This window comes from Cheilinus undulatus, linkage group 21 (genome assembly GCF_018320785.1).
Source record: "Cheilinus undulatus linkage group 21, ASM1832078v1, whole genome shotgun sequence".
NCBI classification, from domain to species: Eukaryota; Metazoa; Chordata; class Actinopteri; order Labriformes; family Labridae; genus Cheilinus; species Cheilinus undulatus.
Genome location: NC_054885.1, coordinates 18,846,906 through 18,907,853, shown reverse-complemented (window position 1 = coordinate 18,907,853; position 60,948 = coordinate 18,846,906). Strand labels below are relative to the sequence as shown.

Sequence of the window (60,948 nt, the reverse complement as noted above, 5' to 3'; positions counted from 1 at the left end):
CTGTTTTTATTTACATTTTACACAGTGCCCCAACTTTTTTGGAATTTTAAATAAATAGATAATATTATACACCGCTCCACTGGGTGTCTTAAATTTGATAAAATTGTTTACTTGGTACATCGATGATCAATTTCTAGACGGACTTCAGGCGGACATAAGACTTCAGATTTCTAGTCCGCATTCCAGGTCACAAGGTGGCGGTAATGTGCTAATAAGCTTAATGCCAGTGCCATAAGAGAGAAGAAGAAGATTTCCTTTTGAAGCGGGTGTGTATCTGTGCCAAGGATTGCCTTGTCATTGTATTGAGAGAGAAACGCGTGGTCAGCGGCGCTACCGACAGCTCCCCTGCAGCCTCACTGGTAAGCTGGCATTTTGGTTAACAAAGCGCTCCGTGTAGCACGCTTTATCTCCCACTCATTTTCTATATCACAAACTGCTGGAAAATTTTTTTTTCCAAAATCGTTTATAGTTTTAAATAATTAAGACAAAGAAACTTTAAAGTCATTGAGTTACATAGTAAATAAAAGCAGGGCTAGCTTTTTTCATTGTTTTGCTTGGCGTGCTAAAGTGAGGTGCACGCCACTCCCCGCCGTGCCACATTGTGTTTTTTAAAAACTCAAATGTTCAAGCTGTATGGATTACTTCTGTTTAAAACTGTGTACAAGTTCACATGTATGTCGCCGTAGACTCCTAAGGACGAAATAATAATCTTAATAAAGTCAGTTTTTCATATTCGAAGTAAAAATTAGCATTAAAACAAGACAAAACCCTCTCAATCAATCCGTCAGTTACAGCATCAGTCTATTGTTCGCAAAAAAACATGTTTCAGTTTAATACACGTGATAACTTGTTACATTTTCCAGTATTTTGACGCTTGTGTTACTGTATTTTCAATGCTGTGAAATAGAGGGCTTTAACGTACGCCTCTTTCTTTGTTGCTCCAGTGGGTCGATTTGTTTTTAAGGGCTTCCCCTTTTTGCCACCGCGTCTGTTTATATGACATTTACTTTAAATCTCACTGTGGCGTTAAAAAAACAACCTGCCACGCGCTATAGGCAATGATTCTTTAAAGTAAACCTTTCTTGTTTTCGCGAAGCTTCATTTTTATGTACCAGCCCTTTGTCTGAGTTTCCTGGAGAGGTTTGACGCAGTTACTTTAACGCTGTGGAGACAGCACTCGTGTATTGTGCCCATGTATTTTCGACGAATTGAAACAGTAACTTTGATCAATCAGGAACAAAATTTCACCATCAGTACTGCTTTATGGCCTGACTGAACGCTATAGCTTCATAATGTTGCAGGGTCATTATAAATAAGCCCTGCATCTGTTATTTTTGTGCCCACATCTTGGGTATCAGTTATGAGCTGATAACTAAAGAGCACAGAAAAAAAGATCTACCCCTTTACAGTTATCTCTTTCATGGATATTGAGTAACTTCCTGTTAGAGACATCACCGCAGTCCTCATAAAACTGTTTGATTTTCCCTGCAGCAGATTGTGAGGTCTGAAAAATACAAGGTTTCATAAGAGCATATTAAATGTGCTTTTCACATGAAAAGCAATCATTTAGATAATCCTTGAACTCACCAGGCTGATGAATATAGTCCAAAGTGAATGTAATACAACACTTTAGAATTGCTTAGTTTAGTTATGAAAATGTTCATTTTGACCTCTTAATGACCTACCAAAGTAAACAAGAACATCAATGACGAGGCAAATATTTTATTTGTATAATGCTGCCACAGGATAGGAGTCAGATAAGAATATGAACACCATGCTCGATAAACAGCCTCTTATAACTTTTCAAAGAGAAAATTCAAATTATTGATGAATTGTAAAGTTAAAAGAAAGCAGGAGGCGTTCTTGCCCAAAATTTGGGATAAATACAGGATACTTGTGACCAACTGAAAGGATAAGCACTCAGTGAAGGAATCCCTAAACCTCATTATGCCCTTAATATTGCCTCCACATATTCACTGTGCACTGCAGACAGTGTTTCATTCAGCCAGTCCCATGACCCCTCAAGAGGACCAGGCAGTGAGCTCTGGTGTCCCAGAACCACCCGCTCAATGCTAGCTCTCTCTGCCCACAGTGCCGACACTCTGGACACCACAGCATAGTTCATTTCGGCGAATAAAGGTAGGGTTTAACGATTTTGGGGAAAATAATGTTATTGTGATTTTCTGATGATATTGCGATTTAATATGTGATTATTTTTAAAGTTCCTAATCTCAGGTATTCCTCAACAATCAATCAAACAGGGGCGCGGGTGGCCGAGTGGTTAAGGCGTGCCCACGCTCGAATCCAGCTTGATGCCCTTCACCGCATGTCTCTCCCCCGCTCTCATCCCTGTTTCCGACTCTATCCACTATCCTCCTCTATCAAATAAAGGCACAAAAATGCCCAAAATAAACCTTTTAAAAATAATTAATCAAACAATAATTCTATATGGTAATGAAGGAGATATTTGCTACATTAAACGAAGGCTGACGCTTTTGAAATATCTAGTTGCGATTATTTTGTATTTAATATGAATTGTATTAAATTCCCTGTAAAGTAAAAGCCAATCTTTGTGTCTTAGGTATGTTTGGAAAAGGTTGCTATAATCATATGAAAACACTGAGATCTATGTGTGACTGAATTTTTTATATCGAGCATTGTTCACCTATTTTCTGGCTTAGTTTAATTTAAGCAGGGCAAATATCTGAACCCATGACATCACCGGTCTTGATGGGGAATTGCCCCACCCCCCTAATGCTACAATGACATGAAATCACCAGGCAGTTCATCTGAATACGGTCTGTTGTTAGCTGATGTGCCTGTCTTTACTGAAGCTAACAGCCAGCTACATGCTATTTTTTTGTTCATTATTACGTAAATTTCTCAACTGGTATCATAATGGAGATTTGTGCCAGAAAAAATGTAAATTTAATCCCCACCTTCTGTCTCTGCTCTGGCACAGAGCCAGACTGCTGCACTCTGATCAGAGGCATTTTTTTTAATTTGAGATGATTTCTCGTGAGTGCGTGTGGCTTGAGTTCATGCAGTGGACACGCCCCATTCTAGAGCAGATTATACATCCTCATTTTTCATGATTTTGATGCTTTATTTTATAAATGTTGAGATATTTTTCATGATTGAAATTTGGCCTGGTGGTTCATAATGCAGTGGGCTGTCATACAACAAACCTAAAGTAAAGATTATTTTAGTCACTATACAGGGACTTTAAGAGACTAGTTACTTACATTTGGCAGGATATAGTTTTTACAACAGAAGTCACCAAAATCGAGACAGAATGAAAGTTGGGCACAGGAGCTTTACTTTCAAAAGGTGTTCTTAGTTCATGTTATGAAATATGAAAAAAAAATTTTTACAAGGACAAGAGGGTAGAGAGTCTGAAACTCTGGGCTGATAAAAATGTTTTCTTTTGGATATAAATGAGCCCCTTTGTCAGTCTGGTTCAACATCAAACTTTTTCTGACTTGCATTTAGTATTTTTAGTACAGCATTTGAGTCTTTAATGCGCAGTGGTTACGCAGCTGTTCAGGTTTTTCACTGATAAGTCCTTCCTGGTCTAAATAAAAATGTCTCTCTTTTATTAAGGTACATGTTGGTGTGTCAAGTCAGGATCTGAACCAGTCATGGATTTAGAAAATAGTGGTGAGGTTTTGGATGTGTCAGAGCCTCCACAGCAAGAGGAGAGTGTCATGGAAAAAGAGGTTTTGTCCAAATTGGAGACACCAGAGGAACCCACAGAGCCTGAGAAGCCACCAGCTGCTGATGGAGAGACCGAGCAGCTGCCTGTGAACGGCCATGATGCTGAGGTCATAAACTTGACCGAAACAGAGGAGCTGAACGTGACAGAAACTGTTACACTGTCCGAGGAGAGAACTGAAATGGAAATGGAGGATAGCCCGCCCATAGAACCATCTGACATGGAGTCGGAGCCTGTTGCGGTGGCTCCACCAGAACCAGATGAGTCATCTGAAAAGATCTCTGACCCAGAAGCAGAAAACACCCAACCTCAAGAGCAGCCGGAGCCAGAGAATGACCCATTGCCTGTGCAAGCACCTCTGGCAGACAAGCTCCCTGAACCAGAGCCAGAGAAACCATCAGAATCAGTCCCTGAAGCTGAACAGCAAGAGCAAATGCCACCTGAACCAGAAGCAGTACAGCTGATGAATACAGAACCACTTATCCAAGAAGAGAAAGTGTCAGAGCTAGTGGACACTGAAACACAACAGCAGACTCCAATGGATATTGAGGCAGAAGCAGCAGAGCCTTTAAAAGTGGTGAAAGAAGAAAAACCTGCAGAAATTGAGAATTTAGTGGAGAATTTGAAGACGTTGGTAGTTCGGGAAGAAGTGGAGCAAATATCAGATTTGGTGGCCGGTGCTTCCCCAGAAAAGCCAGCAGAAACTGAGAAAATGGTGGAAACTGTGTTGGTTGCTGACGTTTCCCCAGAAAAGCCAGCAGAAACTGAGAAAATGGTGGAAACTGTGGTGGTTGCTGACGTTTCCCCAGAAAAGTCTGCAGAAACAGAGAAATTGGTGGAGACTGTGTTGGCGACAGAAGTCCAGACTGAATTGGTGCCTAACAAGTCCCCAGAAAAGCCAGCAGAAACAGAGAAAGTAGCCGAGACTGTGCCATTGGCCAGTGTTTCCCCAGAGAATCCAGCAGAACCTGTGACACTAAAAGAGGAGTCAGTGGCTGAAAATGAAATTGTGAAACCTGCGGAGGAGGAGAAGAAGGAAATGGAACAAGAAAAATCAATTGTGTCTGACACTCTTAAGGGAGTTGAGGCTGCAGCAGGGGGTGAAGGTGATAAGTCTGAGACGAAAGCTGTCGAAGCTGAAAAAGAGGAGGAAACGGTTCCTGCATCAGGTTCACTGTCCTTTGCGCTTCTGGAACAAGAGCAGACCAAAGATGCCCTGCGAATCTCTCGTACCCTTGTTGTCCTCAGAGGCCTTCCAGGAAGTGGTAAAAGCTTCCTGGCGCGCGCCATAGCTGATGCCTACAAAGACCACTGCTCTGTCCTCTGTGCTGACGAACACGGCGTGAAGCCAGAGAGCCCAGAAGCATCTGCTGATGGATACAAGGCTCTGGATGATGCTGTGGTAGCCTGCTGTGGTGCAGCAGCATCCTCTGTGCTGGTGGTGGTGGATGACACCAACCACACCCAGGACCGGCTGGCCCACCTTGGGGAGATCGCAGAGCAGCACCATCTTGTGGCGGTTTTCTTGGAGCCGCGTACTGAATGGAGCAGAGATCCAGCACAGCTGACCAAGAAGACCAGGCGTGGACTGGAGGCGGCTCAGCTGGAAGCCATGAAAGGTCCACTTTCTGAAATGTCCATCCCTCTTTACTTTGGCTGGTTCCTTCTTTCCTCCGTCCAGGAGAAGGTTCGGTGCACATCCATGGACTTCCTGAAAACCCTGGACACCTTGGAGACCTTTAAGAAGCACTTACCTGACTGTAAGTATGATTAAGTAGTCGGCCAACATAGGGCTGCAAGATTAATTTAGGTTAGATTATTATGATTAAGTCAACGAAATATGATTGACTGCAATCATTTATGTTAAAAATGCAATCCAAAAACTCTCATATTAAACTTAAATATAGGTTACTCTTCAACAAAACCATTTTTTTACACAAGGTTGAATACTGAACACTGACCTTTTTGATATTCACTTGTGTAATTTTGCTGGAGTATGCATATTATTGATGATTCCTGGGTCATGATTGGCCATTTGTTCAGGAAAGATACGGTCCAAAAACGCCCGGCTAGTTTTGTCCCAGTCCAGCCTGGCAACAGATGAGTGTCAGGACATATATATATAACCTCAGACAATTCAAAAAAGTCTTGAAATTTGTAAATATCCATTTTTAATAACTGCCATCTCAGTGTTAACCAGGATATACGGATTTTCCCGTCAAAATCAAAAATTATTAATGCCTGTTTGAGTACCCTAGAAACATAAACAAAGGTCCTAGATCAGGATACACTGGTTTACTAAGAGCTTTTGGGTACTTGTATAAACTAAGTACAAACATGAATACTTGATAATGCCGTTACTGTTCTTAACATTATTTTGAAAATTCACTACACCTACATAATACGTTCCTCACCCCTTACCCTGACAATGTAGCAATGTATAGTTTTTAGTCTGCTTTATTTTGCCATTAGACCTTAGAAGTCTGCATGGGGTTTTTTGCCTCCTTGTCAGTACTTTTCTTTTGACAGTATCACTCAGAAGATGTTTACCATGCTCATTTTTGTAATAATTATTCCAGTACAACCTCAACTACATGAAATGAGAACTTTATTAAACTTTTAAATACTGTATAAAATATAGGACCTCCAAATAACAAAAGAAAATCATGAAACGGTTTAAAAGTTACACTATTAAAAAAAAAAAAGTTTCAAAATATTAAGTTGTAATCCTAACAGTTAAAATTCTTGAGAATGTTGTAAACCTAGTCATAAGTGGTAAAATTACATATATCAAGCAAAAAATGAATATTCTGACACAATACATGCAACTATAGGCTTTTTTGTGTCCACTAAACGAGGGGTTCTCAAACTGTTCAGCAAGCGACCTTCAAAATAAAGTTGACAGAGACCCGAGACCCCCACCATACCTGAAGGTGGTTGAAGTCAAAAGCAGTCATGCACATTCAAGAATACTTGTGTGCAGACTTTTTTTTCTTTTTATTTCAGCATAAATTTCACCAGATGATCATTCACGTATTTAACATTAACTTATTGTATGCATACATTTTTTTCTTAACAAAAAAGGGTAACATACAATTTGAAATCATTTGAAAATATCCATTTTTTGTCTTTTTTCTTTTTTTTTGAAGGCATCTGGCAACCCCCTTCCAATGTATCCCGACCACCACGTTGAGAACCACTGCACTAATAAGTGCACAAGTTTAAAATGTGTTTTCTTTAACTGGAATACAGTAAACAATATGGAATTACGAGACTTTGGGGGATTCCCAAGCAGGGAAAATTGAACATGAAAAGATGTATACGTGAGTCAAAATCCAGCTAAATGCAGAAGAATACAAGAGGCATTTTCCATTATTAATTGTCCCACTATACAATATTTTACCAACATAATTACAAGGAGGATTAAATAACTTGGTCAGCATTTTTACAGAATGCTTGATTTGAGGATAGTAAAAAGATAAGATTTTTTTTTTTTCATTTTGAAGAAATCCCATAAAACACAATGTTCTGAAGAAATTGCCAGTGCCACTCCTGTACAGTACAATACATAAACACTGTTATCTATGTGTAAAGTACATTTTTATATCCATATATATGATCTGTTTGTCCTACTGACATTAAACAAATCTGAAAGAGAGGTTAAAAGTCGCACGTTCCACACAACGTGTTTACAACGCCAAATGTGGCTTTATTTTCACGCTTTCACGTGACAAAAATAGCCAGTAATGTCACACCAGTGTGATCATGGCTCCTAAGATTTTATGTTCAAATATGGTTCTTACTTTGCCCACCTGCTAAGTAAAAGGCTAGCATAAAGCTGTAAAATGATAATTGAATACAGAATCTGCAGTGAATTATAAGAAGACTATTTGCCACCCAATGAAAGATAAAATGATTTGTTTTGACAGCCTTACCAAGCAGATTTTATCTAATATCTCTGGCATAAATGCAGTGTGATACTCCTCTTTCTCTGTATGTACAGTCACTGGAAAAGCTGAGAAGGAGGTGGATTTGGAGCAGTACTTTCAAGCCAAAGGAGCCCTCCATTGCACTACAAAATTCTGTAACTATGGCAAAGCAGAGGGAGCCAAAGAGTATGCAGATAATCAAGTAAGAAACCTTTGATTTAATGAGTAAACATTTAAAGCTGAGCATATTAGCACTGATCTTAACATGATTCCTTTTGTCCCACTCCACAGGCAGTTAAAGATCTCTATGGGACAGTGTCCGAGCTCTCCCTGAGTGCTCTTTTTGTCACCCCGCGCACTGTTGGTGCCAGAGTGTCCCTCACCGAGGAGCAGCTCATGCTTTGGCCAGCTGATGCTGAGAAGGAGGCAGATGTACCCGCAGCTGCCTCCCTCCCCCGAGGCAGCCGCGCCCATGTCACCCTGGGCTGTGCGGAGGGCGTGGAGCCGGTTCAGACGGGTCTGGATCTGCTGGAAATCCTGGCCCTGCAGCAGGAAGGCCAGCAGGGGGAGCTGGTGGAGGAGATGGAGCTTGGCTCGCTGACCTACTACGGCAGTGGAAGGTGGCTGCTCAGTCTGAGGGAGCCAATCTGTGCCCCGGCATGCTTCTCCAGCTACTACGGGCGCAAGGAGTCAGAGCCAGCCAAAAAGGAGCCCGAGAGGAGGAGGAACAAGAAGTGCACCATACTGTAGATGGCAGACATGGGGGTGTGTGGTTGGGATGACTGGTGGGTTAAAAGTTCAGTTTACTCTGTGAACGGTTGTGTGATTCTGCAGCCCAAAGGGTTTCAGCTGTAGCCGCCCTAAATCCACGAGCTGTGTGCCTTTATTATTGATTTGCACCACAACCCAAGATGCCTTCAATCAGTTAGGCTTGCTGTTAGTGTTCAGTATCTTGTTTCACATATCGGTGCCGCTATTGCACTACCTGGTTATTTACTTAAGCGTTGTTAGCTGCAGTTTAGTCAAAGGTACATCCTCCTCCTACAGCTCCACACTTATCTAATCTTACATTTACTCTTCTATATGTGTCAGTGTTTCTCAGTATACAGGTTAAATACTAGGTACTTCCGTTGCATGCATTACAGGTAAATGGTATCAACATTCACTCATTTTTGACCTGCTTAAAGCTTATCTGCCGCTTCAACACTGTGTCTGGTGTCCTTGTTGTCATTTCCATTTCAGTATGTTTACGCAGCCTAGACATAAAAAGCATATGGGCCAAAGTAATCTATTTGTTTAAGTGTATTAGAATGAATGTCATTAATAGAGGTCCTCAATTTAAAATCTTTGCACTCTGTATTGTTTGAATGAAGAGTTCTGTTGAATTTGGGATTTGTTTCAACGCTTGCACTTCGTACTTATCAAATGCTGTGAATCCAAGTTGATGTTTTGCAATCTTTTCTACTGCGCAAGACTGCATCACTTATCCCTTTTATCCTCTTTGAGCAGCACTTCATGTTTTGCATTTCTCTTTATATCCTCTGTAATTTTTGAAGGACAAGTCCTCCTTTGTGTAGCTCTTATGAATCACTATTTTTGCACTTGTTTTGTACACTTAATAAAAAAGAACATGCTTTGCTCCAGGAATGCGACTTGCTGCTTGTTTTACCTGCACATGGTAGTTCTTAACGCAGTTGTAGTGTGTGATGTTGACCAGGAGATGGCACCATCCCATCTGCTCTACTAAAAATAGCACTTTCCACATCTATTTCTCATCTGATTCAGCATGGAAATTATTCAAATACTGCCAGAGGTGGTAAAATAGTAGCCTGTTGTACTCAAGTAAAAGTAAAGTTACTTTGGTTAAAATGTACTGAAGTAGAAGTAAAAGTACAGGTCTATAAATCTACTCAAGTAAAAGTAAAAAGTAAGTCATTTAAAATGTACTGACTAGCTTGATTCCTGAGGGGGGTTATACACTAAAATAATTAGGAAATATGAAATAAACAGGTTTTTTGTTGTAAGGTGTGACATAACCTAAAGTTACTTTCCACCCCCAATGCTACACACAGAAGGTTGAGCTGCATCATTTGTTGGACCAACTATTTAGGGCAAATTTTTATGAAATGTCTCATATTCTCTAGTATGGCTATTGTGGTATCTTGTAAAACCTACTTATGGTGTTCTGCTGTTAGTCCTCTTATACCACACATTAAACTAAGTCCATCACACCTACTTAGAAATATCCATCCTGTGATGCATTGAGAACTGTTAACATAGGTTTTTGCTTTGAAAAAAATTCAAATTTGAAATTCTACTTTTGCTTTTCAGAATCAGCTTTATTGGCCAAGTGTGCTTATGCAATTTGATTCTGGTTAATAAAAAATTCAAGTGACGAGAGTATTAAAAAAGTAACGTTTAAACATTTACAAGCTCCTGTTAGATATTTTCTAGTACATACAGGTCTTTGTGCATTGATAGCACGGTTGCACAATGTGCAAAGGATGCAAAAATGCTAACTTGACATGATCAGAAGTATAAAGTATGCAAGGTTGTGGGCAGATTAACCTAAGGTAAATAAAATAATTTAAGATAGTGTACAATAATTAGTGCAAACATGCATATAAAAGGGGATTTGACCACAGTGAGTTTTCTTACAGAATTTGAGTACAGTATAGACTAACTAGTGCAAATGTGCATACGAGGTGAGACATTTTACCACAGTGAGCTTTCCTACAGTATTTGAGCACAGTAAATAGATTTATTAGTGTAAATGTACATATGAGGTGAGGCATTTTACCACAGTGAGCTTACTTACTGTACTGGAGCTGCAGTAAAGCCATAAGAAGAATGTGCTGGAAAATGTTCATTTAGCAGGACTAAGCTGCTTGTTAAATTAAAGTTCTATTTTCTGAAACTCTGTGACTGTAGAGTGGTTGTCAGAGTAACTGTGGGACTCATTTTGATTAAAATCAAATATTTTTATACTAGATTTTCCCCAGGACCGCCTGGTATTAAACAGATACTTCTTTGCATTTAATGATCGTCCCTGGGAGAAATAGCTATGAGTAAATAAGTTCTATTGTAGATTTGAAAAAAGGCATGGAAGGCTTTTGGTCCATAGAAAGTATTTCAGACAAAAATAGGATCCTCTTATGTAGGCCAAGGACAGGCTAAAGACCATGAACCCTAAACTGGACCTTATTACACTGTTAACCTTTAGTTGCAGGATTCCCAGCTTGTTAGTTATACGCAGGTCATCTCTCACTGGCTGCTGTATAAATGGAGAGCAATGCCAACCAATCAACATCAACAGTGGATAACTGACCTGTACTCCCCATGAGTGGTGTGTGTGAGGACACTGGGGGAAAAAAAAGCTAACGGCCTCGGGACAACAGTATTGTATCATAAATTCCGGATTTGTTGTAATAATATATTTTTGATTTTTAGTGCTTATGAAACCCTCCATGGGAAGATAATCTCTTTGAGTAAGCAGCACTACCACACTAAAAATACACATAAGAAGTTTGATTCTGCAACAAAAGTTAATGTATGAAATGCATGTAATGCATTTTAAGCATATGGTACATTTTTAGATAACTTCTTTCGATGTTTTTGCGTAAGGTGCATTATATAAGGATAGTTGTTCAAGGATGGGCCTTTTATAACTTTTACTCAAGGTTTCATAAAATGTCTCAATCTGCAGTCATGCATTTTATGTAGTCGCTAACTCCCTGTTCCGTATACTTAGACTCTAAGCTAACGTTACTATTTAACTGTTTATATTGGATGAAATGTTAAACATTTGCGTCAGTGAAAGACAGTATAGGAAAAACTACCTTATACATAACGAATTGAGAAGACCTAATTAGAAAAAAAGGGGTATTTGCCTCTTTTTTTCTGCGTTCCACATCTCGGTGCCAATAACTCCCAGATGTCCTTGAAAGCAACGATAAAGCATGGTATGGAATGGACCAATCAGACGCCGGAAAACATCAGCCAAGCCTATCGGCAGATGGACGATGAAGACAAAACTCACAGGAAGCGCCGCTCTTCACTCCGGCACCTCTGGTCACCGCGGACGGCGTGGGTGAAGCACTACAGCCGAAGAACCTCCACATTCAACCGTTACTTTTCCAAGAGCCAACCGAGGAAGAAAAACAACTTTAAACAAGGTAAATATGTTATTTTATTTCTAGTACCTGCCTTTATTTTAGTATTTCTCTGAGTCATTCTCTTTTTGTCTTTCTTTGTGACAAAATATTTTTAAAAAGTTGTGGCGCTCAGTCCACAACCACAAATATTTAAGCCCGTAGTGTAGCATTAAGATGACCGTCAAGTTTAACTAATTACTACAGTCCCTCTTTGAATGGTTTGTAGATATTTGCCAAGAATGGCAGAGCTGTCTGACCGGTTTACAAATGAATGAGAGTCGGCTGGATCCTGATCTGTGACTCACCTGCAGACAGGCAGCTTCTGTTTTACATGTTAGTAATGAATATTGATTTTTCAACTCTGAGGCTTACTTTCACGACTTTACTTGGAGTCTGTTGATTGTGCTCTTTATATTTTGCCCTCGGTCATCCATCACCCTGTGTTTTGAAATGCTTTTCTGAACTGGTGTTATTGCTACTGTGAATCAATAATATTTAATACCTCTGACAGGAAAGTGGATGATATATGGTAGTGGATGGGCTCTAGATGTTCCCCTGGCCTGGAATCAGCACTGTGGTGACTCAGGGACTCGGTTGATCAATAGTTAGAAAGATCCATGACAGTCCCATTAATCCAGATAAGAAATGGCTGCATGGTCTGCAGCTTAGAGTGGGGGTCCTGCACAAGTCTACATCAGGGCTTTTAGCTTAATGAAGCACACAGAAGAAACATACAGAGCGGGTACGCTTTCGCTGCAAGGTTACACGGCATGAAGCTGAAGCAGTGAGGCTTTGCCTCAGGAGAGGTGAAGGATTTAAAGTCATATTTACAGTCTCTGTAAGTCTAATTTTATTATAGCAGGAATACCATTTGCCAGGAACACAAAATAAGACATTTCAAATAATTTCGTTGGGTCAAATCTTCTAATATTTTGTGTTTCTGAAAGATATAGTTTCAGTAAAGAGGAAGTCTTACTTGATGTTCAACTTTTCAAGATTACGGGGACTTTATTTTTGTTCTCTTCCTGGTCTTAGTTTTGTCACTAAAGGAAATCATGATTTCATATCTTCTGTGTTGTAAGAAGATAAGATAAGAAACGACAGTGCGGTTAGAGGCAAATATGCTAAAAAAATGTATAAGCATTTAATTTTCAGTTGGTTTAAATGGCCATGTCTTTTTATGAGAGTTATTGTATTGATAAGCTGGAATGATTATTATTGAGTTTTGAGCTTTATGTTGACCCAGTTCTAGCTGACCCAATTCAGTACAGCCAAAGTATAAAGGTCACACCTATTCCCTTTAGCAGTAAAATTTATTGTTGCAATTATTTTACTTCCGTCACATTCTGCTACTTACAGAAAAGGAATTTATGCCACTTAGATTTATCAGTTTCTTCCTTGTCAGTGTTTCTTTGGAAGTATAAAAATATTTAATAACTGTGTCACTCAAGAACATTGCTTTCCTGCAGGTGATTGCTGGTGGCTGCAGTCTTATTACTATTCCACTGCTCTACACTCTCTTCTCAGAAAACCTGATTATTTAAGTGGTAAATAAGTGCCAATTACCTCGTTAGTGTGCAGGTCAGACAAACAAAGGTTAATCATGTTGGATTAAGCCTTACTGTCTATGTAGGCGCGACATGACCAAGAAATCTGACTGTAGAAAAGGAGAAAATGTTATAGAAAATCTAATGCTGCATAGAGAGAATGCATAGTGTTTTAATGTGGTCATTTTAAATGATTGTGATATTTTTGCATGCATTTTATCTTTACAAAAAGAGAAAATGATCATGATGTGACATTTGTTAAAGTCTAAAACAATGTTACATATAGTTCCTATAAAAAGTATTCACCCTGTTGAATTTTTTACCCTTGTATTGATTTAATAAATCAATTACAGTCAATATAATTTTTCTTTTCTCGACAAAAAAGTGACTGACTGAATTCAACAGAGGTCCAGCCAATCAGTGCTAGTAGTCTCACAATTAGTGAAATGGGGATCACCTGAATGCAGTGAATGTGTCTCAAGTGGTTGCAGTATAAAGACATCTGTGTCTGTGTCTGGTTAATCAGTAATCCTGGCTACCATTACACCATGAAGACTAAAGAACACTCCAATAATCTCAGAGAAAAACATATTGAAATGATAAATTTTAAGGCACTCGCCCACTGAGTTCAGTTAAGTCATCATCAAGAAATGGAAGGAATCGCCCATCCTCATAAACGGAATGACTGTGCAAGAAGGAGGCTAGTGAGAGAGGCCACCAAGACACCTATGACACCTCTGAAGGAGCCTGCAAGAGAACTACGGCTTGGGAGAAGATTTATTTTCTAGTAAGACAATGATGCAATGCATACAGACAAAGCTGCACAGAAATGGTTTAAAGACAAAAAGTTGAATGTTCTGGAGTGGCTGAGTCAAAACCCAGACCTCAATCAAATAGAGAATTTGTGGCTGGACTTGAGAAGGGCTGTTCATGCCTGATCCCCGTGGAAGCTGACAGAGCTTGAGCAGTTTAGCAAAGAAGAATGGAGTCAAATTGCAGTGTCCAGATGTGCAAGCTTGATTGAGACCTATCCACACAGACTCAGTGCCGCGATTGTAGCCAAATGTGCATCTACTAAACACTGAATTGAAGGTAGAGAAAATTTATGTAGTCACTTATTTTACATAATATATTTTTATTATATTAACATTACTTTTGTAGAAATCTGTATTCGCTTTGACATGAGGGTTTTTTGTTATCAGCAAAGCCTAATTATATTGACCATGATTGATTTATAAAATCAATAAAAGGGTGAACCTCCAGGGAGGTGAACACTTTCTGTAGGCACTGTAATTGATAAGATATGCAGCCCTGTTTCACATGATCAGCGGTTCCTCTCTACATTTAAATTCCAGCATATTGGGCTGCTTTTCTCTAATTTATGGAGAATTCAGACCACAAAGCTGTTGTTCCATCGCTTGATTACCAGACCGTTTCTTGACTGTTTTGACAGTAAAACAGAACAGGATTTTTTTTCTTTCTTAAACTGAGGAAGCTGTAAACAATTTTCCCTTTAAGCCCAATTTGCATGTCTGCTCTCTTGTATCAATTTATCTTTCCATATCTGCTCTGTATTCATCCGTCTCTCTTGTATACCTCTCCCTCTATCTCTCTCTCCTAGGTCAGTCTATCCGAAGCAGTGATGTCGGCCAAAGCCATCTCCGAGCAGACGGGAAAGGAGTTCCTTTACAAGCACATCTGCACGTCTGCGGCTGTACAGAACAGATTTTGCTACGCCAACGTGACTCCTGAGACTGACTTCGATCGACTTGCACAAGACCACCCATGGCTGCTCACAGAGGTGAGGCAGAAGAGCTGAAATTAGAAACAGAAGACAACAGTTAGTTATTACCGCACAAATTTATAGCCCATAAATGTCTGAAGTACATCGTCCCTAAGCTTCTGGAAAATGAAAAATGTTTTTAACGAGACAATTACTTTGGCTGGCTACAGAGTGGTCTCCTGGCGCCTGTTAGCCAGTAACATAGACAGCAAATTGATGCTGCAGCTTGGATATGTGCTTGGCGATATTTGGGTAAAAATTTTAAAGTAAAAGGGAGGTCAGTGCTCATCTAATTTAGGATGCAATGGACTGATTGTTCTCAGACAACAGCAGCCTTCCAGTTGGTCCCCACCACAACACAAAGCTTTCAGATCAGCTCTTCAAAGTGCGTCGGTAGCAGATAGACGGGCTGAAATAGCAGTTAATTGAATTACTCTGTGACTCATCTGGCTGGATAAAATGTCATTCCTCCTGTGTCTCCATCTCATCTGAGGCTTTTAATCTGGAAGGTATGAGGAGGATGTGGAGGACAGATACATGAAGATCTGTGTGTCACTAGAATTGATTAGGAAATTGCATTAACTTTCACCCTCCATCCTCTCTTTCTTTGCTCACTGGCAAGCACCCAGATTCTAATGGGTCCGCTGTCATAAGTCATTCTCTTTATCTGACGTCCAGGACAGAGGGAGCAGGTTCTCTGAGGAAAGCTGGAGGCAGTTATGCATTTGTATGAGAATGTGTTTCGGAGATTGGGCTCTAAACTGGTGAATCAGGGCCTAAAAGTCATTTTAAGGGATAAAAGGAGACATAAGAAGTAGTTTAAGAAAGCTGCATGTATATAAACTCTACAGTATAACAAAAAATACATGAACTATGGGTTCCCTTTTAGGTCAAATTAGACTAAGCCATCAAGAATACACATAGTGATGTTTTGTACTATTTCAGGTTCAAACTGCATCAATCTTAATTGTAAAAATTTAAATGGTTAAAATTTTGACATATGGGTCGTGATTTGTCATCATAAAGAGGGAGTTGGACCAGCAGCAGCTTTAGACCTGAAAAACTGTAACCTTGACAAACCCTTGTTGTAATATATTTATATTAATAAAGTGAAGGACAGTGCATCAGCAGGTATATTTAAAGTAATTCTATAATCAATTCACCACTTTTTTCTTCATTCTTGATAATACCATTACAGTTTGTACATTTATTTTGAAAGTTTACTTTATTTTCATCAGGTGTACTTCCCCATCTACCTGACTATTCTTCAATGCATAGTTTGCTGTCTGCTCTACGTTGACCAACCTCATTTATGTAGAAATACTGTGAAATTGCAGTCATTGCTTCAACTTGTCTATCTACTTAAATGATAAGAGGCTAACATGATGCTGTAAAATGATATCAAGAACACTATCTGTAATGATTTACTGTATGAGGCTTGGTACTAGCACCACTACCCAATACTAGTGACACACAATATCGTATTTTTGCTGATATGCAATCTGCAGATATTTATAAAGTAATTTTAGCTGATATTGATACCAGGGCTGGGCAAATAATCGTAAATTAGATTAAATCGCAATATGGCCTGCTGCAATTTTCAAATCACAGAAGGTGCAATATTCCTTTAACCTGAAATTTTTGTCAAATGGTAGTTTAAAACTCTTTTTTTTTGCAGCAGAGATGTTGTGCATTGTAGATCATGCAATCATCCACAGGCAATTTTTTAGAATAGTCTAAAAAATTCCTACTTTTTTGTACATTTTTCTTATTAAATATTAGGATGACATAAAAATTATAACTCCCTTCAGTACATCAATACCTATCCAATCTGCAATACAAGTCAAAATCATCACAGTTAGATAATTTTCAAAATTACTCAGCTCTAGTTTTATCTAATATTGTTTTGACTATAATATAGAATGATTTGCTTGCTTTTGTTGGGGAAAAGAAACATAATATAAGGAACTTAACAAATAATCATATATCAAATCGTTATTGCAATACTTGGGAAAAAAAAATCGCAATTAGATTATTTTCCCAAATTGTTCAGCCCTAATCGATACTAATGTTTAAATTTATTTCAGACCTAAAACTTTAGTCCTATAAAAAATACGATGATAGTGTGAGGATGAACAAAATATACACATCTTTTGTCCTTTAAACGGACTTTAAAGTGTAAGGATAATCATGAATAAGGAAAAAGACTTCAGCTGATGTTTGTCAGTCCAGCCTAAAACTCCTTAACTTGTTTGTTGTAGGCAGATTTTCTTTTTTTTTCCAATTTCTGTTTTATTTTCATTTTAACATTTGCGCATTACCGTTAACAATCTGTCAATTGAATATCATGACATTTCCCAACCATGTGCTATTAGGAATAGTGGAAATAAAAAAGCGAACAAATAGCCAAACATTGAAGACAAATGAAAAACCACAAACACCCCAAGCCTGTAAGGAAAATGACGTTTTCATTGTTCTATGGAACATCCTTTACTGTTTGTTGTCTATATAGGCAGATTTTCAGAGCCAAAACATCAGTAGTAAATATCATTAGAACAACATCATGCACCCCGACCCATTACTGGCATCAGTGCATCCCTATTTCCACACAAAGGAGCTTGTTGGTGAATGAGCATGATTTTTGTCCTGTCATACCAGCTAAACGATCTCTGAAAATGTTCTGAAAAAGTAAGTGGGAATGGGAAACCTGAGCTACACCTACTAATGTTTTTCTTTAAATCAGCAGGTTATTGTTAATCAATTTCATAGGTAATTGCTCCATAGATTTTTAAAATGATAACATTTTCCTTCCTATATTGACTGTCATGTAGCCTGTATGGTGGACACAAGATTCCCAAAACCCTTAAAAATTTCAGTGGTAAAGCAGTAGGTGCATGTCTTTCCCCACTCTCTCTTCCTGCATTTACTGTCTCTTTCCAGCCATCCTATCTAATAAAAGCTAAAGTCCAAACAATAAACTTATAAAAAACAGGTTACCAATGAAATTGTAGCATAGACAATACAGTAGAAATACTAATTAACCAGATCTTTGACCAGTCATTTTATTTCATGCAAAATCTAATAAACAGCTCTAACAAATGTATTCAAGAAAAGTCCATTTTTGAGTAAAAGGACTGAACATTTTGTCAGTATGTTGTTGAAAATATTGCTATTATCATTTAAGCTTTGGAAAACCAAATCTAGACACATTATTAGACATTTTAAATATTGGAGGTGATCATAATTGCTCCTATCAATTTGTAACAGAAAATTCACTCTTGACTCTGCTCTAATGAATATGGTCAATTTGATGCCTTGTACTCATGGCTCAGTTTAGATGTATCTCTCCTGCTTTAACAGACCATATTTCATCTTCCCCCTCTAGAGGCTGGTGGTGAAACCAGATCAGCTCATCAAGAGACGAGGAAAGCTGGGCCTTGTGGGCGTCAACCTGGACTTGAAAGGCGTCAGAGAATGGCTGAAGCCCCGCCTCATGAAAGAGACCATGGTACGTCATCCACCCTCTCCCTCTGTGCTGGATCTCATCCTGTTACCTCCACCCACCCCTCTGTTTGAGACAGTGCACTTTACTGAACACTCCTTCAATCAATATTATCCCAGAGCTCATTTCAAACACTCCTCTTGTTGCCCTTTCCTTCACCCTCCTGCCATGTTTTGCACTGTTGAATTTGGTTTGTGTGTTTCTTGCTTGATGTATGTTTGTCTAAACAGTCTGCTGAGGCGTTCAGTTTAAGTCTGCTGGTTGTCCATTCAGCTGTAGCGCTCACTTCTCATGAATAAATAGCCAGTCTATCAATCGAGTCAGCATCACCACAGCACATAAGATCCATCACTGTGCCACTGAGATGCTGCTCTGCCTCATAAAGCAAAAAGCAAGTTATGGAGTGAGTAGGATGGTTCATAAAGCATCCAAGAGGTGTGTCAGTGTGTGTGTTGCAGAACTTGGATTGCACAGATGTGTCTCTTTACAGATGAGATAAAACTGTCTGCATCAGCCAGTGGCAGTAAATAAGAATAAATGAAGTCACAGTGGTGTTAACAGGCTAGGCAGGGTTCAGCTTATTTAGCTTTGACCATTAAAAGTAGAGTTTTGTAAGCATACCATATTTTTTTGATTATTTAATAATTTCAGGATAGATTTATTCCCCATACGGTTTATGTTTAATCAAAAAAATCAATATTAAAGCTAAGTTCAGACCAAAGAGTCATGAGGAAGTGAGACTGTTATAAAATGTTGCAGGGAAACTTTTCAGCGCCGTGAACTGAGCAGTCGCAGCTTGAATCAAGCAGGCTGACGGTGTTGCCTGAGATTTTGTTTTCCCCAAGTCGCTAAAGGCTACTTTTTGGACCGAGGTATTCGTATTTTTAATATCATTAAGACAGTCGGTGACAACCGTGCTTTTATATCATGGTAAATAATGTCCAGTCAGTGTCGTACGTAGGTTCATTAACTGAGGTGAAAGGGAAAAAAACATCCACAGGTCGACCAAAGATGTAAAACATGTCAGGAGGAGTCTTTGCTGTTTCTCCCCTGCTCCTGCCAGCACCACTCACTCGGACTGTCTGTTGCTGTCTGTAGCTATTCAACTTGCTGTTAGCATGTATTGTTTCGCTATTCTAGAGGCTAGCTGCAACAGTACTTTGATTTACAAAGTCAAACAAGATACCCATCAGCTTTAGCCACACCCTTTGCCTAGAACTAATTCATAAACATGCCAACAACAGAGTAAAGAGCAATTGTGCCGTGTGAGTTTGTTAGTATGCTAACACTAGCAATACAGTCTCACCAAGCTGCTTGCTAGCTAGCTTGACTATAGCGATGTTGTTTTAACTGTGGCTTTTTAAAATGTGCAATGAGGATTATCTTTGTCTTATGGCAGGACTGGGTTCATCATAGTGATAGATTTGTGTCTTTTCTGGTCTTTACTGCTCATACTGTTCTGCTTGTTTTGGCTAGCTTCCTTGTTTGCTTATCAAGAGAAACAGCACTGTGCAGAGGAACAAGTGGTAGAAATGTTTTTCTTTAAATAACTGTTACACTTAACCTATTTTGTAACTTCCTTCCCTCTCACAAGTTGTTCTGTGCTTTTCTATGCTGCAGTTACCCTCTGCATTTTAGCTAATTAAATTAATACTTCATATTTTGAGTTATCTTGTTAGTTCAAATGGTTAAATTCAATCATTCACTTGCTAATTGCATTCACAACATTAGAGGCTTTTCTATTTTTTCTTTCTCTGAGGCAGTAATCGTTTAATTTATCACATTGTGTTGGTGCCCTTTGCGGCTTTGTGATAGGCTTTTTGTGTATTTCCACCCGTCATCAACCTCCTCTTTTTTAGCACCCTTCAAAATGGCACCTCCTTTTTCTCTCTTTCCTCCTTTTTGTTCTGTTTTCTCTCCGGCTGGCTGCTCTCAGCCAGTCCCAGGTTACTTCATGCCTGCTGGCCTTTAACAGAGGAACGATGACAGCCTCGCTAAATGAGCTGTGGCTGTGCGGGGCTTTGCCTGGAGTAATACTTGATGACATTTTTCTTTTGCACCCTTCTCGACCCTTTTCTCTCTTTTTTTTTTTACGTGTAATAAAATGTCAGCTCACTGGTGCTCAGTCATACCTTGTTACCTAAAGTCATCCCCAGCCACCAATTAATAAGAACAAAATAGTGTGGTAAAAATTAGCCATACCTGTAATATAAAGACCTTTTTAATGTTGTAGCAATAATTTTTAACCCATGCTAATATACTGTTTTGCACTGAAATGTGTATTTTATATGTGTATATTTCATCATCTCACTTATTTCTTGATGTTCCACAGGTTGGAAAAGCAAAGGGTATCCTCAAGAACTTCCTCATTGAGCCATTTGTGCCCCATAAGCAGGTAAATCACTGCCATAACATAAACTATTATACAGACAATTCATACTTGATCCATTCTGCTACAAAATGTGGTAGTTATCATACTTAATAGTCTGGTTAATTAACATGTTTTATTAATCTCTGTCATTTAAATCATCAATTATTCAGGAGGAGGAGTTCTATGTTTGCATCTATGCCACTCGGGAGGGCGATTATGTGCTGTTCCACCATGAAGGCGGGGTGGATGTGGGAGATGTGGATGCTAAGGCAAAGAAGCTGCTGATTGGAGTGGACCAGAAGATCAGTGAAGACTCTGTTAACAAAGTACTCCTGACAAATGCCCCCAACGACAAGAAATCGTAAGTTATTTGAAAATAAACGTTAAATGGGCAAAAATTTAACTTCAGCAATGAAGAAACCCCAAAAAACTCTGAGGTAGCACACCTACCTGAGCTTAGTGTAGATGGTTTGTATTGAAGTACTTATATTATTTTGGAATAGTGTTTTAAGGCGTATGGAAATAAGCAAAAATTAACAAAACTTTTGATTGAATTTCCTCCTTTATCTTTCATGATTGGGGAAAATTATCCTTCCATTTCAACCATCCTGATATTGTGGTACCTTAATGCTAAAATCCTACAAAAATGCATTAAAGGTGAGAAAAAGCTTTTTCATCCTGAAGTCTTGGCTAACAGAAGCAAGAAAAAATGAAGGCAGAGAGGCAATTTGATATTGGCAGTAAATGTCGGGAGAGCAGGGGGATGACGGGGGAGGGTTTCCATTACACAAATGACAAACTCCCTCCCCTGCTTTGCCTTTCTTCGATCAGCCTCCTCCCTTTGCCTCCTTTACAGTCGAGCCACATCCACACCACGTCCATTTATTTTGATAGCTATGATACAGCGCCTCTCCCCTCCGACCCCTCCCGTCCATCTCTTGCAGCTCCGGCCAGACTCACTGTCTTAGCTGACATTGAGGATGCTCCGCTCGTCACCCCTTTCACTTTCCCCCTCCCACTTTAAATTCAAAACAAGAACCACACTTGGCTGGTTTTCCTGCCCTCCCATCAGAAGCAGACACAGGAAGCTGAGTCACTCGAGGGTTTTGGTCACAGTTTTTCCCCACAGGGCCACGTCGGAGTCCTGATGTGGAAACAAAGGCTCTGAGCTGCCGGCACAACTGACAGGCAGGAGAAGACGGCAAAATACAGCCTCCCCCACCCTTCTCTTATAACTCTCGCTGCTCTGTTTTGACAAGTGAAGAAGGATGTTAATTAGATTTTTCCTTCTCTACTGCTGATTTACAGGTGGACTGTTTCCTGTCCGGCTAATCCTTCACAGTCCTTGTGAGAAGCCTGTGGTTTGTCATGGATTGAGTTATGAGGGAGTCATTAGGGTTTTATTTTTATTATTTTCAGCAGACACAAAAGAACAACAGAAACATAGATGGAGTTTTTAGGCAGAACCAACAGATCTAAATCAGCTGAAGTCCTCAATCCTTAAGTTTTAAAGTTTTCTCTATGGACTGACGTTGTTCATCCTTAAACTAAGACTTTAAAGTGTGTCTTGAGGACTAGAGTTTTAGGTCCATCTATCAGTCCATTTTTTTCCACCTATTTGGGCCAGGTCATGGTGGCAGCAGGCTGACCAAGTTATCCCAGACATCCCTCTCCAGTGCATTCTGGGTCTTCCCCAAGGTCTCCTTCCAGTTGGAAGTGCCCAGAAGACCTCCAAAGAGAGTGGCCCTGGAGTCAACCTGATAAGATGCCTAAACCACACCAACCGGCTCCTTGTTTTTTTTTTTTTTTAAGAATTATTTTTGGACTTTTTAGTGCCTTTATTTGACAGAAGAGGACAGTGGATAGAGTCGGAAATGGAACGAGAGCAGAGAGAGACATGCGACAAAGGGCCACAGGCTGGATTCGAACCCGGACCGCCCACGTATATGGGTTGCGCCTTAGACTGCTAGGCCATCTATGTGCCCCAACTGACTCCTTTTGATGCAAAGGTGCAGCAGATGTACTCTTAGTTCTTTCTGGATGTCTGAACTCCTTACCCAATCTCTAAGGTTGAGCCCTGCCACCTTCTAGAGAAAACTAATTTCAATTTGTGTCAGCGATTTTATTCTTTTGGTCATTACCTAGAGATTATGACCATCGGTAAGGGTTGGAAGGTAGATTGATTGGTATCAATAGCTTTCCTTGCATCTCATCTCCTTCACCACAATTGATCGGAATGACACCCCCCACTGACGCTGCACCAATCTGCCTGTCAATCTCAACTTCCCTTTTATCCTCACTCGTGAACAAGACCCCAAGATACTTGAACTCCATCACCTGAGGCAGAGACTCACTCCCCACCTTGAGATCAATCCACAGTTTTCCAGCAGAGAACCATGGCCTCAGACTTAGGGGTGCTGACCCTCATCCAAACTGTTTTGCACTCGGCTGCAAACTGTCCCAATGCCTTCTGCACAAAAAGCAGAGATGGAATTCTGAGGTCCCTTAAACGGAAACCTGTGTACCTCAAGATCTTATCCGTAACAACTATAAACAGAATCGGAGTTAGGGGCAGCCATGGTGGAGGCACACATTGGGAACATGTACGACTTTGTGCCAAGAATGCGGACACAACTCTCTCTTTGGTTATACTGGGACCTGATGGCTCACCACAACCTTCTGAGAGACATGATCACAAGCCTTCATCAGGTCTACAAAACACATGTAGACTGGATGAGCAAACTTTGATGCTCTCTCAAGAAACTCTGCAAGGTAGAAGAGCTGGTCCACTGTCCCACAGCAAGGACGAAATCCACACTGTTCCTCATGTATCTGAGATTCAACACAGTTTTAGGACTGAACTACATTAACATATATGGGTATTGATATTGGTATCAACTGAAATGACTTTGTGAATATTGTCATATCTGATATTGCTCAAAAATCCAACATCATGCATTTTTACTTAAAAAGTCTTTTGCAGTGTGTTTGTCAAGCCCCCTGTATAATTCGTTATAGTGCTTATACAAAGAAAAGTGTTTAACTGCTATAATGGAAGAAAAGTATGAAAATTAAGTTGGTTGGCTTGTCTCTTGGTAGGGTGCTGGCCAGCTTCATTGTTGGACTCTTCAATCTGTATGAGGACCTGTTCTTCACATATCTCGAGATCAATCCTTTGGGTAGGTTTATTATTGGACTTTTGTTCTGATTTTTGCATTCATCAAATCCCTGAATCCCTGGTGTGCTGTAAAAAACATGACTGCATATAAACTTAATTCTAACACATATTCATAAATATGTTATTAGTTTATGTAATTAAGAAAAGTCATCAAAAGGAAACTGGCAGTGAAAACATCATCATGCATCCTAGAAGTTGATTTTTCTCTACATTTTTAACACTGCCAAGAGGCAAAATTCAATAATTCATGCTCTGGCTGTTTGATGAAGGCTGCATGTGTTTATTATGGAGTAATTGGGCACCAGTACATGCCCTCTGGCAGCTGTTCCTGTGGATGTAACACAGCTGCTGAGAGAAGCTCCCCATGCTCTGATGTCCCTCCTCTTCCTCAAGCTTTACTTTCCTTCCACTTCCTGCAGAGACAGCAGGAAGGCCGTGGTCACCTGTGCACAATGTTGTTCTCTAGGACCCATTTAAAACTAGGAGCCTTTGCTAAAAGGGTGTTTCTCAGCAGGAGGGGGTTTGTTAACATCTCAATCCTTGTTTATTTTCTCTCAGTGGTTACAAAAGATGGAGTTTATGTGCTGGACATGGCAGCCAAGATTGATGCCACAGCGGACTACATCTGCAAGGCCAAGTGGGGCGATGTGGAGTTCCCTCCACCCTTTGGCAGAGAGGCCTATCCTGAGGTGAGACAGGAGCAGAGGGAAAGATTTAGTAGTTTCCCTACTACTTCTGCTGTACAGTAATCAAAGAAAGGAATACAATCCAAGGTTTCCTTTATTAGTACCTTAAAGGTAAATCTGTCCTGGAGACAGGAAATACTTTTTTTACACTTTTCAAAGAACATCCAGACATAAAGAAATAAAACAAATCTCTTGGATTGAAAAAAAGACCTGAAACTTAAAACACATTTGTTAAAAAGAAAAAAACTAAAATGTCCCATTGACAAAAGTACTCAAACCCTATGCAACATCACTTGAAATTTAGCTCAGGTTCTTCCATTTGTCCTGATCAGTGCTGAGACACTTTGATTGGAGTTCACCTGTGGTAAATGAATTTTTTTGGACATGATTTAGAAAGGCACACACCTCTCTATAGAAGACCTCATAGCTGACAATGAATATCAGAGCAAAAACCAAGCCATGAGGTCCAAGGAACTGCCAGCAGAGTTCAGAGACAGGATTGGGGAAAAAGTTCTGCTGCACTGAAGCTTCCCAAGAGCAAAGTGACCTCCATAATTCTCAAATGGAAGACATTTGGCACAACCAGGACTTTCCTAAGAGCTTGTGACTTGGCAAAACTGAGCAATCAGTGGTGAAGCGCCTTATTAAGAGAGATGACCAAGAACTCGATGGTCACCCTGACTGAGTTCCAGAAGGACAACCATCACTGCAGCCCTCCACTGATCTAGGTTTTATGTCTAGACAGAAGCCTCTCCTCAGTCAAAACACATGAAAGCCCATTTGGAGTTGGCAAAAAGGCACCTGAAGGGGTCTTAGACTGAAAGAAACAAGATTCTCTGGTCTGGTGAAACCATAACTGAGCAGCTTAGGTACAACTCTGTGAATGCCTGACTTGAATCCTATTGAACACCTCTGGGGACCTGAAAATGACTTGTCTCATGACAGTCCCCATCCAGCCTGACTGAGCTTGAGAGGATTTGCAAAGAAAAATGGCTGAAAACCCCCCAGTTCAGGTGTGCAAAGCTTGTTGAATCACATTCAAAAAGACTCTAGGCTTTAACTACTGCCATACAGACTTCAACTAAATACTGAGTAAAGGGTTCGAATACTTAAGCCAATTAGAGTTTTCAGTTTTTTCTTGTTAAAGTGTTTGCAAAAATGTCTTAGGTTCTGTTTTTACTTTGTCATGATGGGGCACTGAGTGTAGACTAATGAGAGAATAATAATTTAAACGATTGTACCAACACACTGCATTACAACAAAAATGGAAAAAACTGAAGGGAGTCTGAATACTTTCTGAATGCACTGTATGTTTACTTATTTCCTTTATATTTAAGTACATACGTGCTAGCTGCTGCTGACACAAATGCATGCCTTTGTTTGTAATGTACACTCAGCATTGCACCTTTTGCTCTGCTATATTGTGAAATTTTTAATCAAAAGCTTTTGTGTAAAAAAGGCTCTGACAAAGTGTTTTCGAAGACCCCCCCACCAGAAGGACTAAATGTCCTTCATTGTTTAAGTGAGTCATATTGTGCTGGCTTTGTTAAGTAGTGCTATGACTGCAGGTATAAAAGTGTTTCTGTAGCTTTCTTTGTTATGCCTCTGGGAGCTTTAAACCAAAAGCCAAAGCTGAGCAGCTTAGAGTCAACATTTAAAGGATGAGAAAAGCCTAGGAGGATAGAGCTCGCCTAATGCTGCAGCTGTAAATAATAGAGATGTGATAGGTTTAACTAGGGCTCAACCACTGTGTAAGCTTGCTCCCCTCTCCTCTCTCCACTCAAAAATGGTTAAGAGTAAAGGAGAGAGTACAAAACCATGAAACAAGAGGGAAAGACTTCAATAAAGGATTCAATAATGCTTGAAAATAAAAGCCTCACAATTCAGATGTGTGGACTCGAGTCACATGACTTGGACTCGAGTCAGACTTGAGTCACAATTTGGATGACTTTGGACTCGATTTGACAATATTATCAAAGACTTGCAACTGGACTTGGACTTTGACATCAGTGACTCAGGACTTGACTCGGACTTTAGTCTGATGACTTGAAAATACTCACTGATTTTCAGCGAGTGTGTTGAGTAAAATGTGCCCCCATTCAAAGTATTCAACTAACGCAGTGATACTCAACCCGCAGCTCTCGAGCCGCATGTGGCTCTTTAGTGACCAGTTGCGGCTCTTTTAAGGCTTACTTTAAAAAGTCCTCCTGAAATCCTCTATAAATATAAGTCCACACAAAGAAGACAGACTTTAACTTCCAAATTCAAATAAAAACTTGTATGTTATTACCGTTGGATGCATGCTGGATGGAGGAACGTGCGTAAAAGAGCTCAGAGGAAGTCCGCTGGTGGCGCGTGTCTTCATTAAGTTAATTCATAGAGGTGTGCTGTCTTGTGTTCAAATTGAATCTTCTAATGCCCTCATTTTAACACATTTCTTCAGTAACTCCCTGACGATGCTCTCCCATACTCATATGTGATAACTTTTATGATGTGCATCATCATCAACTAGCCAAACACACATGGATCACATTCTAAAATAATGTAAAATTGAGTTAAACTTGTCCAAATGTGGGTGTTTTACTTGATCTTAAATGTACCAATGATAAATACTGTCAAAAGGGCAGAAACAGAAAAAATGTAAGCAACAAACTGGCAGGACAGAACGATTTGTGAGGAGAGCTGAAGGTGTGAGGCAGGGCCCGGGGCAAAGACCAATAAGGGGACCCTCCCCCTTTAGCTAATAGCAATAATAATGAGAGGAAAAAATAATATAAAAAATAGAAAGCATAACTTTAAGTTAACAGAGTCACATAACTACAGTAAATGCCAAAATATTGAATATAAATACCCAAACAGACACCCATGATTCATCAGCTCTTTTTTTGTTTATTCACTAGGAGGCAGTCATTGTGTTCACATAACTTGAGGTCTTATAGCTTAACACATAACACATACTTTGAGGTTAAGAACTGGTTATAACACCTTAAACCTGATGTTGACCAGTTAAACATGTTCACTTACAAACACACACACACCCTATATATCCACTCACACACCTAAACATATACACACACTCACCACACAGACACACACACTCTCATTAGATGAGTTAAAATGACTGTACGTCTTCAGAAGTTCGTTTGCTGTTGCACCGCTTAGCACTGATTATATACTGAATGCTATGTCAGCACTCATGTTCTGTGTGATTAAGTTCTGTCACACTGGTCTTATTTTATTTAAAATAATAAAACAATTCAAAATGCATTCATTGTATTTGTCAAATTTAATAGATTGTTACATTGTTAAAGTGGCATTTGATTTGGTAAACAGAGCTTATGACTTGTAAGGACTCGAAAATTTCAAGCCTATGACTTCGGACTTGACTCAACTTGTCTTGTCTTTACTTGAGACTTGACTTGGACTTGCAGGTCTTTACTTGAGACTTGACTCAAGACTTGGTATTAAAGACTTGAGACTTACTTGAGACTTGCAAAACAATGCCTTTCTCCCACCTCTGTCACAATTCCTGAAGAAGTTTGGAGATAAAGTGATGGTTGAAATATTGTTAAAAGGTACTTTGTTATATTTTAAACCCTTCACTCTGTTTTCTAAGAATATAATCTGAATCAACTGCAAGACAGAGCTCAACTATAGACATACTGCATGAGGGAACCATTCCATTAAGTGCAAATTAAGGACTTTTCCTGCATTGAGAGGTGCATGTTGGAGCTTATTTGAGACAGACTGTCTGTTCACCAGACGGGGTGCTTTAATTGGGCTGCTGTGAGTCTGCAGTGTGGATGAGGAACAGCGGGTGCCTTTGATTGGGAGCTTTTTTTTTTTTTGTTCCCTCCAAGCCACCAGCTGTGGCCCTGACTGTCAAAACAACAACCCATGCATATCACGTTTCCCATCATTATAAATATTAGCACAATATTTTCAATCTCCATCTCTAGAAATAAAGCAAGGATAGTCGAGATGTGGTCAAATGAAGAGGTGCTTGTGAGAAGTCCTGATTAGGGTTGCAATCACACTCCCCCCTTTGTTGCAATCATCTAACCTCTCTCACCTCCTCCTTGTCCTTTTCCGTGCTTTCACAGGAGGCCTATATCGCAGACCTTGATGCTAAGAGTGGAGCCAGTCTTAAACTGACCCTGCTCAACCCAAGAGGCAGGATCTGGACTATGGTTGCAGGAGGAGGTGCCTCTGTCGTGTACAGGTACCCAGTCACAGTGATACAACCGAACTACATAGAATGAAGCCTGAATAAATGAGGCACTGTGAATCTGATGTCTTCTTCTGGTTGCGTATAAAAACCTTTTGCTTTAACATTGTTGAATTGATCACTTCACATAATTGGGTTTAGCATTAGCAGAGTGCTGTAGTGAGATTGATGGTGCAGCAGATCAGACTGTCTGTTCAGCTGCTCGCTGTTTTAAGATGTTTTGTGAGAGTCTGGGGGAGAGAGCGGCATCTCCCTCATGCCACAGTGTTTTGAGGTGTAACGGGACACATCATCCATGACTAATTTTTCCCCCTGAGCTCTCCATAGTCGATTGTTTACAGTGCAGTAAAAGCAGAACAGATGGAAATATGCATCATCTCATTTTCTAGTCTTTTACTGTGTGGCTGACTCACTTTAAACTTTCAGTGACACAATCTGTGACCTTGGTGGCGTCGATGAGTTGGCTAACTACGGGGAGTATTCAGGAGCTCCAAGCGAGCAGCAGACCTATGATTACGCTAAGACCATCTTGTCTCTGATGACGAGAGAGAAGCACCCCGATGGTAAGAAACTTCTTAGTTTAATTATGTGTATTTAAGAGGTTATTTTCTGACATGGTATTTCATTCTTATGGCTTCCAGGAAAGGTTTTAATCATTGGTGGAAGCATTGCAAACTTCACTAATGTAGCAGCAACATTTAAGGTAAAATATGTGATTATTTTGTTCTGAGTATCTGTAATATAATTGACCGAGTATTGATTTATCCACTGAAAATGTCTTTAAAAGGGGATTGTGCGTGCAATCAGAGACTATCAGGGGCCGCTAAAGGAGCATGAGGTCACCATTTTTGTCCGCCGTGGGGGGCCAAACTACCAGGAAGGTCTCCGAGTGATGGGAGAAGTTGGTATGTTCTCACTTTATGATGACATAAGCAGCCACCATCTAAGTATGGAAGCAGGGCTTGCATGCATTTATTGCACTAAGTTTTGTTCTCCTCTCCTCAGGAAAGACCACGGGGATTCCCATCCACGTCTTTGGCACTGAAACTCACATGACTGCGATTGTTGGCATGGCACTGGGCCACCGGCCAATCCCAAACCAGCCTCCTGTTGCTGCTCACACTGCCAACTTCCTCCTCAACTCCAGTGGCAGCACATCGGTATGACGCCCTCAGACCCAACAGAGGCAAATTGGCTGTCATGCTCTTGTATTGGCTTTCTGTGTGCTGATGTTACATCATCACCAATGATGTGACGTAGGAGACTTCCATGCCACAGTGTCTGTTTTAGTTATGACTGTCTTGTCCTTTTGTTGAACCTTGTATCAGAAGCCTGATGGCTCTTTTGTGTAAGAACATTGAAAGGATTTGAGGACTGCTCTCACTCAAATAGTCGTGAGGCTGCAGTCAGCAGTGCACTACAGCTGCCTCCAGGCATCCATTAAGGCTGTGCCTTTAAAAAGGGGGTGTGCGTGCCTGCACATGTGTACACATGTACGTATGAATTTGCCTATTTGCTTCATGTTTGGAAGCAGATAGATGATGGAATATGACAACAAGAAGCAGGACTGTATGTAGGAACATGCTTCAACATGGAGCAGAGAATTTGGGTGTTACAAAATAAAAAATCCAAAATTGCATGACTAGTTAAAGAATTGTTATGCTAAATGATAAAGCACTGGAGTTCAGTTCAAGTTCCTCACATCGCAATGTTTTTTCTTTTAACACAATTAGAGCTCTGTGATGACTGTGTGATAACGTCTGCTGTTTTAAGGCTACAGTGCACTCCCATCCAAAATAAAAGGAGCACTGTGTCTACAGTTTCTACTGTTAAAACTGATCCGTTATCATTGATGTTTTTCAAATGTGCGCAGCAGAATCCAATATCAATGACTTCTTTTTTTATTTCCAGACCCCAGCATCCAGCAGAACAGCCTCTTTTTCTGAAAACAGGACTAATGTGGAGAGTTCACCAGCCAAGAAGGCTAAAACAGGAGGTCCAATGGGTGAGAATGTACAGACATATCTGCACACAAAGCAACACGCATGAATGCTGAGAATGCTGCTTATGTATTTGCATATAAGGATGGCTGCTGAGCATCGTGGTTGTAGAGACTTAAGACCATCAGTGGCTGAGCGCAGGTGTTAGAGCTCCCCCTTTGGATAGAAAGAGGACCTGCAATTCTAACAGATCGTGTATTCAGATCCCATTTACTTTTTTTCAATTTTGTGACATTGCAGCCTGATGCTAAAATCATTTGAATTAATTTTTTTCTCATTGATCTATACTAGGTACCCCATAAAGACAAAGTGAAAACGATGTTAAATTTTTTTGCAAAGTAATTAAACATTAAAAACTGTACAGCACATTGACATAAATGTTCAGACCCTTTACTCAGTACTAAGTTGAAGCATCTTTGGCAGCAATTACAGCCACACCTGGACTGTGGGAATTTCTGCCATTCTTCTTTGCAAATCCTCTCAGTCAGCTCACTCAGGCTGGATGGGGACGGTCATTTCCAGGTCTTACAGAGATGTTCAATAGGGTTCAAGTCAGGGCTCTGGCTGCGCCACTCTTGGACATTCACAGAAGTGTTGCTAAGCTACTGCTGGGTTGTCTTGGCTGTGTAGTTGGAGTCATTTTCATGTTGGAAGGTGAACCTTCAGCCCAGTCTGAGGTCCTGAGGGCTGCAGAACAGGTTTCATTGAGGATAACGCTGTACTCTGCTACATTCAGCTTTCCCTAAACCCTGACCAGTCTCCCAGTCCCTGCTGCTGATAAACACCCCCACAGCATGATGCTGCCACCCCCATGCTTCACTGCTGGGATGGTATTGGGCGTGTGATATGCGGTGCCTGGTTTCCTCCAGACATAACATTTAGAATTGAGGCCAAACAGTTCAATCTTGGTTTTATTAGACCAGAGAGTTGTTTTTCCTTTCAATCTGAGAGTCCTTCAGGTGCTTTTTGCAAACTCCAAGCAGCTTTTCGTGTGTTTTGCTCCGAGGTGAAGCTTCTGTCTTGGCACTCTGCCATAAAGCTTGGATCGATGGAGGGCTGTTGGGATGGTTGTTCTTCTCAAACTTTGTCCCATCTCCACACAGGATCACTGGAGCTCATTTAGAGTCGAGTTCTGAAAGGGTGTCTGAATACTTTCTGAATGAAAAGTATCAAGGTTGTCCAGTGTATACTGGTTTCAGAAAGCAGGAAAACTCAGTTTCCATGAAATTCATTAATATTTAGATAAAGGCCCTGATCTGACACATACTTAATTCAAAAGACCTTGAAGATTAATGTCTTTATATTCAAATAACTGCAAACAATAAACTCAGCTGTTTACAAGCAGCATCTTTACACAAATGTGCTGCTTTTAGACATTGAGAAATAAAGTATGGATGGTTTTAATGGTGCAGTTTTAACTGGCCTGGTTTACAGTTTTATTTTACTTTAACTGCTTTAATTTCCTTGTAGCCAAGGCGACTACCCTCTTCAGTAAGCACACCAAGTCCATAGTGTGGGGTATGCAGACCAGAGCTGTGCAGGGCATGCTGGACTTTGACTATGTGTGCTCTAGAGATGAGCCATCTGTTGCAGCCATGGTCTACCCATTCACGTAAGAGCACTTCCTCTTGAGTTTGTGTTAAAGTTGCCCTGCTGCTTTTAGGCGAAGAGGATTTTACATATTGCTGGCGCTGGGCCAAAACCTCAGATTTGCAAAATCATCACTTCTCAGGGGTTAAAAAATGCTGTATTTTTCAATTAATTTAACACTGAATGGTCATAGTCAGCATCTTTTAATACTTTTTGTTGCTTTTAAATTGGTTAAATAATGCTTACAGATGTAGAGAGGGGCCAATTGCACTGATTTATGACAAAAAAATTCAAATCATATAAAATGGAGATAAAAGATTTTGACCCAACACCAGTGGCAGTGAATGAATGCGGTGTCCTTTTACTGGGTGACAAATGCCTCTTCTGTACATCTGCTTATCAGTGGAGACCACAAACAGAAGTTTTATTGGGGCCATAAAGAGATCCTCATCCCCGTGTATAAGAACATGGGTGATGCCATGAAGAAGCATCCAGATGTGGACGTGCTCATCAGCTTTGCTTCCCTGCGCTCAGCCTTTGATAGCACCATGGAGACCATGCAGTACCCACAGGTAAATAGCTGCACCATCTGTGAGGCTCTTAATGGCTCAGAGGCACAGAATTGGTTCTAATGTTGAGCCTTTTTATGAAATTGCTTTCAGATTCGCACCATTGCCATCATTGCTGAGGGAATCCCTGAAGCTCACACCAGGAAGATCATCAAGACTGCAGATGAGAAGGGGGTTACGATCATTGGACCAGCAACTGTTAGTTTTTGCTCTCTTCTTTATAGATTTAACAGCTGCACCTAAAGAGGAAATATCTTAATGCATGTACTTCAATCCCTAGGTTGGGGGAATCAAACCAGGCTGTTTTAAGATTGGAAACACAGGAGGCATGCTGGATAACATCCTCGCCTCCAAGCTCTACCGTCCAGGCAGCGTGGCCTACGTTTCCCGCTCAGGAGGCATGTCCAATGAACTCAACAACATCATCTCACGCACCACCGATGGTGTTTTTGAAGGTGTGGCCATTGGTGGGGACAGGTATGTAACTTCACATCATCTGCAGTATGTTTGCACATGTAACTGGATTGGCGTGTGACTTTGAGAGTCTTCCACAGATACCCTGGATCTGTGTTTACTGACCACGTGCTGCGCTACCAAGACACACCTGGAGTAAAGATGATCGTCGTGCTGGGAGAGGTGAGGAATAAATCTACACACAATGGTGCCTGCAGCGTTTACAAGTTATATCTCTATATCCTGGATCTATTTGTGCCTGTTTTACAGATTGGAGGCACAGAGGAGTACAAGATCTGCCAGGCTATCAAACAGGGCCGGATCACAAAACCAGTGGTATGCTGGTGTATCGGCACCTGTGCCACCATGTTCTCCTCAGAGGTGAGAAAGCAGATGTTCATCATTACTTTGCTGTATAATAACAGTGACAATACTGACCGTTTTGTTCCCCCTCAGGTTCAGTTTGGGCATGCCGGCGCTTGTGCCAACCAGGCATCTGAGACAGCAGTAGCTAAGAATAAAGCTCTGAAGGAGGCTGGTGCATTTGTCCCCAGGAGCTTTGATGAGCTGGGAGAAATCATTAAGTCTGTTTCTGACAGTCATGAGTTTTTAAGTATTCTTTTGTTAAGATTGAAGAGCTCATTTTAAAGTCTTCTGGGTCTTTTTCATCCATGCAGATCTGTTTACGATGACCTTGTTGCCAAAGGAGTTATTCAGCCAGCTGAAGAGATGCCTCCTCCCACTGTGCCAATGGATTACTCTTGGGCACGAGTGAGTATGCCTCTAGAGTTCAGTCAACAGTGGAACTAAAATTGTTTCAAGATGAGACTGATGGATGCCCCTTCTTTCTTCTTTGCTCTGTTTCCCCTGCAGGAGCTGGGCCTGATCCGTAAGCCTGCTTCCTTTATGACCAGTATCTGTGATGAGAGAGGTCAGGAGCTTATCTACGCAGGCATGCCAATCACCGAGGTCTTCAAGTCAGAGATCGGCCTCGGAGGAACTCTGGGGCTGCTCTGGTTCCAGAGAAGGTCAGCGTCTGAACCCTTTGGCTGTGAGAAATAAACTTAGAAGAATTCTTCAGCAGCATGACCTCTGTTGTCGTATTCTTTGTGCGCAGATTGCCGAGGTACGCCTGCCAATTCATCGAGATGTGCCTGATGGTGACTGCAGATCACGGCCCGGCTGTTTCTGGAGCTCACAACACGATTGTTTGTGCACGAGCCGGCAAAGATCTCATCTCCAGTCTCACCTCAGGGCTCCTCACCATCGTAAGACTCTTTCATCAGTGAGTCAAACAGATAAATTGACAACCTGCACAAGTTCTCTATAAGTTTGTCTTTTATATTTCATCTTGTTTCAGGGTGATCGCTTTGGAGGTGCTCTTGATGCTGCAGCAAAGCAGTTTAGCAAAGCCTTTGACAGCGGCATGTTGCCTATGGAGTTTGTCAACAAGATGAAGAAAGATGGCAAGCTGATCATGGGCATTGGACACAGAGTGAAGTCGGTTAGTTTGGTGGATTCCTTGTACGAGTGAAAAAATCATGAACAGCTGCAGACCTTGAATCACAGTTGCGATGTTTTATAAAAACAACAGAAGGAGCAAGATCTGCACTGTCCATTAAACGTTGTTGCTAATAATCTTTACCACAAAAACCGGAGTAAAGAAAACCCAAATTGACTAAAGATTTATTTTAATTAACTGTGTTTCTCCAGATTAACAATCCAGACATGAGAGTCCAGATCTTGAAAGATTTTGTGAAGCAGCACTTCCCCTCCACCCAGCTGCTGGACTATGCTTTAGAAGTAGAGAAGATCACAACATCCAAGGTGAATTTTCTCACAGTTTATCCCATCAATCACAACCTTTACTGAACTAAATCTTCAAATTATGATTTTCTTGTTCAATTTCTGTTTCATTGTGTTAGAAACCTAATTTGATCCTGAATGTGGATGGCTTTATTGGTGTGGCCTTTGTGGATTTGCTCAGGACTTGTGGTGGTTTCACACGGTAAGCTGAGATATCTTTATTATGTACAGTGCCTATTGAAAGTATTCAGCCACCCCAATGTTTTACTCTTGTATTGATTGAATAAATTAATATGTGGTTTATATCATTTTACTTTTTTAACACCTCTTTAATGCCAAGATGAAAACAAATTTCTACAAAGTCAATTAAATAGTAATATATTATGTAAAATACATGACAACATAAATATTCACCCCTTTAAAGTGACTAACCTAATTTAACAAAGGTCCAGCAAATTGTAGTCTCACAGTTGGTGACATGGGATCACCTGAGTGCAGTGAAGGTGATTGTAAGACATCTGTGTCTGGAAGGTCTAGTCACTGGTTAATCAGTATTCCTCACTACCATTACACCATGAAGACTAAAGAACACTTCAAGCAACTCAGAGAAAAGGTTTTTGAAAAGTATGAGTCATGGGATGGATACAAAAAAAATCCAAGGCACTGAACATCCCCCAAAGTTCAGTTAAATCCGTCATAAAGAAATGGAAGGAACATGGCACATCTGCCTAGATCAGGCCGTTCTCACAAAACTGAGTGACCATGCAAGAAGGAGACCAGTGAGAGAAGGAGCAGAAGAAGGAGTCTGATGAGACTAAAATGGTGCTTTTTGGCCATCAGACAAGATGCTATGTTTGGCACATCACCACAAACACATCATCCCCACTGTGAAGCACGGTGGTGGCAGCATCATGCTGTGCGGATGCTTCTTGGCAGCTGGCCCTGACAGGCTTGTAAAGGAAGAGGACAAAATGAAAGCAGCAAAATATAAGAAAATCCTGAAGGTCAGTCTTATTCAGTCTGCAAGAATACTACAGCTTGGAAAAAGATTTATTTTCCAGCAAGACCAGAAGCACACAGTCAAAGTTACTCAGAAATGGTTTAAAGACAACAAGGAGGATGTTCTGGAGTGGCGGAGTCAAAGCCCAGACCTCAATCCAATGGAGAATTTGTGGCTGGACTTGAGAAGGGCTGTTCACGTCCAATCCCTTTGCAACCAGACAGAGCTTGGACAGTTTAGCAAAGAAGAATGGAGTCAAATTGCAGTGTCCAGATATGTAAGCCTGATTGAGACCTATCCACACAGGCTCAGTGCTATGATTGCAGTAATAGGGGAATCTACAAAAATACTGACATCAAGGGGGTAAATATTTATGCGATCACTTATTTTACATCACATATTTTTATTTAATTTGCATTACTTTGGAGAAATCTGTTTTCACTTTGACGTGAAATACTCTTTTATACATTTTTTGTCAATTAAGCCAAAATATATTGATCATGAGGGTAAGACATGCAAGGGGGTGCATACTTTTTATAGGCACTGTATTTTTACCTGGTTTATCTTTAAAAGGGGGCCCTCTACTACAATCGGTTACAATTTTAATTTATGCAAAGTGTAGTGCCTGATGTAGTGGAGGTAATGCTAATCCTTATTCATTCTCTTTGCAACAGGGATGAAGCTGATGAGTTTGTGGAAATAGGAGCTCTGAATGGCATCTTTGTCCTGGGCCGAAGCATGGGATTCATTGGTGAGCCATTTTAATAGGGAGCTATGGTATGGCTAATAGTTAGCACTGTCTGTTTGCTAGATAACAATCAAACCTTTCTTTTGCATCTCTTTAGGACACTATCTGGACCAGAAGAGGCTAAGGCAGGGTCTGTATCGACATCCCTGGGATGACATCTCCTATGTGCTCCCTGAGCACATGTCCATGTAGTAAGAGGAACAAAACTGGAACGTCAGCCACTTTTCTCCAAGTCCTTCAACTACCATTTCCATGCCCACACTGTGATCAGTCGCCTTTAAACTGTAGCATAATAAAGAGAGGATGTTACTGTTAATATAGATGCCAATATTTAAGAGAAGACTGGAAGAGTGTGTTTTTAGTTTTTGAAATCTATCAGTGCTGCAGTCATGTGTGTTTTGGTGAAGCTCAAGTCGGAATACATCAGGGTCGAACAACGTGTTTAGAGACTTATCAGTCACAAAATTAAAGTTAGGGATTAATGCACATGGTTAGTCAAGTTCTGCTCACTCTAAATAATACTTCACTGTTGTATTAACCAAGCATGTGTGTTTGTATCACAGACTGTTGTGTCTTTGTGCAGCTCTCAACAATGTGCCATTGAGAATCATGAGCTTGTAACAGAGGTTGAACATTTAGTGCAATAATGCTAATAATATATAACATACTGTAGATCAGAGCTTTATTTATGTATAGATGTATTAAAAGTAAGAATTAAATGGTACAAAATATTTTTAAACATCAGTCTTCACACTGTGGAAACCAATGTATGAGTCATTCCCAGCAGATGCTGCTGCCCCCGCTATATTCCTTCACCTGTTATTTTAATGAATAATGCCACTGAAGTCATAAACCCATTGATGCAGTTATGGTTCTACCCTCTACCAACAAAACAAAAAATGAACCAGTTTTTCAGCAAAATACTGTTTTGATTATGTAGATCAAAGAAAAGAGGTTATCATCTCAACATTTCTGCATCAGCCCTTTATCATATCAAACCATGTTTACTGTGAAATGTCTTTATAGTTTTAACATTTTCATGTTGGACGCTGCTGTTTTTATTTGTTGTTCCATCTTTACCTTTTTGAATAGTATCAAATATACAACACAGACATTATGTAGGTCTTTAAAGTTTTGCAGATTTTCAGGCTATGTTCGAGCAAAATTGTTTGGTCAGCTATGTTTTAAATGGCAAAGAACCACATAATTAATGCGGTCTAAAACTTTAATGGCTATTATCAGTAAAATTATCTGTTTCAAAGTTCCAAAACTACAAAAATTCTGTGGAAAAACCATGCCTTCCCCAGGGCTGTCATAATGTTCATGTTTCTATTGTTTCAATGTGAACTTGAGGTGCCTCTTTATTGATGTGTTGTTTGTTGACAGCCATGTAACTAAGTCAAATAAAATATGATTAATGTAAAATAATGTTTTTGAGCACAATCTTCTTGCTACTCAGTTAACCTCTGACAAGTCTGAATTGCTTACTAAATGCATATTCAAGGGCTGGGTTGCTTCTGACATTTGGACTTTGACATTTTTATGTATTCACAACTTTAAACACCTTGTCAATCTTTAACCTAAAGGCACGATTATGGTAATTTTAACATGATTTATATGCAGTTTTGTCTTTTTCAGTCAATTAAAATGATGTTTGTAGGCCATGTAGTAGTGCCTGTACCTGACATCAGTTATACACATTTTAAACCAATCTAATCACACAGAACTAGTACCTTAGTTTTCCACATTATATAATTTGTGCCATTTATAATACACAAATAAAATCAAAATGCATTTACTTTTCTTAATCTTAGGTGCTTAGCTTCCCTGGAATTCTTTGCTTATCAGGCAGGTGTCAGCCACAGTGGCCTACGGATCATAAACATTATCATAGCATAGAGATATGTACCAGAAAAACAGCTAATGTAATCCCGGACTTCTGTTCTGGCACAGAGCCTGGCTGCTGCGCTCTAGACAGAAGCTTTTATATATTTGAGAGGATCGTGTTTCTCATGAGTGGGTGTGGCTTCAGCTCAATCAACTGATATGCTAATATTCCTGCCTCATTTCACGATTTTAGGATTTAATTTTACAAACTTTGAGATGTTTTTTAATTACTAAAATTTGGCCTGGTGTTTCATAAAACAATGGCCTGTCGTACAACAAACCCAAAATAAAGATTTTTTAAATCACTTTACAGGGACTTTAACATGTCATTCTGATACAGTAATACTTATTGAAAACTAACAATTTTCCCTTTTGTCCCTTGAAAAAAGGGCAGCATTTTTCTGTTTCTTTCTTAAAGTTAAACAACAGGTCAGTAGATTTTTAGTGTAAATGTTAAAAGCAAAATATGTGCTTTTAGATCTAAATTTATTTATGGAAATATGCCATACAAGATAATATTTTTACACTGCAGTGTATGTATAAGTCTTAAAAATAATAAATTGTTTAAGAATGAACTTTCCATTGTTTTACCATCAGGGAATTGCCTGGGGCCTTACAATCCAAGAGACCTTAAGATATAGTTATTATAGACGTGTGTAAAATATTAAGATTATGTTCAGAAGTCCTCATAAATAGAATAGCTTTAAAAAAGATTTTACTTATCCAGAAGGTCCCTGTGTAGGACCCTTGGTCCCAACAGCAAAGTCCAAACCCCCCAAAATGTTTTAAGCTAATAGTTAGGTGGACCCCTTTGGACACATTAAAACACTAAATTGGTGGATTTCTATGAGGCTTAGCCCTATGAGCCAGCCCCCTTACTCCACCTATGGTCTTCTGTGATGTCCTCAGTCTTTAAGAATCAGAATTAGCTGTACTGGCCAAATATGATAACACAACAAGGAATTTGACTCTGGTTAGCAGTGCTGTCTATGTACAAGAATTAAAAATTAATTATGAAAATAGCTAAATAGCTAAATAAAACAGAAAAAGTACAAAATTTACGATTTAAATGTGTACACGCTCTTTTTAGGCATTTTAACTAGTAGTTAAAATACTCCACGTGATTAAATGGCACGGTTGCAAGGTGTGCAAAAAAGTAACAGTATAAAGTATGCAATGATGTGGGTATGAGGTGGATAAAATAAAATAAGATTATTTACATAAACAAGTGCAAATGAGTATATGAGGTGAGGTATTTTACCACATTGGATTTTCATACAGTGTTTATGTAACAATGAAGTACTAATGCTAGCATTTACTTCAGGCTTGAATGGTTCAACCTTCCCAGTGCCTGCAGAGTAAACTACATGCATGTCAGTACAAGCTCCACAACATGTGCAGACCATATAGTGCAGAGATCAGCAGTCAGCAGTGGGAACTGCAGCCGACGTCAGCGACGCGGTCACGCCTTTCCTCCACTGCGCAGGTCAGCGACTGTCTCTGTTTACCAGCCTGAAGTTAGTTCCACATTCGTCATGTAGCTGTTAGTCAATTTGGCGCAACAAACGGTAAACAAGGTAATATTCAATTTGATTAGAAATGATAGCCGATGTAAAATGTTGGCACAGTTTACTCTGCCAAATTAGCACATTATTGTCATACATTTGCCGGTTTTTACATTGTACTGCGTCTAATCTTTTCGTCTAAAATAACAATTACAACACTGCTCTTAAAATGTACGTCTACTTGATCATATTTAATTTACGTGTCAATTTAAATGCAAAATTTCGCATCTTCCTACGGCTTTAATATCTAGACACGTTGTCACTTTAAGACTCGGGTATTAAGCAACGATTACGAAACGCACTTCACTGTGGCTCTCTGTTTTGACTCCATGTATGTGTGGCTGCGTATGTCGTCTCCCTTCCCTCCCTAGTTTACTTAATTTTCCACCACTGCGCACCTCTAGCGCTGGGAGCAGAATGGCAGCGGCGGCTCCTAACCCGGAGGACTCCGCCAGGAGCAGCGGTAGCGGCGGCACCGGCACACCCAGCGCCCTTGCGGGAGACGGGGACGCGGAAGAGACCGAAGACTTCACCTCCTCCTCCCACTGCTCTGAGCTGTCTCGGCGGCAGAACGAGCAGAGGAAGCAGGGCTTGTTCTGCGACGTGACGCTGGCCTTTAGCAGCGGTGTAGCTACCGGGAGCGTCCAGAGCTGTGAGTTTTCAGCCCACAGATCAGTCCTGGCTGCTGCTACAGATTATTTTACCCCCCTGCTGGGAGGACAATTTTCTGAATCCTTGTCTGGACGGGTAGAAATGAAGGAATGGAGCTCAGAGCTGGGGCCAGATCCGGATACGGTGGAGAGTGTCATCCAGTACATGTACACTGGAGAAATACGTGTTAGCACCTGCAATGTGCATGAAGTACTGGAGCTAGCTGACAGGTAGGATCTATTTCCACTAAAATATCTGCATGTATATGCAAGAGAGAGTTTTTGCATCTCAGAAGGAGAGAGGGCAATTTTGACTGTCAAAGCATGAGGCCTTCAGTGGCTGCTTTGAAGTTGTTTTTGTGCTCTGCTTTCAGAAAAACAAGCCTGGCATTGCCTTGCCACTCCAGAAACAATAGTAGCATTTAGGATTAAATGAACAGCTCATTACTTTAAACTTTATTTTTTGTGTTCCCTTTGTTTGCTCTGTATTAGATTTCTTCTACTGCAGCTGAAGGATTTCTGTGGTGAGTTCCTAAAGAAGAAGCTGAGCCTGACCAATTGTGTGGCGGTCCACAGTCTAGCCCACATGTACACTTTGGACCAGCTGGCTTTACGTGCTGCAGACATGATTCGCCGCAACTTCCACAAGGTTATCCAGGATGAGGAGTTCTACACGCTGCCTTTCCACCTGGTCCGTGACTGGCTGTCTGACGCAGAGATCACTGTGGATTCAGAGGAGGTGCTGTTTGAAGCTGTGGTGAAGTGGGTGCAGAAGAACCCAGAGGAGCGAGGCCGCTACTTTGAGGAGCTGTTTCGCCTCCTGAGGTTGCCCCAAATCAAGCCCACCTACCTGACCAGGGTGGTGAAAAATGAGCGTCTGGTGGCTGCCAATGAGGCTTGTCTCCGGCTGGTGTCTGAGGCAGTGGAGGGTCACGCTATTCGCTTTGAGAACCTCAAGTCAGCTGATATGGAGTTTTGGTCTTCCCACATGGCCTCCTTTCAGCCTCGCTTTGGCCAGAACATGGACGTGATCATGGTGGTTGGCGGTGTGTCAGAGGGAGGTGACTACCTGAGTGAGTGTGTGGGCTATTTTATATACGAGGACCGATGGGTCAACCTGCCTCACATCCACAACCACCTAGACGGCCATGCCATCGCTGCCACAGAGTCCCATGTCTATGTAGCCGGTTCAATGGAACCAGGCTTTGCTAAGACAGTTGAGCGATACAATCCTAACCGCAACACCTGGGAGCAGGTGAGCAACCTGACCACACGCAAGCACTCCTTTGGCCTCACCTGCATTAAGGATATACTGTACAGCATTGGTGGCCATGGAAACTTCAGCCCAGGTTTCAAAGATGTCAGTGTGTATGAGCCGGAGCAGGACAAGTGGCATAATCTGGAATCAGCTCCCAAAATTCTGCGTGATGTCAAGGCAGTGAGCGTGGAGGACCGTTACGTGTACGTCACAGCACGCACACCTGTCGATACAGATAATGAGGATGGACTGAAGACGGTGACCACACGCTATGACACTGAGAGCCGTCAGTGGCAAGACGTGGACTCCCTGCCCCTTATTGACAACTATTGCATCTTCCAGATGGCTGTGGCTTCAACAAACTTCTACCACACAGCGTCCTGCTGCCCAAAGAGCTACACAGTGAGAGATGAGGTGGCCAAGCAGAAGATAAGCGTGCGCATTTCTGATGAAATCCTGGAGAGCCTGCCACCAGAGGTAACCAGCATCGAGGGTGCTGCCATCTGCCACTTTGACGAGGACGTCTTCATCATCGGAGGCTGGAAGAACAGCGACGACGTGGACAAGCAGTACCGCAAAGAGGCCTACCGCTACTGCGCCGAGAGGAAGCGCTGGATGCTGCTGCCGCCTATGCCTCAGCCTCGCTGCCGAGCCACCGCCTGCCATGTCCGCATCCCCTACCGCTTCCTGTACGGCTGCCAGCGCTACCCCATGCCACAGAACCTGGCCCGCCAGCGAGACCGCATGCAGCAAATGCAGCAGCTTCACCGGCGCACGCTCACCCTGCGTCGTCAGCTCCAGTCACAGATAGAGTGCTGAGCGAACCGGAGTCCACTCTTAAGAACTTTACTTACAAGTCCGCAGACATTCCATTGTCGCCATCTTCATCAGCATCTCTACTCATACATACCAGGCTGCAGCAGGTCTTGTGTTGCTTTCATTCTGGTTCATCAAACTGAACTCTGTGCCATTGGCTCTCATGCTGTGTTGTGTTGACAGCCGACTTGTTGATAGCCATGAAATGAGTTGGCAGGACTGCTCTGTTTGGAGGGATTTGGTGAATGTAAACATGTGAATAAGAGTGTTATATAGCAGCCAACAACTAAATATCCTTTTGTCAAAAACGTTGGTGCAGATTCTGTTTATCTGTTTGTACATAGATAGTATAAAGCTGTACATGTAACATTTATATGGATATTTTACATTCCTTGATGTATGCCTGTCCTGCGGAGGCAATGTGAAATTACTAATAGCTGCATTCCTACATTCAACCAAGCTCGCTTGATGAAGTCTTACTCCATTGTAACACTGTGACAATCTCCTCATGCAACTGTAACATCTGTACTAAAGTCTAACATGCTCACAAATAACTTAATATTATACCTGATATATTAAAATGGCTTTATTTGTTGTTGTGAAGCCTCAACAAGTAAATAAGTCATTCAAAAAAGGCTTTTAATCTTAAACTCTATAAACAAGTTTGCTTTTAGATTGCAGTTTCAACTGTTGTACTTAGTAAATAGTTCATGTTGACATTTCTTCCTCATGTTATACTTGAAAGCTGGTATATTTTATCCAGAATTTTGAAAAGATGAAATGGCAAGAGAACTGTGATGTTGAAAAAATGTAATAAGATGTAATGAAATCAGTCTTTTGATTTATATTAAAATTTAAATACTCTATAAAGCCACTGCAATCATAAGTGATGGCTCAATCATTCCTTTCTTTTGCACTTTAGCAGTGTATTGCTGAGTATATTCCCCTTCAAGCAAGAGTAGTAAATAAGAAAGGTATGAGGTTAGGGGTTTGTATGATTCGTATTCAGCAGAGCTCTCTATATCTGCACTTTTGACATCTAATTGTTTGTAAAACATATGGATTTAATTTGCCTCTGCACTTCGCTTATTTCATATCAGACAAGGTGATTGTATCTTGGAAATGTTTTGTTCAAGCCAGCTGACAGCCAGATAAAAGATGTTATTATTTGCAGGTTAATTCCCTAATTTAAATGTCCTTCGGTTATTGCACTTCTCGTCCATCTCTGGGTGTATATTACAAATCTGCTTTGTTGTTCTGTGATCTCATTTTGTTGTTCAACAAGACTTAGTAAAGAGATGAAAGTCTTAAGGCAAAGGATTGTTATATGAATGTGTTGTGACTGACATTCCCACTGTTCTTTGCAGCATCTATTACAGAGTAAAGGTTACAGAGCGCAGAAATGATATTCATTTCCACTTTATGACCAAAATAATACACACTGCAAATGTTAAGTGGATTAAGCTATGTAAATTGCTTTGCATGTGATAGTCTTACATTGTGTCCTGATATTGGATGTAAGAAATGCTAATGTCATCACTTGCAATTAAAGTTGTTTTGTAAAACAGCTGCTTGTGCACATGGTGTTTTGCATTGTTGGCCTTTACTCCACTGAATTCTTGATATAATACTCAGGAATAAAAAAGACAGCCATGGATGAGGACTGTAGTCATTATAATGAAAGCTGCAAATTTGAACAACATGCTCCAGTGGTTACCTGCACTAAAGGTTAGTTTGCACTTACTAGTTACTAGCAGAGTTGGGAAAGTGCAGCTACTCTGGTTAGAATTTACTAAAGTAAAAGTACTGGTCTATAAATCTACTCAAGTAAAAATGAAGTTTAAGTACTGAGCAGTTGTTCACAAAAATAGGATTTTTGCTTATTGGCAATAACAAGTACCTTAAACATTAGTAATAAGGTGAGTCTCCTCTGGTACAATCAAAGCAGAGAATCAGCCTCAGAAAGGCAATCTATGTATAATGTATAATATGCACTATGCCACCTTTGGGACACCTGAAGTCGCAGACTGTGTCCAACTCAGTGGATAACTGAACTCATGGTGCTAATGTTTCTCAAACTGAAGAAACAACAATCCGCCAGAAACCTGACCAAAAGAACCTTAGCAGGGATCACTGTAAAACGGGCAACTTAACACTCTGCGCAAAGGCACGACGCGGAAAATCCGCCCATACATACCCCCAGATTGAAAACTGCAAATCAATTGACTCTTTACAGAGTTGAATCAATGCTTGTGGATAAAGACTGTCAAATAACTCCACCACTGAATACTATTTCACTCAGAATGGAATATTGTACTCAAGTAAAAGCACAGTTACTCTGGTTAAAACTTACTTAAATATAGGGAAAAGTACTGATTTTAAAATGTACTCATTAAGGTACATGTACTCAAAAACTACCCAATTTCATTAATTTGAGGAAATGTAATTAAGTTACTAGTTACCGCTTTTTTCTTACCAGAGGAGGCCCTCCTTACCACAGATTTTCTAAAGTAAATGTAGCCCTTTTCAAATTGTTAAATACTTTGGACTTTTTAAGTGTAGTTTAACTATATGTAGAGTGGACCAATATAAACACTTAAAGAGTTGAATCCCAACTCTATGGGTTTAATTTACGGTCAGTTTTGCTGTGCATTTTAATTTTTAATTAATTAATGTATTTATTTATTTCAGACAACAAACATTTAACTTTATTATAGAGGTGTGACTTTACCTGAACAACCTGGTTGGAGATCTATTCTCTTGTTGTACCTGCCAAAAAGAAAAGTTCATATTTTACTGTAAAACTCAGAACTTAAAGTGCACTTGAATTAGATACTTTTTACTTCTCATTGAGAAGATTTATAGACCAGCACATTTACCTGTACTTAAGTAGATTTGAACCACAGAAACTGCACCTTTGCTTGAGTACAATAGTTGTGTATTTTTTCCACATCTGGAAGCCAAGAACTGTGTTTGACCCTGGTTTAAAAAGCCTTATTGACCCCATTCGTGGAACCTGAAGGAACCGGGTCCGACAGAAGGACCCTTGGTCAGGATGGGAACCTTTCATCAGCGGCTATGCACGGGGAAGAGTACATACCGTCCCACCTAAAGTTATACAAGACGAGGTGCTGCCTTCAAGGGCCCATGACAAGCTCGTACTCCCGGCAAAACCAGACTAAGGTTACTGCTTGGTTGCCGTAAACCCTGTACAACATGACACCTATTAACTTGACTTATTTATAGCATATCTATGGAGCATCCACATTTTTATCCCCATATACAAGTCGCTTGTAAAATCTCCCCCCTACTTTGTTTTTTCACACTGAAGGGTTTCATGAAAAAAACGACACTCTTGACAGTAGCCGGAAGGCAGCGGAACTGCTCGAGCTAGCACAGATGATTGTGTCGCGAGCGTAGCAACAGTACAACGGCTACATGTCAACGGAGACTGACAACCGATGAAACCTCTGTCGTCTAAATAACCTCTACAGACCAGCAACGTCTTTCAAGAAAATGGTAATCTTATTTTGCACTTTTTAAAAGGGCAAACACCAAGAAACTTGCACAGCAGCTAGCTAAGCGTACCTAGCATAGCTAGGTATGTTCTCACTGTAGTGACGCTAACCCTTGCTAACGGGTTATTGCAGGAATTTACTGCTGTTATCAGTGCCTGTTGATGAAATTATTGCACAAGGCGCTGTTCAGTTACGCCGTTTTGCTTATGGGTAATGGTATTCTAGAAATGCAAGCTAGCTAATGAGGAGTGTGTTGTTTAACTAAGTGCTAACGTCTCAATAATTAGCCTGCGTTAACCATACATCCATTCATATTTGATGCCCATATTTTGGGACAGATTTCGCTAAGACAGTTCAGCTTGGTTTGTGTAATATTGTTACAGATCATAGTTCTTCACTTAAACCTATTTTGATTCAGATTTCAGAGTTGTCCAAGCCATCAGTATGTATGAAGGACCGTCAGAGGGTCCAGGAGATCTTGGAGTCCATGGTGAGGGCTGGCTCCAACACCGTGCAGGTATAACCATAATTCTGGATCCGCTACAAGTATCATTGTAATTTTTCTTAAGTATATTACCCAGATAAACAGTTATAACAAAGGACTTATTTATAATTTTCCACTTTCAACCAGGTTATCTCAGATTTTGACATGACCTTAACAAGATTTGCCTATAATGGAAAAAGATGTCCCACTTGCCACAGTAAGTTCACTGACACTTTGAGTTGCAGGTTGAAGTTTCAGGGCATATGCAGGTTAATCTAGGCGACAGGATGTTTGTGGATGTAATTTTGTTTTTTTTGTTTTTGCAGATATTCTTGACAACAGCAAACTTATCTCCAACGACTGCAGAGAAAAGGTAATGATGCACAGCGAGTTTTCTAGAAGTACTGAGGCTATCTAATAAACTTGGAAGATAATTGTCATTCATCAGATGTTATGATCCTGTATCAGTTTCGACATGTCAAGAAGCATCGTAACTTTACTGCATATTCAGCTTGTTAAAAGTGAACCTCATTTGTGAGTATTTTGTTGAATTATGAAAAAACAGTAGTTCGGCTTAGGGCTGAACGATTTGGGAAAAAATCTAAATTGTGATTTTTTTTTTTTTACCCAATATTGCAATTGTGATTTATTTTGCAATTATTTCTTAAAGTTCTCATCTCATGTATTTTCCAGCGAACATTCAAACAGTTTATTCTAAACTATAACTAACACAATATTAGGTTAAACTAGGGCTGGACAATTTTGAAAAACTATCTAATTGTGATATTTTGACTCATTTTGCAAATTGGATACGAGCTGTTGTATTAAAGGGAGTGATCATTTTAATATAACTCTCATATTTAACAAAAAAATCATACAAAAATGAAGAAAATATGATTTGTTTTGTACACTATTCTATAAATATACCACTATAATGACTGCATGAAATGTAATGCATATCTCTGCTGCAAAAACCTTTTAAACTGTTTTTTGTCACAAATTTCAGGTTAAAGAAACATCGCACCTTCTGCAATTTGAAAATTGCAGCAGGCCATATTCCGATTAATATATTGCGGCTAATTGCCGAGCCTAGCTCAGCTCTGAAACAGTAGTGTTAAACCTGAAAAAGTAAACGTTCACCCTTTAATTTGTTTAATCACTCATTTATTAATTCATTTTGTTTGTCTGCCCTCTAGTGGAAAGTAGTAAGAATATAAAGAAAGAAATGAACATTTCATTAGTGATGTGGAGCGTTCCTATTGCAGTCCTACATAGTTTTCTAAGTGTTGTCTTGTGTCCATCAGTTAAAAGAGCTGCTCAACACGTACTACCCTATAGAGATCGACTCTTCACGGTCAATAGAAGAAAAGCTACCTCTAATGGTAGAGTGGTGAGTGTCTAATAAAGCCTTTCCTACAAATGTGATATTCTGCACACTAATGTGTTTATAACCATGTGTCTTAACTTTGACTCCCAGGTGGACTAAAGCCCATGAACTACTGGTTCAGCAGGAGATCAGGAAAGACCTGCTGGCCATGGTGGTGCGGGAATCTGATGCTATGCTCAGGTAAGAAAGTATGTTATTACAAGACCTGGAAATCAGTTTGATGGTTTAAATGTTTAAGACATTATAAGGGTTATTAAACTTTATGTCTTTTTAACAGGGAGGGCTACCAGCTCTTCTTTGACCACCTCCATGAGCACAGCATCCCTCTGCTCATCTTCTCTGCTGGAATAGGAGACATTTTAGAAGAGGTTATTCGCCAAGCTGGGGTCTTCCACTCCAATGTCAAAGTTTTTTCCAACTACATGGACTTTGATGAAACTGTGAGTATCCACAATACAAACTCTGATTTGATCTCCACATCAGAAACTGATATCATTTTGATCTGCTGCTACAGGGAGTATTGAAGGCTTTCAAAGGAGAGCTGATCCACATCTACAACAAAAGAGAAGGAGCGCTGCTCAACACAGGCCACTTCCATGAGCTGCGGACGCGGCCTAACGTGCTGCTACTGGGGGATTCTCTGGGAGATCTGACCATGGCTGATGGGGTGCAGGACATGGAAAACATCCTCAAGATTGGCTTTCTCAATGACAAGGTAAAGAATCCTCTGGTGTTTGTTGTAATGGTTGCAAATTAATAATATCTAGTAAATCATATCTGCTGGTTGGAAATACTTATTTACATCGCTAACAGTCTCTCTCTGATTGTTTTCTCTCTCAGGTGGAGGAGAGAAAGCAGTCTTACTTGGACTCATATGATATAGTGTTGGTACAAGATGAGACCCTAGAAGTCCCTAATGCCATCCTGCTCTACCTCACTGGGAATAAATGAACTGGGAACACCACAGGCTAGTTGGTATCAGACACTCCGGTGCCATCAGCTGAGGAGGCCCCCACTCAGAAATGCCGGTTAAAGGCTTATTGAAACCCAACTTAGAATGTCTTGTGATATTTTGGTATTTTACAGAACTAAACACAGTCCAGCCCAGTCACCTCACACGTTCACACGTCACCTTTTAGTACCTTTGTCCATTGGCTTTCCTCTAAGTTGTATGGTTACACGGCTTTTGGTCCTTACTGTGTGTGATTGGGCCATATTTTCTGTGCAGCATGTCAAGTTTGTGTGTAGTTATGAGTGTTTTTAAAGTTTTGTTTTGGACAGAATGAGTTTTTGTCAGAAAGTTTTGGTCCTTGTATAAGAAGTAATGATAAAGGGAAAGAAAAACGCACAACATACTGTAAAAGTGTTAGCACTCATCTCAGCATTTGGTATAAAACTGATTTCCAGCCTCTAACAATAAAGATTTTTTATAGCTAATTTTAATCCAGTATTTTAAATATGACTGTTACTACTGTGTCAAAACTCACAATTTCTGCTCACATTCTCTAATGTACTGTAAGGGTTATAAATAAATGGGACCTGTTTTTTCTTTAATACCATGGTTGGTGATGAAACACTAAGAAATGGTTAGAAGAGAGAATCCAGCACTGATTTTCTTGCTATCTGTTAAATATTTAGACAACAATTGTAGTGGGAAATCAACAATGTTAAAGGAAACACACTTATTCACTGTGTTTTTAACAACAACAAAAAACCTCCATGCATGCAATGCTCAAATTGCATTATCTCATCTTTTATTTTTGGTCATTAACAAAGAGTTTTTTTTATTTCTGTTTATTGCTTGAAATACTTAGATTAAAAGAGTTTAAAACCAAAGTTACAACTTTTAAATAACAGCCAAACACAAAGAGAGGTAACCGTCATAAATGAGATTAGATCAATGTTTGTTTTAGAAACATAAAAAATGAAAACAAACAAATAAAGGTCTCATTAAGCATCTCAGAAGTCAAACTCAAGTTTTGTTTATATCTGAATGAGCTCCTCTTTAGTCATTGTAACAATTTGGATGGGTTTCAAACCTTCACACATCAGTATCAAGCAGCAAAAATGCAGCTAATGTGGAGGTGAAACAACTGCAGTTCCTAGAGTATTATTTTGAGGCTGGCTGCCCAATCACAGGAAGTCACAAATGCAGCCCATGTTAAAATGCCCATTTCATAGTAGAAATTAAAAGTTTACAGCCTTGTGAAACAATTTTGCTTTAAGGGTGAATTGCTTTTAACTCTAATACTCTAATACAGGTCATGCATAATTAGGGCCATGGCTGGTATGGCTGAAAGTCAGCACAGTGTAGCTGTTTGTGAGGAGGCTTAAAAAACTCCTCTCTTTGTCTGCTTCTATGCTACTACACTGACTCAAAGTTTAAGGCAGCTTTTTAATATGGTAACAGCCAAGGATTGGCTTCAAAAATTGCTTCAGGCTAACTTCACTAAGACTTTGTCCAGTACGTTTTATACAGTGTTTCCTTACACTTTATGGAGTAGGATTAAGATAACACTCTCATCTGTGGTTTATCAATATGCCACATTGTCAGTCCGTTTTTAAGCACCTCTTTCACGTACAGTACCTCTTAATTTGTGCCAACTTCCCTGAAATAAAACGTGGCTCTAGGTGTTTCAATCTTTTGATGAATAAAATATGTTGTTTAACTTCCTGAGACCTGAGCTTTTGTTTGGAAAGCATTTTTAACTTCTACCACTTATTTGGGATAAGTTGGACCTGATAAGTTGAAACATTAGGCTTGTATTTAAGCAGGAATTTCTTGTAAATTTACCTTTCAAAATTCCATGTAATTTCCCTTAAATTGTAAGGTACTGGGTGCACAGATGGTCAAGTGGTTTAAGGCGCGCACCATGTTCACAGGCAGCCCGGGTTTGTATTAAGCCTGTGGCCATTTACCGCATGTCTCTCCCCACTCTCTTCCCTGTTTCCAAGTCTATCCGCTGTCCTCCTCTAGCCAATAAAGGTACGAAAAGTCCCAAAAATAAATCTTAAAAAATTTCAAGATATTCCCAAAAATTTGGGGGAAATTCTTAAAAATATTTTAAAAGCATCAAATAAAAAGTGCCCTAAAATTGCTCCAAAAAGCCACACGAAATGCTAAACATTCCAATAAAGTATGTCCCCAAAAATGAAGGTCAATTCCTAAATATTTTCAAGTGATATCCTCAAATTTTGAAGCGAATTCCAACTAAAATATTGTCTCAAATTTCCAAAAAGTCCCACAATTCCATAAAAATGACAAAAAACATAAAAAAAAATTCTCTGATATTTTTTCCATATTTGTATTTATTTTAAGAGCATCCCCAACCCCCCAATTCACACTCAAATCACCAAAAATTAAATAAGTCACACATTTCCATGAAAAGTCCCAAAAACTTCAAAGCAAATTTCCCCAAACTTTCAATGTAATGCTCCAAAATAAAAGAAAATTCACCTAAATTTTCATGAAAGGATTTGATGTGTACATGCAAGGTCTAAGGAGGTTAAGTTAAGGCAACTAAATAAAAGTACATTTGCAAACACATATCTTTCAGAGAGTCAAATCCTAAAAGAAGGGCACAGCCCGGATGCTTTCTATAGTTTGATGTTCTTGCTTGAGTCAAATGTGCTTTTCTCAACAGTGTAAAATTTTTTCTTACTGACTGAACACATTATTAAAATCTGTCATTCACATGCTGCAATGCTATGTGGACGTTAGAAACTGTTTAAAATCAAAATTACAGTAAACAATTCATAAACTAGAGGGCATGCCAAGTCCTACTTGACAGCTGAGGCATCAAAAAAATTTAAAACCAGAAAAAAAAACAACAACAACAAAAAAAAATCTGCACATGATCTTCAAACTTGTAACTGAAGACAGCTGAAACAGAGGTGTTAATTCTAAACCCTGAATTAATAAAAATGCATTCAATATTCATTTATGATGCTCAAGACAAAACATGAATGATGGCACCATTGGAATATTAAATCAGTGAGACATTAAGTGAAATCTTCTTAAGCAGGTATTTTATGGCAATAAGGTTTCATATGTAGAAGGTATGTAATGTATGGCTTTGTCATCTGCAAGAGCTCAAAGTGCACATGAGTAATATCATTTCTGCAACTGACAGAACCACACCTGACCTCTTCCTTTCACATTGTATAATTCCAGTTTCATGTGAACAACACACTGGCCACCCAAACAGATGGATTGAACAGCAACATTCAAATAACTTAAAGTTGGCTGTCATTTAACAGAAATGGTACAAATTTCAGCAGTGTACAGCTGAGTAAACAGACTCATCCAACCTTGGAAACATCTTATTGTACTTGCTGCTGAAATCAAAGTAGAACCACAGCCCCACAGCCTGGTTCTACTTTCTCTCTGACACAGTGAGCGTGTCCCCTTTAGAGCTCATCTCGTCTCACTTGTTCAGACTTTGTACCCTCTGGTTTCAGTTCATCTTCTACAATCTTCCCATCTTTATTTGTATCCTGGCTATTGAACATTTCCTCGATGATGGTGTCAGCGTTGAAACCTGGTCGGAGACGACCTTTGCCTTCCTTGACTTGAAGCATGATGAAGGCCGAAAACTGAAGAAGACAGAGAAAGGGCTGCACTGTTAATATACATTTTAAAAGCTTATACTTCAGCTGCTTGTCTTGTTGAAAAATTCAGCATGAAAAATGACCGGTTTATCTGCTCACCTCTTGTAGAGGGACCTCTTTGTCACCGTTCAGGTCCATAGCAGGAAAAAGGGGATCAGGACCGTCACCCAGCCACACAAACATGAAGCCCTCAGGCACCCCCTTTTGCAGCTCCACCAGCTCCAGCTCAAAGAAAAGTACCGCGCTTCGGGGAACTCCCCCAGCTGAGGACACCAACCAAAATAAGGAAAAACAATTAGATGTTAAAACTATTTATCAGGGGGTGATTTAAACAGATCCAACGACTGACCTCCATCTTCACCATGTCCCCAGTGAGGTGGAACTATCACCTCCCTCCTCTCGCCCACACACATGCCACTCAAACCCTCCTCCAGACCCAGGATCACCATGCTCGCTCCCAGAGTTGTGATGGAAGGCGAGACACTGTTGTCCCTGAGAATGGACAAATAATGTGTCACAAATCTCAAAAGAAAACATGCTAAAAATAAAAACTGTATGTACAGTATCAAAACTTCAAGCCATGCAGGCATATGTGCTGTATCATAGATACATAAATGGTAAAAAAAAAGTGCAGTTCAAAGCCAGGAGAACTGAGTCAGACAAGGATGCGTCAATGATTACATGCATGAACCAGGAGGAGGATGCAGTGTAGCAGAGTGAACAGCAGAGGGCGCTCACGAGGAGTACAGCAGGGTGCCATCCATGAGGGAGCAATTATAGCGATACTGGATCAAATCGTCAGCTTCACTGGTCTCCCTGCATTCCTGAGGCTTGTGGGTAACCGTGATCTTGACCGGATCTTTGGGGTTGTGGAAGTCAATGACATGGATGTCAAAGACGAGCACAGCAGAGCCAGGAATGAGGTCTTCTACAGCAGGAGAGAATAAAAGAAAAATCTAGTTTTACTAACAGGAATGTATCAGCCTGTCAGCACTTTTAAAGTGTCTTACAACTCATGTCAAACTTACTGACTCCATCTTCACCATAGGCCAAGTGAGGGGGGACAGTAATCCTCCTCTTCTCTCCTATACACAGCCCCAGCAGAGCTTTATCCATCCCCCGAATCACATATCCCATCCCGATGTATGTGTTATAGGTGCTGTTTCGCTGGTAGCTGCAAAGAGAGGTGTCTAAATCACATCTCAGCTCTGTCAACATGATTTCAAATATGGAGAGGTTTGTTAGGGTTACCTTGAGTCGAAGGCTCTGCCGTCCTGGAAGGTGCCGTTGTAGTGGTAGCGGATATAATCTCCAGTCACCGTCCTGCGGGTGCAGCCTTCAGGAACCTCCTTTATCTCTATGATCAGATCATCCTTAGGGTTGAACAAGTCAACCATCAACACCTCAAACACCAGTGTGGCCTGAGGAGGGACCTTAGTTCCTGTTAGGAAAAGGGAAAAACTGCAGAGTGTCTGTATTTCACATTTTCAGATTCAGGTACAAGTGCTTTACTTCAGTGTGAGCAACTTATACAAATATCCTCCATCTTGTAAGGTTCATTTTACACTTCTCAGAAAGATCTTTTACTGTGTCCAATCTTACCTGTCATAAGAATGACAACATCAGTCCTTCTTTTCTCTTCTTTATCTAACCATTAGTATAAGCATTGTAATTAAAATAAATTCCCAGAAATGTAATAGTTATTACATTTGTGGGATTGTTTTGTTAAAAAAAATGCTTATTTGTATTACATCTGTAGTTTATTACATTTGTGGGCAGTTATAACACTTGCAGGAGTACAGTCAGTCAGTCAGTCCTGTGATTTACAGGCGACAAGTCCATGGTGTACCCTGCCTCTTGCCCAGTGGCAGCTGGGATTGGCTCCAGCCCCTGAATGGGTTAAGTGGTACAGATAATAAATTGCTGGACTATCTAATTATCATTATGATCCTTTTGATTTTGAACAAAAATAAAGATCTCTTGTAGAAGAAATGTCTGGTGTTGGGCACCAGTTTAGATCCCTTGGTGGGGCAGGTGACAATATCCAGAGTCTCCATTGGTTGCAAGTTTGATTCCTGAAAGACCAACAAGGATTCAAACCAGGCACCGTGCTAACCACTGTACCTTCTTGCAACCTCTGTTTCTTCAGTATGTTGTTGACACTTTGTCTGAGACCTACCACGCAGCAGACGATCTAATTGCTAATAATAACTAATCAGTCCCGCTACTGTTGGTCTCATTTGCTTGTTCAGGTGAAAAACCATTCACACTGATTTCACTCTCTTTCATAACCACTTTTAAACTTCCCACAGGAACTTAAAGTTTCTTTATTCTAGTTGAACATTATTACCATAGCCGTTCTCTCCATATGCCAGAAAAGGTGGGACAATAATGACTCTCCTCTCCCCAACACACATGCCCAGCAGACCCTCGTCCATGCCTTTAATTAGGTCACCCCGTCCCAGGTAGGTGTCGTAGGTTGCATTCCTCGAGTAACTAAATCAGATAGAATACAGCTCATTAGAATGGAAAAATGCTTGAGTCTGACCTCTCACCCTACAGCACCACCCTGCCTGCAGCCTCACCTGGAGTCAAAGGCCTCCCCCGACATCAGCGTGCCGTTATAGTGGTACCGCACAAAATCTGATGCCACAGAGGAGCGGTTGCAGCTTGCAGGTTTGTAGAGAGTCCGGATCTGGACCTTGTCCTCTGTGTTCCAAATGTCCAGCAGGAGAACGTCATACACCAACACTGCATCAGGAGGGATTACACCACCTGACAAGAGGGTCAAAAGACTGGAATAAAACTTGCACAGATAATGTACCTTGTACATAGTGCTGAGCTATGGTGCATTTTTTTAACCTGTTCCAACGCTTCCATATGCCAGGTGAGGGGGGACTGTGATCCGCCTGCGCTCATTGACACACATGCCTTGAAGACCCCGGTCCATCCCTGTGATGAGTCTGCCCAGGCCCACCTGGCTGATGAAGGCTTTTCCTCGGTCATGGCTGCATACAGGGACAATGGCAGAAGAGGATGTGTGATGAAGAAATGTTAAAAGGTAGAATAAGAACTGAATTCATGGTGGCATAATATGTTTTATTTTTACTGGAACAGCATCCAGGCTCCCTTCTACATCACGAACTTCCTGTAGGGTCCAATACCATAAAACAAAATGTGTAACTTTAAAATACAAAGAGCTTAATTCTCATCATTGTTTCAACACTACTTTAAGTGGTTTATTTTGAAGGCAGCTACTGATTATTACCCTAACGTACTTTAAAAATCAAACAAGTCTCCTGCACTCGTATCTTATTTCACTGGTTGAAAGTTTTTGGAGGTTTAAAAACCTTTCTTAGCATGCAACAATGAAACTAAGTCTACCAGAAGAGGCCCTGTTTCTTACTATGCTTTGCACTATTTCAATCACCAACAGGACACTGTATTCTTTTAAGAGGAAATATTGTTATTCACAGTGTACCCTGCGTTGTTTTCTTGCGGTTTGCACGTGAGCTTTGCCGTTATCAGCTCGTGCTTAGGACATAAACTAAAACATCACTTGCAAGACTTTAAAATACCAAACATTTAACATTAAATAGTAATTTTACCTTGAGTCAAACTTTTTCCCGTCAGACAGCAGGGTACCATTAAAATGATAACGGATAAAGTCTTCGCTTTGCACTTCTCGGGGACAAACTCTCGGTATGTCGTACCGGTCGATGAAAACGTCCACAAATGGCTCGGGCAGGCTGTTCGCGTTGAGTGTATGAAGGAAAAGTAACACCCAAGAGATTCTCATATCCATTTGGGAAAGATGACAATAACTTAGGAAGCTCGCTGAGCAGAAAGCCCGTCTGCCAGCGGGGTGATGCGGCTGAAGTAAAGGGAAGAGAGCCGCATAAAGTCAGGCACAGGGCAGGGACGGCAAGTGAGCGGAAATTAGATGGTGTACTTCCGCTTACGATTACAAAATAAATAATGCCTTTTGAATTCTGGTGTTTTTTATTTTTGTTACTAAAGGTCGCTTTTTAAAACGAACAAGCTGTCCAGTAGTTGAACCTAAATCACAAATGGGCAACTTTGGTACTTTTTATACTCACTGCAAGAGGGACATTTTTTTTTTTAAATTGTAGGATACTATCAATTAAAGTTGTAAAATCAATTTTATTTAACAAAAGGAATACATATGTTGCTTTCATCATACAAATGTAAATAATTATGCTAAATGTAATCATCTTTGCGCCAAATTACACAGTTTTTATATTGTAATGAACATCAAAGTTGCTGATTATTTCAGCATATTTTACTTATAAACAACGTCTCTATTTTCTCGCTGACATACCAGTCATCAAATGTAGTTATACAAATGTTTCTTTTTTTTCATGGAAGATTCTATCACGTTTTTCTTTCCTTTAAATCGTCTTGATATTGGAAAGTAACTTGGAAGCCCCATGGTACTCTTGACCAGCTATACCTGAATAAAAATATGGAGACTTGTGATTCTAAGAACTCCTAATCTAACGAGCATTAGGTAGAATATTTGTAATACAGGACTGACACCTTAATAAGAAAGTAACAGAAAACAAACAAACTGAACTAAAAAATAAAGCGTACACATACATGCATATATTCAATTTCATTTCAGGTTCATTAAAATGAAAGCAGTTCCTTTAAATATTGTACATGAGGTTGAGATTTGTCTTTAACTAAAAAATGTTATTAAATTACGAAAGAAATGTTCTTTTGAAGTTAAACCCAGATATAAGACATATAAAATAACTCTAAATAATATACGGCCATAATCAAATTGCACCTTCATAAATAAACTACTAGGAATAGGCAATCAAATATATGACTATAATTCAAAACAAAATGAATTACGCACAAGCCGTTTCATTTACCCTGTGCTTTTATTTCGCACAGAATCCTGAGAAAACTTCCGGTCATGTTGCATCTCAGTGTATCGTACTTTATGTAAGTCTAGGCTTGTGTACTAAGCAGTGGGAGGAGTGGCCCCTGGGCCCCCACCCACTCTTAATGGAATTCTGCAAACGTGTAATGCCTGGCTCAGAGGTCCGGCCCTCTGATATCACTCATGTATGAGATGATGATCTAAAAATTATAATGTTCCTTCACATAATCTTAACTCCTGTTTTCTGTCATGGTTAAACAAACCAGGGTCGTTGAATTAGATATGTTCTACGTATAAAATATTACTACACATACACATCTGTTTTTTTCTGGCTCGGTGTTCTAAAACCATCAGAAAAATACATTTAATTTTAAAGCCTGCAGGGATTGTTTGTGAAACGTTACTAACATCTCAGACTTATGCGGTTAGATAGATTAATATTTTAAAGCTCACCACCCCATGCCTCAACTTGTCAGTTATCCTGGCATGTGAACATTGATAACATGCTAAGACACATGAGCTCCTCACACAACATAGCAATGAAGATAATTACCGAATACACCTGAGAGCAACACTGAACACATAGGAGTAGCATGAAAACATTAAGACCCCCTGTTAAAAAAGCATTTGCTGCATCATGTGTTGGGTGTTATAACGCTGGAAAATACCAGAAAAAGTGGACCCTCTCATCTGTCTTGAGGTTCAGACCGTGACGTTTCTGTCAAACAAAACGGATTTAGCACCATTTAGACCGGAAGTTTTGACTTCTTTTTTCAGGGTAATGTAAAAATAGCCTTTTTTTAAAAAAAAACATGGACTTCTCTGAAAAAAGTTCTAATATTCTTGATTGAAAATGCTCATGTCACCAGATCAAGTACTTTTACATTTATGGCTAATCTGAGGCATTTTTTAAACATTATAATGCAATTACAGCATACAGTGTACGATGTTGAAATCAAAAATGATAATTCTACCAGAAAAACTTACAAAAGCTGCTGCATGTAAATATATTTTATATGTTGGCAACCCTTTATTTTTCATACTCAGAGTCAAAAAATGACAACATAGGTTTCTCAATCAAAGCGCATTTAACATAAAAAAAATCTTTATTTATGAAATAAAGAACCAAAACTTGGTATTAATACATTTGATAGTAGAACCAGGGTATGCAGTACTCTTAAAATTTGATTGGCCAGTTCCAAATCCCTGATTATGATTGGGGCTTCAATGCCGGACTTTTACTTTGAAGGTTCTGACCAGATGTTGTTGACTTCAACATCTGCTTTGGCGCAGCTTTCTCAGCCTACGTGCAGACAGACATGAGCTTTCCCTGGTGAAGAAAGGAAGTTTCCTGGCTCATTCAAAACAAGAGCAGAGCAGTGTCCTGCTGGAGCCGTGGAGGTGATGGTGCTCCTGAGAAGCCTGTTTCTGGCCTGTCTGCTCCCGCTGCTGGTGGAGGCTCAGTATGAGAAGTACAGCTTTAGAAGTTTCCCTCAGAAGGACATTATGCCCCTGGACTCTGCGTACAGCTACGCGCTGGAGCAGTACGCTGCACAGAACTGGGGAGAGAGCGTCAAGTTCCTGGAGCTCAGCCTGCGACTCCACCGGCTGCTGCGGGACAGCGAGGCTTTCTGTAGCAGCAACTGCAGCTCCGTGAGCCGGGACAACGACAATCCGTTTGCCGACAATACCCTCCGCATCGTGCGCCACATCCTGCTGAGGGCTGCGTGTCTGAAAAAGTGCAAGGCGGATTTTCCTGTGTTTAAACTCGCTTATCCACGCAGGGATTTACTGGAAACTTTCGAGAAAAGGACGCCGTATCGGTACATTCAGTATGCGCAGTACCAGGTGAGGCCAGGAGCTGGATGTGCATAATGTTATCGGGGTGCAAAGTAAAAGCAGGCCTTTACTACTGAAGTCAAATCAAAACTAAACAACTAGCTGATAGCCTTCACTATAAACTCCCACAACTCTAAAAATACACCATGTTGATGTAGTGGAAATGTGCAGTGAAGTTATTACAGGGCGATTTTCCTGCCGTAAACTGATGATGATCTGAATAGCCTGTGCGTAACGGGTTAAATCGCTCAGCAAAGGTGTCTGCCGTCGGTTTCTCTTCTTAAATTGGCTCAGTCTGACTCACTGAGAGGAAACTTGTGAGCATCGAAACGTGCAGTGTAATTTCTGAGAGCTTTGTTGCGCTCTCCTGCCGACCAAGTAGGAGTTGAGCATGTGCCACGTCTCTTCAGTGTTCCCCCTAAAACAATCCCCGTATTCTTCTCTGAGTGAAGACCAGGTCTGACCGCAAGGCTCTTTTGGTCTCATAAAGTGTGAGTCGACCCACAGGTAGTCTCCATGCTATTGCCTATTCCATAAATAATCAACCACCACAGAAACGTCTAGGGAAGCTTGATGTGTTTATTGACACCACATCACAAGACTTTTTCCGATACCTTTACATTCTAGTGTTTAGGCTGCTCTACCAGACTGGTGAATTAGAGGTGAGCTACAGCTCTCTAGCTCATCATCAAACAGTCTTCACAACAACAAACCTGCTTTGATTTCCCCATACAGTTTCATTCATGACGTTAAACCATGAAT

The 60,948-nt window shown here is 40.2% G+C and overlaps 6 protein-coding genes across 7 annotated transcripts in view; 5 read left to right on the top strand and 1 right to left on the bottom strand.

The window, feature by feature from the left end:
• Positions 1 to 261: 261 nt before the first annotated feature.
• LOC121529595 (2',3'-cyclic nucleotide 3' phosphodiesterase) lies at positions 262 to 9,291 on the top strand. Its single transcript, XM_041817534.1, has 4 exons — positions 262 to 359; positions 3,604 to 5,475; positions 7,719 to 7,846; positions 7,936 to 9,291. The coding sequence occupies exons 2-4, from the start codon at positions 3,642 to 3,644 to the stop codon at positions 8,392 to 8,394; spliced, it is 2,421 nt and encodes an 806-aa protein (XP_041673468.1). The 5' UTR covers positions 262 to 359; positions 3,604 to 3,641; the 3' UTR covers positions 8,395 to 9,291.
• Positions 9,292 to 11,702: 2,411 nt separating this feature from the next.
• On the top strand, positions 11,703 to 38,652 carry aclya (ATP citrate lyase a). Its single transcript, XM_041778077.1, has 28 exons — positions 11,703 to 11,819; positions 14,967 to 15,146; positions 18,514 to 18,636; positions 20,963 to 21,025; positions 21,172 to 21,362; positions 24,101 to 24,180; positions 24,738 to 24,868; positions 28,969 to 29,087; positions 29,520 to 29,656; positions 29,735 to 29,796; positions 29,881 to 29,998; positions 30,099 to 30,253; positions 31,005 to 31,098; positions 32,564 to 32,705; positions 33,087 to 33,255; positions 33,346 to 33,450; positions 33,533 to 33,729; positions 33,807 to 33,888; positions 33,976 to 34,086; positions 34,162 to 34,289; positions 34,383 to 34,476; positions 34,579 to 34,733; positions 34,823 to 34,973; positions 35,066 to 35,209; positions 35,419 to 35,532; positions 35,631 to 35,713; positions 37,186 to 37,262; positions 37,357 to 38,652. The coding sequence occupies exons 2-28, from the start codon at positions 14,988 to 14,990 to the stop codon at positions 37,449 to 37,451; spliced, it is 3,279 nt and encodes a 1,092-aa protein (XP_041634011.1). The 5' UTR covers positions 11,703 to 11,819; positions 14,967 to 14,987; the 3' UTR covers positions 37,452 to 38,652.
• Positions 38,653 to 40,664: 2,012 nt separating this feature from the next.
• LOC121503689 (kelch-like protein 11) lies at positions 40,665 to 44,993 on the top strand. 2 transcript variants are annotated; one of them, XM_041778213.1, is made up of 3 exons: positions 40,665 to 40,723; positions 41,083 to 41,592; positions 41,854 to 44,992. In XM_041778213.1, exons 2-3 carry the CDS (start codon positions 41,129 to 41,131, stop codon positions 43,436 to 43,438), a joined length of 2,049 nt encoding a protein of 682 aa, XP_041634147.1. In that variant the 5' UTR covers positions 40,665 to 40,723; positions 41,083 to 41,128; the 3' UTR covers positions 43,439 to 44,992. The 2 variants fall into 2 exon arrangements, with proteins under 2 accessions (XP_041634147.1, XP_041634146.1); XM_041778212.1 differs by lacking the exon at positions 40,665 to 40,723 and having other exon boundaries at positions 41,036 to 41,592; positions 41,854 to 44,993.
• A 1,819-nt stretch (positions 44,994 to 46,812) lies between these two features.
• LOC121529093 (cytosolic 5'-nucleotidase 3-like) lies at positions 46,813 to 50,378 on the top strand. The gene is made up of 9 exons (XM_041816784.1): positions 46,813 to 46,954; positions 47,372 to 47,470; positions 47,585 to 47,654; positions 47,764 to 47,810; positions 48,742 to 48,827; positions 48,915 to 49,004; positions 49,102 to 49,264; positions 49,339 to 49,539; positions 49,665 to 50,378. The coding sequence occupies exons 1-9, from the start codon at positions 46,952 to 46,954 to the stop codon at positions 49,773 to 49,775; spliced, it is 870 nt and encodes a 289-aa protein (XP_041672718.1). The 5' UTR covers positions 46,813 to 46,951; the 3' UTR covers positions 49,776 to 50,378.
• A 1,747-nt stretch (positions 50,379 to 52,125) lies between these two features.
• Positions 52,126 to 57,319, bottom strand: fkbp10a (FKBP prolyl isomerase 10a). The gene is made up of 10 exons (XM_041816788.1): positions 57,044 to 57,319; positions 56,298 to 56,443; positions 56,021 to 56,210; positions 55,786 to 55,931; positions 54,687 to 54,876; positions 54,464 to 54,609; positions 54,174 to 54,363; positions 53,785 to 53,927; positions 53,535 to 53,698; positions 52,126 to 53,420 (listed from the first exon to the last, which is right to left on the bottom strand). The coding sequence occupies exons 1-10, from the start codon at positions 57,238 to 57,240 to the stop codon at positions 53,235 to 53,237; spliced, it is 1,698 nt and encodes a 565-aa protein (XP_041672722.1). The 5' UTR covers positions 57,241 to 57,319; the 3' UTR covers positions 52,126 to 53,234.
• A 2,346-nt stretch (positions 57,320 to 59,665) lies between these two features.
• Positions 59,666 to 60,948, top strand: part of p3h4 (prolyl 3-hydroxylase family member 4 (inactive)) — a 7,657-nt gene continuing 6,374 nt past the window's right edge. The window contains exon 1 of the mRNA XM_041778003.1: positions 59,666 to 60,195. Coding sequence (XP_041633937.1) covers positions 59,752 to 60,195 — 444 coding nt within the window. The 5' untranslated portion in view covers positions 59,666 to 59,751. The remainder of the gene's footprint in view (positions 60,196 to 60,948) is intronic.

Coding starts and splice junctions, on each gene's coding strand:
- LOC121529595 (XM_041817534.1), top strand. CDS start 3,642: ATGGATTTAGAAAATAGTGGTGAGGTTTTGGATGTGTCAGAGCCTCCA. Junction 5,476..7,718: donor TAAGAAGCACTTACCTGACT/GTAAGTATGATT, acceptor CTGTATGTACAG/TCACTGGAAAAGCTGAGAAG. Junction 7,847..7,935: donor AAGAGTATGCAGATAATCAA/GTAAGAAACCTT, acceptor CCCACTCCACAG/GCAGTTAAAGATCTCTATGG.
- aclya (XM_041778077.1), top strand. CDS start 14,988: ATGTCGGCCAAAGCCATCTCCGAGCAGACGGGAAAGGAGTTCCTTTAC. Junction 30,254..31,004: donor ACTCCAGTGGCAGCACATCG/GTATGACGCCCT, acceptor TTTTATTTCCAG/ACCCCAGCATCCAGCAGAAC. Junction 34,477..34,578: donor TGGATTACTCTTGGGCACGA/GTGAGTATGCCT, acceptor TTTCCCCTGCAG/GAGCTGGGCCTGATCCGTAA.
- LOC121503689 (XM_041778212.1), top strand. CDS start 41,045: ATGTGTGGCTGCGTATGTCGTCTCCCTTCCCTCCCTAGTTTACTTAAT. Junction 41,593..41,853: donor GTACTGGAGCTAGCTGACAG/GTAGGATCTATT, acceptor GCTCTGTATTAG/ATTTCTTCTACTGCAGCTGA.
- LOC121529093 (XM_041816784.1), top strand. Junction 47,471..47,584: donor CTGGCTCCAACACCGTGCAG/GTATAACCATAA, acceptor ACTTTCAACCAG/GTTATCTCAGATTTTGACAT. Junction 49,540..49,664: donor TTGGCTTTCTCAATGACAAG/GTAAAGAATCCT, acceptor TTTCTCTCTCAG/GTGGAGGAGAGAAAGCAGTC.
- fkbp10a (XM_041816788.1), bottom strand. CDS start 57,240: ATGGATATGAGAATCTCTTGGGTGTTACTTTTCCTTCATACACTCAAC. Junction 55,932..56,020: donor GGGGAGGCCTTTGACTCCAG/GTGAGGCTGCAG, acceptor TATCTGATTTAG/TTACTCGAGGAATGCAACCT. Junction 54,610..54,686: donor GGCAGAGCCTTCGACTCAAG/GTAACCCTAACA, acceptor CTCTCTTTGCAG/CTACCAGCGAAACAGCACCT.